The sequence below is a fragment of the Rhipicephalus sanguineus genome, unplaced genomic scaffold, assembly GCF_013339695.2.
Source record: "Rhipicephalus sanguineus isolate Rsan-2018 unplaced genomic scaffold, BIME_Rsan_1.4 Seq1237, whole genome shotgun sequence".
NCBI classification, from domain to species: Eukaryota; Metazoa; Arthropoda; class Arachnida; order Ixodida; family Ixodidae; genus Rhipicephalus; species Rhipicephalus sanguineus.
In genome coordinates, this window is record NW_023614542.1 from 1 (window position 1) to 60,001 (window position 60,001).

Consider the following 60,001-nt stretch of genomic DNA (forward strand, 5'->3'; position numbering starts at 1 on the left):
TGGCATATCCCGCAGTGACATGGAAAATCTGAGGTGTGCTGGGATTTAACTGCTAAGCCAGGTTTAAAAAGGTGCTGATAAGAAAATTAAATGGTCATGAGCCCTTTCGCTTTGCCATTATTGTCTAAAGAGCAATCTTGGCTACTCTTCTAATTATTGGAACTTTGCAGATATTTGCGCACACCCCCAGCGGCGGCCGTAAGGCAGTATGGGAAGACAGAGCTTCGTCTGCTCCTTCCACGACGTATCCATATTGGGGGCAAGTGTACCTAGCTTGAAGTGCAGGAACCCATGGTGATAAAAATTGATCCGGAATACGTCACTAAGGTGTGTCGTGATCTACTGTGCTGTTGACACCAAAAATTAATGTATTACTAAGCATTTATTAATCACTCAGCATCTCCAGTCACATCGTGCGGTTTGTGTATAGTATGCCCTAGCAAAAATGCCAATAGGATTTCCTATTGGTCCAATAGGAAATCACTATTGGTTCTATAGGACATCTATTGGAGCTGTATTGGTTGTATAAGACTTCTATGGGTACCAATAGACACCAACAGCCACCACCTATTGGTGTCTTATTAGACCAATAGAAGTTGTATTGGTCAAATAGGGGCTGCCTTTTGGTGTCTTATTGGACCAATAGGAGTTGTATTGGTCAAATCGGTGCTGCCTATCGGTGACTTATTGGGCCAATAGGAGTTGTATTGGTCAAATAAGTACTCCTATTGGTTTCTTAATGTACTAACAGAAGATGTATAAGGCAAACAGGAGTTTTATTGTTCAAACAGCTACCGCCTATTGGTAGCTGTTTATAACATCTTATGACTGATTGAGCGCGTCGGACCCGATCCCGATCAAATTTCTTGATCATGATTGGCTATACGCAAGCTGCAGACGGGATCAATTCACTTTTGATAAGTCTGATCCCGATTGAGCTTAATCGTACACCGTGAGACACCGTGTGCAGTTAGCAACTCACGCGACTAAAAGAGTTATATAAAAAGGCTGCGTGTCGACCACGGCGGTACGGTGTCTCCGTACATGCCGTGCGGTAAACGGGCACTATAGTAAAACACGCTAAAGAAGAACTTGCGAAGGAATCGACAACAGAGACACCACAGAATAATAATAAAGAAACCGCCATGAGATCACAGCCGGCATAGAACCAGCCAGTTGACGAACAAAAAAAAAAAAAGTGAGACGGTGCGCGGCGTGGCGACGCTGCATGTGTGAACATTTTTTTTACACGTTCCTTGGTTAAGCAGGCTAAGCAATGTGCTAAGCTTAAGATAAGCTTTGGATTTATGCTAAGCAATATAAGTAGTGCTGTAAAGATACAGGAGAAAGAATTGTGGATCTGCAAACGCGACCGACCGTGCGTTTGGCGCGCCATCCGCGCTCGGCCGATACGAAGACAAGCCCAGCCTGCGGCCAAGCTAAGCCAAAACGTTGTGTCTGTCGCCATAGCGCGCGCTTTGTGTGATCTCGATGCTTCACGTAAGCCTGCTTACACGATGTTTGCTTTAGTGTGCTTCCGCGACGATAACGTGAAGGCTGTGTTCAGCGTGCACCAGATGGAGACGTTCTGAGCCATAAATGTCTTGGATTTCGACCGATTTCGACCGATTTCGACTCTACAAAGTGGCACCAAGAATAATGGCAAGACGAGCAACAAGGCCCATGTGCTCCGATTGTTTGGTGAGTTGAGTGGGCATGGTAGTTACTCCTATTTAGTATTTATTTGATATCACCTTTTTTTTGTATTCAAACTTGGGACGAAGCTGAAAGGTCGGGGAAAGAAGTCCCTCGTCCTTTGTCTCCGGTATTTGATGACAGCGAGACCAGCAACGCCTCGATTGCAAGTCCACACGCTCTCAGAAGTTGAATGATTGAGCGCATATATTATTGCAGTTTGTTTTTGTGTTTGTCAGTATGCACAAAAAAACGTAGCATAGATTAGAGGTAAAGGACAGGCGCCCTGCTCGTGAGTGTAGTTGGAGTCTCGCAAGCCCTTTGTAAGTATTTACAACGTGCGTGTTAAGCCGAAAACGCGTTTATCGCCTCATAGTAAAACGCTCTAGTCGATGCTGTTTGTCTGTTGTAGTGCGCGCCAATCGGCTTATCATACTTGTTCGACATAATGTCACAAGAACCACAGAAGGCCACATGATAATTCATTATACAAAATGTGCATAGCATATGTACTGCACTGGTGCGATTTTTTATTTCATATTTTTTTATTTTTTACATACTGCAGCCCAATTAAGGCTATCGCAGGAGTGGGTTTATTAATGTTGTTGGCTTAATTGCATAAGCACGTAACATGCAGCACGTGTGTTATATCCAGCTCATTGCAGCCTGACTGCTGTGTTGGGCTTGCAACGATATGGAATCTAGGCTGCCTTTACTACTGTCTTACATATTACCGTTGCCTCATCGTGAATCTACCCTAGCTTAATTTATTTCATGCCATCTTTAAGTTGAGATTTAGTGGCATGCTCTAGTATGATAGTCGCACCACCATCGTGAAAAAGAGCACGTCACAGATAGTAAGTGATTATTGAGTTTGCTGTAATTTAAGGACGAGTTTGCAGTTCATTCTTGGGTACAGCTCAAAAAACACAGGACGCAAGCGTGTAAACGGGATAAGGTGCTGCTTAATTTTAAAAAAAATTTTGCCCCTTTCTTTTCCTTCCTTTTTTGCCGCAAAATTTTGCCGATATACTGTTTTCTTCCACGCAATAAGCCACAGTTGGGTGTGTAATATTTCACTCAGTTTTTTGCTATAGTTCAGCTCCCAACATTGTGAACATGTGCAGTGAATTAAGGTCTAGATAATTTCTCACTGTGCCGTCTACTTTCTATACATTGCTTTGAAGGTAAACTTTAATAAACATGTGTTACTGTTTTCTGATTTCATGGCTCTGTTTATTTACAGAATCTTTCAGGCACTTCCTCGAGTGCGGATGAGGCCCGCAAGATCGCCAACATCATCAAGGGCCAGAAGAAGCACTTGTAGTTTTGATTATGAGAATATATTTGAACATATGTCTCATTCATCCACTGTGATTATCATTGCAGGGGCGCTGCCACAGTGTGGGCCTTCTGCATGACGACAAGACACCCATAAAACACTTGCGCAAGACTAATTCTAATGGGGCTGAGAAGTGGGCAAATACAAAGCTAATACAATGCCAGCAGGCAAATACAGAACCAATAGGCCAATATAATTCCAATTGGCTAATAGAGAACCAATACACCAATATAGGTCCAGTAGGCTGATATAGAACCAATAGACCAATAGCCAAATACAGTTCCAATAGACCTATAGAACCAATAGACCAATAGGTGTCAATAACCCAATAGGCTATTGGTTTTTTATTGGGAATTTTTGCTAGGGTGTTGATTGTTTTTCTGCAGCATCCTGAAAAGTGTTTATATGACCTGTTACACTGGGCCAAACTAGCATCTACTGATCTCGGCATTTGCTTGTACAGCCTTTCCCCCCTACTAGTGGATTTAGACCAGGGGTCTCAAACACGTGGCCCTCTCACTAGCAGCCTGGCCCACACATGACTGTCTTCGTCTCATTTTTTTAACAGCGAAGCTGTTTAAGCTTGCCGTAATTTGTCTATCGGAAAGAGAAATGATCATCATCATGAACCGGCAAGCACTCTCTACATCCCGTTCTTCGTCCTCTTCTGCTTGACTCCCAGAACACATGCGCCGATTTCTCCCGCATGGTGAGAGAATGAGTACAGAGAGAGAGAAGGAAAGAGAAATTATTGGCGAAAGAAAGTTCTTCACGAGGCAGGATTCAAACCCGCATACCCTCGACCTGAAGGCGAGCATCCTAAGCACTTGGCAATCCAGGCACACTAGCAGAGCATAACATAGCCTTGTACAGTAAAAGCTCGTTAATTCGAACTTGAAAGGGGACTATAATATTGTTCAACTTAAGCGGAGTTCGAATTAGCAGGCGGACGCTAGAATGAAAGGACATCTCACCACATTGTGCGGGCAGAACCCGAAGAAGCCACCTCTGGACTCGTTATCGTGAACTAGGCGCTACTATGCACACCTGTGGCAGGTGATTTCGTAAATTAGGTTCATGGAGCTCTAACACCGAACGGAATTAATTGATCAGTCAGTGATAAGCCAGAAACAAGCACAGACATGCATTCATGTGAGCAGTGAGCCTTAATGTGAAATATATGACACTATTTATTCTGCAAAACACATTTATTTACGTGGCAGAGATAATGCAATAAAAATTAAAAGTAATCAGTAATTGGAATTTGCTCGCGTTTCTTCTGTCGTGACTCCATGAGCATCGTTTGCAGCTTGCCCAAGAGCTGCAACGCAGCGCCCGAATTCTCATCCGCTGAGAAATGCTGCTGTTTCATTGTTTTGCATCTCTAGTAAATTTGATTTGGTTTGCAACACATTGTGATCACTTTGGGTTGACTTCTGTGAGGAACAATGAAATCCTGGGACTTGAAGTTGGAATTATCGGGAGTTTTCCCCCATAGAAATACACAGGGCTGTGCTAGCTGTGCACAGACCAGGGTGTCAGTTTGAATTAACTGTAAGTTGGAATTAACCGAGTTCTAATTAACAAGCTTTTACTGTAGAGTATAGTGTAGTGTACCAAGAGGGTGGGAAAGGGAAGTGAGGAGGAGGGAAAGGGGGAGAGATAGCGAGGGAAAAGGATAGAAAGGAGGAAGCAAGCGAGAAATATATATAGAGAGAAAAATAAATAGAAATAAACAGACAAAAAGAGGCACATAAAAACAGAGAGGAGAAAGAAACAGAGGAAGAAAGAAAGAGAAAATTTCCGAAATGTAGCAAAACAGCAAAAATCAGGGAGCATTGCGCCTCCAGCTAAGCAAATTTTTTAAATATTCTTCCTAAGTATGTTCATAAGCTACACAGACGTGGCTGGTTTCAAGCATTTTTTTTTTTCCTTGAGGCACCCCATGCAGTAGCCATGTATTAAAACGTGGATCAAAGACTTTCGAAACAGTGTCATCATTTCAGTCATTCGGGAGATCAGTATGTTTCTTGTAAGCTGATGTCTCTTCACACGTGACCCATATATTAGATGAAGGAAAGAAGATGACTTCTAAGGGCTCGTTTTACTTTGTTAGACACAATATTAATGAGAACTAACAGACAATAATGCCAACGAAAGTATAGCGGTTATTTCTAGTAATTAGGATATAAATTCTAGTAATTAGGATATAAATGTCCAGAAACCTCGTAGTGCTGCTTTTGTGCCAAGGAAGTGCTTATTTTGAAATAAAATCACGTTTTTAGTGGTCCGCATCGCGTTAGCGCGCTTCAAACGTCCCGCCTGAAAATACGACTTTCATACGTCACTGCTGCCATGCCCAACGTTGCCCGCTTTTACTGCGCGGCAGCCGACACTAGTAGCAGCCGAGCGGAAGTAGCGGGACCCACAGTAGCAACAACGGCGCTGCGGCAAAGACTTGCTCGGATGGGCACATTCAAAGCCTTCACCAAGTTGCGGTTGGTCTCGTAATCCTCAGTACGAAAGTGTAGCGAGCACACACGCAGAGGTTTTGACTGTTTAGCACATTGGCGCAATGGCATGACACTAAGCCACTTCGAGCGTAAGGGTTCATTCCACGGTACCCAGTGAAAAGACACACCCGTTTCCTTGCTGCAGCACTGGCGTTGTGCACCATTCGGGCATCCGGCAATATCACACGCATGCGGCATTTTGTCGAACTTTCTGTCAGAGCGACTTTCACGAGCGCGCAAAACACGCACGGCAGTACGCGATCCCGAAACTACCACTGAGACGGGCGAGGCGCAGTTCGGCGAAAACGGAACCTTTGAACCACGCGCGCCGTTCCCCATGGCAACGCCACGGAGGTTTTGTTTTCCATGAATCAAGCGGAAACGAACAAACAGCCTTTTATTACGTCTTTTGATGCTCGGAATGTTCTTTTTTTACTGCTGCTAGTTTGATTACTAGTGATTTATTGTAGGCCGACTTCCATACGTCATCGGGATCACTTCGAAAATGTCCCACTCGTGGCGCTCATCATGTGATACATTTAGAGTTACTGTATATATACAGTAACTGTGGCATATACATAGTTTTCACGGACGTCACAACTGGGGCTTGTGGGATAGGTGGCCGCCATGATGGTGAACTGCTGGCGCGGTGTTATCATTGGGTGCGTGTGCAGGTCCGATATTTTCGCGTTGCGCGGGTTCAGTAACAGCGCGGCGTCGCAATGGCGATGTGTGCGATGACTGGCTGCAGTGCGAGAAGCACGTCTGCCGCACAGAAAACGGACCTGGAGCCAAGGACAAGGCTCTACCGATTGCCGAAAGATCAGCAATGCGACCGCACGAAAGTGTTGTCGGAGCAGCGTCGGCGTCTCTGGCTCGCTCGCATCAACAGAAAGGGCCTCAAGAACCTGGATTACCTCCGTGTATGCGGTCGGCGTTTCATCTCAGGTAAGCAAAACAGGATGAAGCGAAAACTTCAAAAAATTAACGCCACCGCTTACAATTGCCTGCAACACAGCCGTCGCTGTGTGTGCGGCGGTTTAAACCTCGCAGGAGCTCTCCGGGTCGCGTTCGAGCACGTTCCGGATCTTCTGCTGCTTAACGGGCACCTTCGACTGCGATCCGCGCGTACTGCAATCGGGTTAAAATGTCACTGTCTGCACCAAACTGCTGAGTTTAACGTGCTCGATGCGTGTTGTTTGTACCGTGCATTGAAAATGTCGTTCACATCGGGCTACTGATCGCGAGTGCCTTCTGTAATTTTGCGCTGTTCGTAACAGCTTGTAATGAGATCGTTTTCGCGCTAAAGTCGCAATTTCACATGCAACAGCGCGCGAGGTTTTAACTATTGATGTTTTGTAATTTGCAGGACAGCCAGCGAGTCTAATGGACAACACAAACCCAGATTGGGTGCCGGGCCAACACTTGGGATACAGCAACCGCACAGCACCGGGCGTTAACTCTACTTCTCGGTACAAGCGCGCCAAAAATCGGCTGGCAAAAAAAAAAAAAAAGGTGCCCACAGCAGCGAACGCAGCTAACATTCGGCCGGCAGAGGTTGACCATCCTTCGCCTGAAATGGTCGATGCAGACGATCACTTCAGTCAAGAGACACCTGCTGAATAACTTTACCTCGCTCAACACGATGACGCGCTTGGAGGGTAGCCGCTTTGCTGTCACGCCGCTCACACGGCCACTGGTGAAGTAGTTGTGAGCCTCAAGTGACTTGTAAGCTTTCATTTCGGTGAGCGATACGTGGTTCGTTTACAGCACCAAATAGTTCACGATGTCAGCATGCGTCGTAACCGGTAGTAGCTCCACGTCCGTCGTCGTGTCGGTACCGGCGCACAACGTGTAGGGGTCAACTCCATCGCACATGCTGATCTTCGCTTCATAACGTGCACGCGTCGGACCCACCAGCTCGGCAAAATATGACGGGCAGAATTCCTTCCGCCTGACAGGCGCCATCATTCAAACACTCCATAGCTCGCAAGTAGCAAAATCAACGACTACCACGCCGACAGACTGCAGGAAGACAGCGATGAACACTCGTGCGCACGCTTGGGCATGCTCGCGCGCGTTTGTCGCTGTTCTCCAACATGGCGGACACCGCCAGCAGACGACGGTGTGACGTCACATGAAAACTATGTATACAGTAACTCTAGATACATTTAGCTTAATTTCTCGGTAAGTAGGGCACTGCTGTTGATAATATTGCCGTTTTAGAAGTTGTCATACATTGAGCTTTCACTCTGACATAAATTGTTATTTGCCTTTAGTGTCCCTTTAAGACCCCTGATCGAGACTAACACAAACACAGCATTCGAGGTACGAGCGAACACGTGGAGAAACTGACCCGAGCACGCTGGCGTTGTAGCTTCGGCGCACGGTGTCAGCGGCGGGCTGGCTCGCGGTCGTCGGCCCCGCGGCGGCCGACGCCTCCTCCTGAGACAGCGTGCTCAGCGTGAGCGACGGGTTGCGGCTGTGCAGCGGCCGCTGGTCTTCGTCCTCGGCCGGGCTCACGGTGGCCAGGGTGTCCTGACTGCAGGACGCGTTGCCGCCCACGCACGAGCGCAGGATCCCTCCGCCGGCCGCCGAGCTGGTGCGAGAACGGTAGCTCGGAGGACGGCTCGGCTCGCGTTCAGCAGAGCTCGGGAACGACAGCGGAGGCCTGCGAGGAGGGCGCGGCTCTCGGCAACGGTTCGGCGAAGCATCACAGTTGAACGAATATTGCCGCGTACACCGCGAAGGACGAGGACTGAGAACAGACCCACGGCAGCCCTCGTCCGTCAAAGAGAGAGAGAGAAAAAAAGAATCACTTTGCACCGAACAAACTATTATTTGAAAACTATATTGTTGTTTGACGGAAGAGAAAAGGGAGGTGAAACTTTCATTTTTCAATTTTGCGCCGAATGTCACCGTGACGTCAAGGATTTCGCTGTTCTTTTTTGTATTTTCGCCACACTGGCACAACCAATTTTCCGGACACTCAGCACATTGGGACTATGGCCTCATAAAAGGGCAATATACTTCATTTTTACCGGTTAAGAACTACGCAAGGCCTGGTGGACACTGTCAAAATAATCTACGACGTCTCAGAGAGTTGGTGCTGGAAACGCTGCTGGAAATACAAGGCCACGATGGCGCCACCACCTGCGTTTTCTTTTAGAGAAAGAGCTCTACTACTCCACGTCTTGCAAGGTCATCCATCCCGTCGCAATGACCTTGTGCCGCTTGGAGCGCAACGCAAGGCGCGTCCGGTCGCTTTTGGCAAACGGAGAGCCGCGTGGCTTGAGCACGAGACATAGGAGAAGGCTCTCGGCTAGCTCGGACGCCATACTACAGTGTGTACATACCAAGGAGGTTTAAAAAAAAAAATTCTGGAGTGGAAGCTTTCGCAACGCCTTGCCAGCAAAAGTGAAGCCAGCTTTTGCCCACCAAAGAGCTCGGAAACATACTCTTTTCTGATGGTGCCCACTTAGAGATCAAATGGCTTTGATCTGTTAGTGTAAATACTACGTTAATTATAAAATAAAAGATCGTTGTTGCCGACAAAAGTAACCCGTCGAGAGGAGTATTGACGATTGATCTCCAGTAAAATTTGCCATGACTTTGACGCTTATTTAAGAAAAGTAGTAACATAAAGACACACTTGGAACAGTATCTGACCCCTAAGAGGTGCCATATTAAACTCCTCAGGCGTGCGCAGAAAACGCTCGCTTGCCTTCGCCAAACGCCGATGGTTCATCGTGCCCCTACTAAGATGGCGGGCGCAGCCGCCATCTTGTGGTGGGCACGGCTTCACTCTTGCGCAATAGTCGCCACTCCAGCAATTTTTTCTTTAACCTCCTTGGTACATACAGCCGCAGCTGCTGCTCTTTCGTCCCTGCGTCTCTCGCTCCAAGTCAATCGACGTGGTCCGCTGCGGAGGTCGCCGCTGCGGTACAGTTACCACGTGACTAAATTTCAATGAGAAAGTGTATATCGGTTGGCAAAACGCCCGATTAGACATGTTTCAGCTTCGCCGGCGTTAGCCGCGCCCAGTCTCGTCATGGATCGCGTGCCCACTGCGCCATCCGTGCGTGCGCTTCAACGCAAGCGACAGGCTGAATCCAATCATCCAGTAGATGTCGCGAAGAAAATTTCAACAGCGCGGGAATAAGCACGAATGCACGAAAAGAGAGCTGACACGGACAAGCGCTGACTTAATCCAACTTATTTTTTTTTTTTTTAGGAGCGAAGCTCCTTAGGCCCGCACCCCGCCGTCGCTGTCGAAGCTCAGCTCCCTGCAACGTAGATGCGGCGCTGGCGCAAAAAAAAAAAAAAGAAGAAATCAAAGAAAAAACAAGGCGCGCGTTGCGCGAAAGACAAGGCGCGCGGCGAAATACACAATTTGAAAACGTACAGCGGTGAGCACTGTTAGGGTGAACACGCGAGCGCGTGGCCGACGGCACTATCAGCGCCGCGTAACAGCCATTGTTGGAAACATTGCACATGCGCAGCATGTGCTTTACGATACACTCTTTCCACCACGCGCACTGCGTCATAGATATGCTTGTCGGGGATACGCTTGCGTGCGCGCGGTGGAAAGAGTATTTCGTAGAACGCATGATGCGCATGCGCAATGTTTCCACCGATGACCGTTACGCGGCGCCGACAGAGCCGTCGGCCACGCGCTCGCGTGTTCACCCTAAGAGTGCTCACCGCTGTACATAGTCGTTTGCGTCCCATTTCTAAGGAGCTTCGCTCATCGGTTGTATTCGCGTACACGGAACAACTGCCGATATTTCAGAAAAGACACATATGGGTAGTGAAAAAATTGCGCAGCGCAAGACAACATGTGACTATATTACTGCGCATGATCGCTAATAAGTGACCAAATAAATAAAGTCCCGACAGCTTTATCTTGCGATGACAAAATAAATAAAGATAACGTCCAGACAACTTCATCTTGCGAGAGCATGCGCATGCGAAAGATAATCCTGAAACCGTTAAGCGTACAAAGACGGGAACAAGAAGACGACAAACAGAGCGCTCTGTGTGTCGTCTTCTTGTTCCCGTCTTTGTGCGCTTAACGGTTTCATAATGTCAGTGTACCAACTAGCTCGGACCCAGCCTCTTATTCAGAAAGATAATCCACTTCTTTTTTGCGCAAGTCAACGGTAGGCATGCTAATGCATGCCTGCCCCAAACGTGCAATGTGGGCCGCCTCTGCAATTTCTCTAGTGAGCACATTTTTCTTTTTGTAGATTACCTCAGTTTGATTGTAGGCAGGCAGGCACCCACACCGGCCCTTACAATGCGCGCTCAAGTGTCCGGAGCTGCCGCTCTGCACATTCGCACCTTGACGTTTGGCCGACGTATTTCATCCCGCATGACACATGGGATGACGTATACACGACGTCGCCGGCACACGGCACGAACGAGTCCCTGTGCTTGATCTGGCAGCCGTCTTTTCTTTTGTTAGCGGGGGACGTTAGTTTGCACAGTTTCTCCAGCTTCTGGAGCGCGGAAAAGACAATCAAAAATCGGTTGAAAGTCAGCGCTTGTCCGTGTCAGCTCTCTTTTCGTCCATTCGTGTTTACTCCGGCGCTGTTGAAATTTTCTTCACGATGAACTACCAACTCGCCCAAACACTCACGTTAATCAGTAGACATAGCTCAGTAGACATAGGGGGCGTAGGAGAGGAGAAACATCTGGCGTCTTTCGTTAAGCAGCAGCTGGCGCCTTTCGTTTTGCTTTAGAAACATCTGGCGTCTTTTCGTTTTGCTTTTAGAAAACATCTGGCGTCTTTCGTTGGTTTATTTCATCAATCAACGGCGTTTTGAACAAAATTCTTATTGTTTAATCACGCACAGGAGAAATCTCACCAGGCACTACCTTGGAGGCAAACAATGGCTGCTAATGGGAATGAGAGACAGAAGAAGTCGGCTTTTAGCTAACACTTACACTTCTACTTCTACTAACGTTTCCTACTGGAACATGCCAATGGCTGCTAATGGGGAATGAGAGACAGAAGAATTCGGCTTTTAGTTAACGCGCACGCTGCGAATTTTTTATTGTTCAACCACGCACAGAAGAAATCTCCCACCGGCACCACCTTGGAGGTCAAGATCTGGTACTAGCAGCGTTAAGATTGGTTACGCACTACGACTGCTACGACGGGGACGAACGGGTGCCGCTTTAAGGAGCATCGCCCCTAAAACAGCAGGGACCTTCTGCACTTGTGTGCAGCACGTCTCATGTTCGTTTGCACGTTGGGCATAGGTGGAACGGGTGGAACCACTATACAGTTCGTGTCACAAGACTCACAAGTGGCACAACGCCGGCGTACCAGTGTTGCTGGAACAGACCAAGTTTCCACTCGACTGCGGTGGTTTTTTCAGGCTGACTAAACAAAGTTGGAGAGACTGTGGTGCAATCAATTTTTTTTGTTAATGCCTGTTTATTTTGTAGCGTGTGTAGGCCTGTGTTCAATACCCTTCAGCTATTTGAGCCTATTGAAATCGCAACTGCCGCTTGACCGATTTCGAAGAATACTTAATAGAACAATGCAATTACATGAGCTGGGAAACCATGCTCGTGTTTAAAAAAAAAAATTCTATTTCAAAGCATGATTTCAATAAGGGTACCAATATGGGCTTGTTGGTTCATCGTAAAAGTTAGCGCTTGTGTTCGTTCTTTGTCCGTGTGTGTTCCCGCGCTATGCTACTAGCAGCAAGATGGTAAGTTGGGCCAGTTGGATTACGTTCATAATTGAAAATTTTGTTGAAGCGCACCAAAAAACAGACGGACAGCCTCTTCCTTGTCAGCCTCTTCTGTCCGTCTGTTTTTTGGTGCGCTTCAACAAAATTTTCAACTATGCTACTAGCCAGTTTATGATTTCAATATTTACACAAATAAAAATAAAACAAAATCGCCGCTATGGTCCCCCCTTGTGATGTAAGTGGATTTGCGCCACGAAATCTCAAGCAAAGGCAAAGTCGCCGGGAGCAAAGGGAGGCCAGAATAGCGAGCGTGGAAGCGTGCCAAGATCGAAGCCGCCGCATGTGTGCAAATAGCACGTGCAAAACCAAGAGAACATACCTTTCGCTCGTGATAACTACAGGTGTACAAGAGGTAAACCTCAGACAATTTATTTGCCTCTTTTCTCGCTTACCAGTATTTTGAAGGTGCAACTTCCTGAACGATCGTTTTTCTCTTCATCGTCCCCTTAAATATGGACAACTAATTCGTGTACGCTTCTAATCTTGCAAGCACCACACCTTCGGTGGGCGTGCACGCTTTGATGACGAGTTTCAAAGACAGCAAGAACCGACGTGAGGGCGAAAGAGCACGAAACAAGCCCCGACTAATTCCTGTAAAGGTTAATTGGGAAAAGAAGGCAAATTGAGTACATTATCCGACGCATGCAATCCAGTGACATTTAAGTCGCGCACTTATAGGCCGCACTTGGTGGAACCTTTCTTCGTTTAGAGAGATGTTAAGTTGCATTGCCTGAGAATTGAAACTTGACCTAGTTGGTACGGATTCATCATGATTTAAGCAGCGCACTGCAGTGCACTGTTAAATCAAGTTACATTGCCTATTCAGGCAAACCAGCCTGAACGGTGGTGTAGTGGTTAAGGTGCTCGACTGCTGACCCGCAGGTCGCGGGATTGAATCCCAGCCGCGGCGGCCGCATTTTCGATGGAGGCCAAAATGCCAGAGGCCAGTGTACTTAGATTTAGGTGCAGGTTAAGGAACCCCAGGTGGTCGAAATTTCCGGAGCCCTCCACTACGACGTCTCTCATAATCATATCGTGGTTTTGGGACGTTAAACCCCAACAATTATTATTATAGTCAGGCAAACCAGCCGGTGATTAAATGTCTTTATGAAACATTAAATTAACAAAATAAATTAATGTATGCTCGGTACGGGGAAATATATTTACGCACGGGCTGCACTGCTTCCCGTTAACACAGGGTTCGCGACAACACGCAGTCGAGTGATTGGGCGGATGCATGACAGCCAAGGTGCAGGAGCTACGTCAGCGGTGAGCATCGATACAGAAATGCGCGGCAGCGAAGGTCGAGAGAGAAGCCCGGAAAACGCATCGCTCCTTCACGTTCGAAATTTCGAGCACTGCACGCCCGAATGCGCGGCATAATTTGCGCGCGCAGGCGTGCTTTCTATTCGTTGCGTTGTCGGTGAAGATCGGCTGCCCAATTTGTGGGTTTTCCCCGAAGTGGGCGACCGGCGCTGGCTGTGCCTTCTCTCTTTCGGCCCTGCTTCGATGAAGAGGATATACTCCGCCTGTCCGGAGATCGGGGCGCGCCGCGCAAGATTATCCCGCACCAGACACGGAGTGGGGGGGATCGGTCATTAGCGAGGAGTGGCGGCCCAGAACCGGAAGGGGCCAACGCGCCCGCACGGAAACAAAAGGGCCGCGAGAATGGGGAGCGCGCCCTGTCGGCGATCGAAGCAGCCTGGCACCGATTAAGTCCGCCGCCGGGTCACATCTTCCCGCCGCCATTATCCTCAACCGGAAGAAGCGCTGCATTCCGACAGTCTCTCACCACACGACACCCCATCGGTCGCTTCCGACAAAAATCACCACAAAACAACTGTGGCGCTTCGTGCGTACGGCCTCCGATATTCTTACCGCTCTACTTCGCCTCTGCAAATATCCCAGCAATCACAGTGCGCTGACTTCCACAGCCCACTTTTTCCTCCCTTTAATTTTTCTTTTGTCACGCACGTAATAATATTAAGAAATGTATATCAACTACACCAAGATGAGCTCGCCGAGAAGGAGCGCACGGACGCGGCATTAAGAAACGTCATAAATACACGTTGTTAGCAACAATAACAAGCACGCTGCATTGCCGTGACACAGTCCCGACAAACCAATGAAAAAAAAAAAGAATTCTCGTGTACTTACACGCGGAAAGCGGACGCAATTACATTTACGAGTTCACCGATCAGTCTCTGTGTGTGTGTGTCTCCTTGCTTCGTCTCGCCTCGTTTTGCTCTTACGTTTTCTGGACCGTGAGTCCAGCCTGGAAGACGACAACGCCTTTGCCAGCGCACCTGCTGCTTTGGAGAACGGAGCAGCACTGACGTACGACGTGAAACAACAAGACTCCGAGGAAAAACAATATCGAGACGGGATACACAGTACGGTATCCCATACTGTGTATCCCGGCTATATATAGTATATAGTATAGAATGGTATATAGTATATAGTATATAGTATATAGTATGTATAGTATATAGTATATAGAAACTGGGAAGTCGGGCCATAGAAGACTGCGAAACGCGCGGTTCGCTTTCGAGAACACAATAGCTGGGCAATCTGTGCGGCAGGATGGGCGTTTCCTCGGCTAATCGCGAATAACGGTTCTTCCGAGGCGCACCGTTTCGCCTCAAATTACGTCTTCCGGCAGCCGCTTCGAGGAACAAAAAAAGAAAGGGGCTTCGGCGGGCCGACGACGATAAGCGCCAGATTGAGGCCGTGCCAAGTGGCCCGCCAACCACAACAAACATTCTCATCCAGGGAGCAGAACACGGACGGGAAGCCGCTGCTCGTCGTTCAATGCTGTGGCTTAATTCGGAACCCACGACTACGACGTACGTGACTTCGAAGCAAGGTTCCGTTTTCAGCTCTCACGCAAAGATTTCTAGACCGAAAGAAATTGTTTGCCATTCAGGCACTGTAAAAAGAAAAGGACACAGCGTGAGCTCCTCAAGAAACTGAGTACTGCATTATGAGAGACGTCATATGTGCTGAGCTCCACGTCCCGATCAGTGGCGTAGCCAGATCGTTTCTCTTTTCTTTTTTGGAGGGGGGGGGGGGGGGGGGGGGGGCGTTCGACACCCTTCATGCATGTTCTTGTGTGTGTGTGTGTGTGTGTGTGTGTGTGTGTGTGCGCGCGCGCGCGCGCGCGCGCGTGTGCGTGTGTAAATATGCAAAATAGTAAAAAATAAACTTTAAAAGGGTATGGGTCTGAGCTTGTTGGTAAGGCTTCATGGGTTCGAAACAGCGCGAAAAATACGAGGACACAGAAAGAACGAGACAGGACCAGGCGCTGAATGCTTTTTATTTGTGCGAACACGAATAAACACCCTTTTCACATGAGAGGAGGGGGAGGGATACCGAAAGAACGCATGCGCCCTACCCTATACATACAACGCATCAACGGTGCAGATAGGTAATCTCTTTGCCGGTTAACGCTAACGAAGGTAAATTGACACGTGCTGACCCGACGTTATGCATTACGAAGGCTTCATAGATTTCTCTCGGGCTCGGTGATCCCGGTAACTGCGAACGATGCGCGTCTGCTGGAAATCGGGGCTATACCCGCACCCATGCAATGAATCGCCAATTTGCTGCCGGTCTTCGCTCCAAGAGCCCGAGAAATCTATGAAGCCTTCATAATGCATCACGTCGGGTCAGCACGTGTCAGTTCCCCGTCGATAGCGTTAACCGACTAAGAGATTAGCTATCTGCACCGTTAATTTGATACGTTGTATGTATAGGGTAGGGCTATGTGGTTTCGGTGTTTATATTTCTTGAAAATCGGCGGGTTTTTATCGGAGTTTATATTTTTGGCGGAAATTCGGCGTTTATCGGAGTTTATTTCTCGTAAATCCCCAATTCTCCGAAATTCGGAGTTTTGCGTATAATTCTCAAAGGCCGAAAATTTTAGATCAATTCATATCTGAATACTAAAATATCAAAACACACGAAGCACATTTTATTTTTTCTGGAAGGTTTGAATGCACAAGAACATATATGCACAAGCGAAACACTTGAACTCAAAACACCTGTATTTGTGCGTTTAACAACCTTAGCTTAAAGCTTATTGTAAAACACGCAAGCATACTTTCTGAGATTGCTGTCAGTGATCGAAGAGCGCTCATTTGGAGTGACGACTCTCAGCTTTGAAAACGCCCTTTCAACGTTAGCGCTAGAAACAGGAAGCGAGGAAGCACTGGCCACTGGACATTGTGAAGTCTCCAAAACGACAGGGGTTCAACAATGTTACATATTTCGTAGCATTGACAGTTCGCAAAAACACTCAGGAGCTGGCTCATGTCGTAAGTTTAAAGAAGCACTAATTGAAAATAGACGCATAGGTTTGGAACGCGCAGGGCAGCTCATGCTTCACATTTGGATTCACTATTTGAACAGTACCAAAACGATTCTTTGGTGTACTGGAGTTGATCGCACAGGTTCCTCTCAGATGTCTGTCCCCACTTTTCGGCGACAGCATCGTAGTATCGTGAATGTCTGCGACACTCGTTAAGCGGTCATTCTCGTCAAGGAGGTCGAACAGACTTGCGAAATCTGATGCGAAGACCCCGGTTGGATCACGCCACTGACTGATGAGTGCGTGCAAATGAACCCCTAGTATGGGATAAACTTTGCGTACCAGGGTACTCTCTGCCTCAAGTTCCGTAATGATTGAGAGCACGGCACACGAATTGGTCTTCAGGCACCTCATCTTAACGAGCAAGTCGGGTACAGCTGCAGGCGATGAAATAAGACTCTTGAGCTTCTCAGACTTCGTTCCCTTGGCTTTGTCGCCTCCTAAGAAAGACAAGATGGCGCGCCAGTAGTCCAAAATATCTCCTAGAGCTTCATAAAACGAGAACCACCTCGACGGACATACGGTTTTCAGCGACTTCAAGGACATGCCCATGGCCAAGCACACAAGAAGAAACTTACAGCGCAGCTCCCGCGGCCACTTCCAACAGGGCAGGAAAGTGCACAACAGAATCTTGAACTACGTTAAACGAGCTCGTCCTGAATCCATCCTCCAGAGCATTGTTGAGTAGGTGGCACGGATCTTTGAAGTCAAGCACCTTGAATTCGGGGACGGAGAGTTGCAAGTCCTTGGAAGCTTCTGCATGTAGGAAGCTGAGTCGGAGCACAATACAACTGTGTCGCCTAATACAGCTACGCGCGGTAAACTTTAAATCGGTCAAACCAGAAGATGTACCAATGGGCGCTTAGAACTTGCCCTTTCGATAAAGAACAGAACCAGTATAATAAAAAGTTGGGTGAGTTGGTGTTGGTCCAGGTCATATTGACCCTTGAAATCGAAGCTTATCGGAAAAATTTTACCGGCGAATGCTTATCGAATTTTTTCGGATAAAACCGAAAACACGGAGCCCTATATATAAACTATATATATAAAAAAGCGGGTAGGGCGCTTGCGTTCTTTCGGTACTCCTCCCCCTCCTCACACGTGAAAAGCGTGTTTATTCGTGTTCGCACAAATAAAAAGCTTTGTTGGTAGTTCAGTGCCTGGTCCTGTCTCGTTGTTTCTGTGTCCTCGTATTTTTCGCGCTGTTTCGAACCCATGAAAACAGAAAGATATCGGGGTGTGGGGGTTCAACAACGGCCCCTCCCCCCGGTTACGCCAGTGGTATTGATGCTCTTCAACGTGCCCAGGGCGGTATTGTTTAAGTTAAACGCGCGAAAAGCAAAGAAGGGACATAGGGACACACAAAGCCTTATCACACAGACAAGAATACAAGAAAAGGCGCCAGAAAGCGGGACAAATCAGAGCAAGAGTGCGATGCTGTCACGCTGATGAGCCCTGTTTACCTGACACGTATGGATTCGTGCGCAATGAAGCGTTCAGTAGCGAATCGGCGCTCGCGTAGTCAGGATGCCCGTTCTTTCGGTGGCTTACCTAAGGGGGCCCCCTCCCAAGGATTGTTACACGCTTATTTATGTGTACGCGTTTTGTATGCGTCCTTGCAACACGGAGTGTCGTTGCAGGGAGCCAACGTTTCGACAACCTTCTTCAAGGCTGTCTTCGTGCATGCTTCCTACCCTCTCCACTAACAGAAACAGAAGAGGAGGAGCCTCCATCTTCCACCGTGCCTTGTTTGGATTTTGTGCGTCGAACAAACACACGCGCGAACTTACATAAAGGAAGGCCGGAAGTCCCCACCACACGGAAAAAACTTCTGGCTACGCCTCTGCTTTGTTTGCTTCGTGTAATGCCGCCAACTCGCCATGCTTGCCGTTCTAAAGAAGCATTTTGCTCCCATCAAAATGCGGCCGTCGTAAGCCAGAACCGAACCCATGTGACCAGGTGCTGAAGGGCGACTTCGCCACTGAGCTTGTGCGGCGGCTCAAAACTGTCCCGACGACAAAAAGCGGGTCGCAGGTGGACGTGCGACAAGAAGTCGCGAGCGTGTCTCTGTCGATGGGCGCTTTCAAAGGCGCCTTCCCTGTGCGCGAAGCGTGCCTCTTGGTTCAACAGATGCGAGTGTTTGGCTCGCGGCACCGTTTCAGGGTCGACGCCGTGGCGGCACAGGGCGGGACGAGCTAAGACGACATGACGCGGCCAATCCGAAGACTCCGCCGAGAATAAATTACGGTAGTTTGCGTGATAAGGACACCTTCCGTAGTAACACGAAGCACGCTGCCACTCGCGGGGAGAACAGTGGCCGGCGCTTCGCAAAAAAATGTATTCCCGATGCAGCGACCACGTGCCAAATATTTCCCGCTCGCAAGGTCGACCGACGGGGCCACGCGTGATACAACGCCTCGTGGAGGATTGCACGGAAGGGAACCATCAGCGCAGCGACAACAGGGCCACGAATTATGGAAGCTTTCCGTTCGAATTTGTCTGGCAGTGGGCCTTTGCTAACAACAAGTGCGGTATCACGGTGGCAAACAGTAGACAACTCCAAGGGGCTATTCAGAGGGCCGTATTCAGAAATATTTAAAACATGTACGAAAGATAAGTAGCACGTTCAGAATCGCGGCTCACAAACCCCTACTGAAACGATCCGTATATGCGGATCCGTACATACGGAATTATTGGAATATGGAAAGCCGCATGATGCGGAATCCGCATCTTACGGCAAGCCGTATCGTGCGGAAAGATGCGGACATCCCCAGCTTATGGAAAGTGCCATATCGTGCGGAAAGATGCGGACATCCCCAGCTTATGGAAAGTGCCATATCATGCGGAAATATGCGGACAACAGCAGCTTACGGAAAACCGCATAATGCGGAAATCATGCAGCTATCTGCCACATTATGCGAAAATCAGATGGACGTCCTAGACCTCGTGGAAAGCAACATAAGAGGCAATTGGCCATTCACGTTATTTGTAAAGCTGTACTGTGTAGAAATCGTGTGAATATTTCTCTCTTAATGTTGCATGAAGGTGAAATATGATTGCTATCTAGACACAGCCTTGATGAGCAAACAAAGGCTTTTAGAAGAAACAAATGTGTTAAGAAGCCACTGAATTAATATGCTGGACATCATAAGCTGCAGTCATACTGCAACGAAATAATGCAGGGTTTTATGTAATAGAAAAAGACACCAGCTAAAACTCTCCCTGCTTAGGACGGCATAAAATTTAGCTTTTGGTAAAATTCAATAAAATTAGCCTTCACATAAAGAAAGAATTTACATGCTCTTCAAAACCAGCCCCGCTGCAAGGACTAAAACTTGTTTTATATAGCACGTTCTAGCTGTGTCAATTTGCATACCTCAATTGATTGTTCAAATGAGGTCACCTTGCACCATCACTTCACGAGTTGTATCTCACCCATGGAAAGATGGTGCAAAACAATGTGCAACAACAGGAATTTAAAAATGAAAACTTTATAATGAATAAATTAATATTCATGCCGTTTTGAAAGCCTCACACTGGAATCATTTCTTAAGGACTTTAAGCAGGTCCCCCAAATGGCGATTGAGATTCCGGTGGCGCTGTGCCTCCAGGACGTTGCTTGGATGCACCTTGAGGTGTTCTCCGTAGGCATCTGCATGCATAAATCATAAACACATGATGTCAGACGCACATGTAAGCAGCTTAGTTCACATGCAGAAGAAATAACACACAGAATGATGCTGAAAAAGAAATGCACATACTGCTTTTTTATGTATTTGTGTGAATAGAAAAGGAAAGTGCACGAGTGAGCTCCAGCGCATGCAAAAAATGTAATGGCATGCTTATTGCATGGAAAATAACTAGGTGCTTCTTACTATTTTGAACATATTTATGTGTAGTAAATCTGTTGAAATCTCATTACGTAAAACCTTGAATTAAATGTCTTCTGTATACTAACAAAAACTTTAAGTATTGCCAGTAAAAGCCCTAAATGAGCATTTAGTAATGTGTACATGTGCATTTACTTCCCTTAAACTTTAGTTTGTCTGCAATAATACCATCTTGAACAGCTTTGTAACATGAAATGCTGCAAGTTATGAAGCTGAAAAAGCAGCACACAAGTAGGCAGGTCTGTGCCAGCCAGACCAAAACAGCCCACCAAACAGAAATAGGCATAAGTGAACGGCAAGCTTTAAAATTAATTAATTCGTGTTATAAAAAAATTGAACACAACTGCACAATGTGGAGCATTCTCTATCAAAAGCATATTAGCACCATTATAAACAAAGGTAATTTATTGGCATACTCAAGACATACAGAAAGTGAATTGCAATTGAGCTGTATGGCAGCATAGGTGATTTCCCCTACACAAAATCAAATTTATTATGTGAACTCTGGCAATTATAAATCAAAATTATCACACTGTTGGAGACTTGAAAAACCAAAAAGTACTTGCGTTCATGAACACTGATGATATATCCAATAGAAAGATCGACTAGAGAAATATTTAACCACCTATCCACAAATTTCTAACACACCCCTAGAAAATACCTAATCGGCGCTTATGACACAGCAGTGTAATGTCATTGTTACAGGAACGACATGGAATAGCACCCCGCTCGAGCACAATGAGAGACTAATCTTCAAACTCAATTACACAGAAAAAAACAAAGCACGAAGCAAAGCAAAGCAATGGACATCTGGCAACCTAACTGCCATCGCAGGACGGGAAGTTCAGAGTGCGCATTACTAGGGAAGAACGATAATAAAATTTGGTTGACAGAATTAGTGCTGCAGTCGTAATGCAAGTAAGTGCAACATCTGGTTAACCCTAACCAGCATAGGAAGAAAAATTATAACACTGAATCCCGTGATCAAAGGCCACGAATGCTGTAAGGACTGTCTGTGGAACGAGAAGAAACATTTCAAATGGCTACAATAAAAAATTATGTTTAGTTATATTTCCTTTTTGCCAGTATCTTCAACTTTTCAATGTAAACATGTGCCCCAGTCTAAGGTGCATAAAATATTTATGTACACTTCACACCATTTATAACGCAATCATTCACAGTGCAGGACCGGTTATAATGCAGTTTTTTCTGAATTCAGCATACCCTCCCATAAAGCACCACGTATACACGCATGCCGCTTACTGTGCAGTCCCCCCACATGAAACACCGGTTATAAGGCGGCTGCCGCAAAATTCTCAGAGACACGGAGCGAGTGCGCTTCGTATCAGCCTGGGAGAGAAGAACCACAGCGTTATGAAGGATGAGATGCAGAGCGAATGAACAGGAAACAGTGGAAGAAAAAAAAAGAAAAACGAGGGGGGCATCATGGTGTGAGGAGGGGGAGTGATTGCCTAGACAACAGAAAAGCCTTTGCTCCCTTTGCTCTGGCTGCTTGTGTGTGTGCTGCGCTATGAAGGGCCACCCGTGTCTGCATGAAGTGCACGTAACTGCTGTTTGGCTCTTCGGTTTTCTGTCGGGAAAACAGTCTCATCATAGAGTGAGATCTTGTGCGTGCGACCTCTATTCCCCAGCAAGTGATAATGTTTTGAGACACGACAGAGCTTTTGCCTTTGCCACCAGCAGGTGGACTTACAAGCTTGGAAGACTCTTTCAGGATAGTTGGCGTGACTTTCCCGATCGCGGACCGGAACTTCGTTTCACACCTGCTGCCCACTGTTTAGGACAGGAGTGCAACATCTTCTACGCCTGATATCCGTGTTGTTTGGGGCAAACTCCCACAAGCTAGGCCTAACGAGCACTAGCTACCTAGTTGTTAGTGTCTGCAGACAATCAAGGTTGCGGTTTGGTGCCGAGTCAATGAAACGTTTTGCAGTTGTTGCATTCAGGAGTGACTTAAATCTTCACCGAAAACTAGGGAGTGCATGTGCAACACTAGATTGGTGGTTCATGGTTGCCACTGTGTTTTGGACATCGCCCCCGGAATTTCAATAACCTTTCGACGTATACTTTCTGGCTAGTGTGGTACCACAACGAAGTTCGCATAAATGTGGAGGTCTGAAGAGTTAGTCAGCGGCTTTCCACTACGGCACTCTTTCTTTTTGTTTTCTTGTTTCCGCGTTCACTATGTCGACACTGCAGGTCCGCAGACATTAACCTTTCAACATTGGCAAATTTACGCCCAAGTTGCATGCCTAGATAGTCGGAATCATGCGGGTGCCTGTTGGTCATGTTTTTCAGATGTACAGCCTTCCAAAAATGTTTTGTTTACAGGGCAGTACCGCTTATAGTGCAGATATTTGCGACTCTGGCAACTTGTTATAAGTGGTCCATGCTGTACCTGGTTTATTCAATGAATGTGCTGATATGGTTTTTTTGCAAATAATGGCTATTTACGCATCATTTATCTGTAACGAGACCGTTTGACCAGTATGCCACTGCATCTGATTCACTGGATGTGATTGATGGATTATGTAGCATTCATGAAGCAACGGATACCCAATTTTTCACCATACGTGCTGACCCACCAAGGTGCTTATGATAACAAGGCCAGGCATACATGCAGGGCCTCCCGTGAGTAAAATTTCAGCATTTAATCTATGCTAGGCTCATTTGTGCTCTCACGCCCGGAATAAAACTCAAGTATAATGCAAAATGTTGGCAGCTCTAGAAGAAAGTGACATAGCGAATTTTTCCTGATGCATCTGAACATTTACCGAGACGACAAAGCTACAGTAGTCTGTGGCGGCAGCCACAACCATGTTGAAACTTCTGAACAGCTGCACCACTTGGGGCCACTAACAGCACCGGTGAAAAGTCGACACTACCTGGCTAGAGAAATTACCACACTTGTCACCCCTATTCCTTCTAGCCAACGCGGCTGAATCTCACCCACTATTCAGCACATGTGACAGGACAAAAACAAAACCACCCAGGCACTCACACTGTAGAGCATGAAGTTCCTCTGGGGCTTGTCACCTCTTTTCTCCTTGATGAAACAGCAGCATAGTGCACTGGTAATGCACTACTGGCACAAGTTTTCAATGCACCACAGTGCCCTTCCTGCTTGTGTCACAGAGAGCTTGGGGTCCTTGGTCTCTTCTGGAGACCACTGCCACTTCTGGTTTTCTGCTTAAGATCAACCTGCACAAGGTCGTAGATGAGGTCTTTAGAATTGTAAATTATAATATCCGAATTTCTGCAGCAAAAGAAAACACTCCCATTTTCCAGAAGGCCTATTGAGGCATCCTTTCTTAAAGTTAAGGCCCTGCATTTGCAACCTCATTTTTAGTTCTTTTTTTTTGAACCTGCGCTTGACTTTGAAGGTGTTAGTTCACTACACACTGTATGTAAAAAAAAGCTCATCCAGCACAACCACAACCCTAACTGGACAGGGAAGCAACGTTAGCTGGATGCTCTGGATGGCTTCTTTAATGAAATGGCTTACGTTGACACTGATGGTGGTACTACACTGAAAAATATGCAAAGATTTATTAATCACTAAAGGGACCGACAACTGGCCAGAACGTGTGATTAGATCCTGGCGGAAATAAAAAGATCGTGAATTGCAGGGCATGCTTTTCGCAATTTGAGTAATATTACATATTTAAATTGCGTTTAAAGGTAAAAAAAACAGTATGCCATGCATCCTAGCAGAAATTGCCTGATGTGTTATCGAGTCGTTCTGTTTGCTGTACATAGTTTGATGCTTTAATGTGCACCATAATTAGTGCTCAAAATTACACTTATTATAATGTTACCTATCCCCGTCCTATTCTGTGCTGCTTACTAGGCAAAGGAGTTGATGCTAATAAGCAGCGTTGGCTTCGTGTCAACTAGTGGGACATGTCGAGCCATGGCACACGCATGCGGAATGCACGCATGTGCACCAAACTGCAGTGCATAAACTCGTACCGCTGTCGTGTTGACCTCCCACTGTTTGCCGCCTGTGTTGTGTGTACACAACTTCATAGTAGCCACAGATCCAAAAATTCTGAAAATGTTTCACAGCACTTTCAGCGTTACTATTCCATTATGAAGACAGTGACTAGTTAGCTTTCCAGTGAACTAAAGAGAACAAGTACCACAAGAATTGTTAAAATGAGTGTCCTGCTTAACACAATCTGCTCTGCATGAGCTGAATTGTGAAATGGGGACCTATGCTGGAAAACACGCAGAGCTCACGCCAAATATTTTAAGTGAACCAAGTTTTCTGTTGAACCTCCTTGAGCAATTTTTGTATTTCTAGCCTTGCTCGTTGCATGTTTTTCGTACTGCTATAAGACCTGTAATGTCTAGCTTATGTAATGCTGTACGAAAATGAAATTCAAGATTGCTCAATTCAAAGCTAACCAAGTGCGTTCAGCACCACTTCCTGTATCCCTTTCTCGTGCAAGTGGCAGAATGACTGATCCTGCAAACCATATCTTACTTGCATGCGCTACAGGAGCCAACTCTGACACTGATGCATTCTGCTGGTTTCTTCAGATTACGAGGTATCTGTGGAACAAACAACAGAAAATCTACAAGTCACACGGGGTGACAGGTGGTGTGCCCCCCCTCCGTCCACATGCACACACCCCCACACACACAAACACAGAAACTTATTAAAAAGGGACCAACTCGCACACAGTTAAGATGAACGGGATTCAGTGTTTCAGATAGGTAGCCTGACAAAGGAAGGATATGCACTATCGATGCTTCTTTTGACCACCAAGAGATGAGATGAGTTAAAAAGGGCAGAAGCTATTTGTTCCCACATAGTGAGTATGGCCCGGATGTTTTGTTAGAGTGAAACAAAAACTTGTACACATACTTTTAGAGACATGTAAACGTATGCAGCCTGTAATATTAAGTACTATTATTTTTGTCACATTATGCATTACTCAAGCGCATTGCCTACTGCTTCATGCCTACCACGACATATGTTAAAAATAAGTTAGCTGTACAGTCAACAAAGTTTTAAGAGCATTCATAATGTTATCCAAAATCAGCTTATATCCACTGGGTAGGTAAACCATTCGCCTAAAAGGAAAAGGCATATCAAAGCGATTTTCAGTAATACAGGGCAAAGTAGTAACAACGGTTTCTTTGTTTAAAAACCCTTCTCATTATAGCATGCAAGCAAAGCACCTGAACGGAATATTTTATCCTGCTTGTAATGTGACCGCTAGATGACATCTATCCACGTCTTAGTTGCATGGTATCTGCTTTGCATTCAAAGAGAGTCTTCACCTGAGCTTTCCTGCGAAACTTTTCCTAATATGACACTTTCATTACCATTGATTCATTGTGAACGGGTTTCGTTAGAGCAGTATTAGCAGTTCAGTTATTTACAGGTTTGCGATTGCTGGAATTGGACTAGTGATACTGAGTTATTTTTCATCTTTTTTTTATTGTTGATATGTATACTCCGTCCCACAAACTGGTTGCAGCAGGGTGGAAGCTATGAGGTGTAAGCAAGCTATGTGTTTTCGCAGCGAAACATAATTCTATAAGTAATTGCATTAGACTTCTAAATCACCTCTGATATTTTTTTAACATTTCAAGTAAATGTGCGCATCGAGTTCCGAATGTCATCACGATCAACAATGTCAACTGTGGCAGCACTACGAGCCGCGGGCGCCTTACAAGTTCCCCCTAGAAACAATCTCTTCTCCTCTCTGGGCCTTTCGGCAGTGCTGCTCCTCAGTGTTACCGCGATGTCAACATTTTCATCTGCTCAGCACCCACAATGCCTGTTTGTCCGCTCACCGCTCTTCCTCCTGGCATGGTGAAGAGGAGCACTCGGCCAGGAAGAGAGACGAGCTGACAAACGAAGCACAGAGAAGGAAAAAGCGAAACCAGAGAGGGCCTCTTTTGTATCATCAAACACGTGTAACTCCACTTTTACGGCACAGTTTCAAAAAATTCTCACGGTTATGTGTTCGTTGTAGACTTATGCACAACTGCAAAACCACAACTATATTTTGACCTCTGGGTGGTTTAGGGGCAGTTTAAAGTGGCAAGCTTGAGACATTTGCATTTGTTTGGCAATGATTTGTTACAGTGATATTTGATATGTTAACCTCGTTTCGAATGTACGTTGTGTTCCTTTATTGTATATGTAACCACCAGTAACCGTGGTTACGAAGCAACATGGCACAGCCTATGCAGCCATGACCGCCCACTTCAATCCGAAGTCGTGCTTGCTGCTTGCCCACAACCATCAGCCACAAATAAACGGTGAAGTCAGCTATAGCTATGAACCACGTTACGCTGAGAACAAAGCATCAGGTGTGTTATGTCATTATAGAGATCAGTGGTTTGTTTATCACACTTCTTAAGCCTTGTCACCAAGAACTTGAAAGTACATTGCGGAAACAATGTAAAATAGTCACAAATACATTGCTGTCGAAGCATGAGGATGCAAATATAAAGCAAATAGAAGTGCCACTTTAAAAATTAATAATAATAATATCTGGGGTTTAACGTCCCAAAACCAAGATATGATTATGAGAGACGCCGTAGTGGAGGGCTCCGGAAATTTCGACCACCTGGGGTTCTTTAACGTGCACCTAAATCTAAGTACACGGGCCTCAAACATTTTCGCCTCCATCGAAAATGCAGCCGCCGCGGCCCACTTTAAAAATTACAGGCCACACAGTGCACGATGACAAATTGATAAATTCAAAGTGAAAGGCACGCGCTTCAAGTGGTGCTGCCATGTTTTCGTTTTCCTTGCTCTGCTACCACCTTACTTTACTCACCCAACACGTGTGCAGAGATGCCATGAAAACACCAAGCAGCTGATGCAACATGGATGAACACATCTTCAGGAATTTCCGCCCTTCCTACTGGCAAAGCCACCCTGCAGCCTCCACAGTGCTGCAACCAATTTCTGAGATGAGCATAGTTTGCATAATGTTTTTCAGTCACAGATATACGTGCAAGACACAGCAGCATTCTATAGGGAGCTTGCACCAATGGTGGCAATGAGGTAGAACCAGTTTTGTTGTCACAGCCAGATGAGCTGGCAATCGGGGAAGCGCGTGCAGTTGTGGGTTGTAGTAGTTGCATGCGAAGTACGGCAAAGTTACAGTCACAGAAAGATGGTTGCAACGTCTTCAAGATGCCGAAGGTGCGCCTCAGCGAGTACAAGACGAAGGAACTATCAGAACAGTACCAGAGTGGATGGCTTTAGCGCATAGGCAACCCTGACAAGCATCACGTATGTCCTCATTGCTTCCTTTTAGGTAGGCAAATCATGCTTGGCTTTCGTTAGCTCTGTTTTGTCCACTTACACACAAATCATATCAGGTTCTGCTGCGACGATGCAGGACCGTTGTGGCTTCATGTGTAAGGTCCCTTTTTAACGAGGCATTCACTGTTTCTGCAACTGGGTACAGATGAAATAAAACAATGATAAAATTAATATTTACCAGGAGTTAGAGTGTCCTTACAACTTGCTCATGTCATGACCACAACGCTATCAGCCCCAACTTTTCTGGTAGGCTTGTGTAACTAGCCGCTTCTCACAATGTTGTGGCCTAGAGCTGTTTATGACTTCACTGCTGCTGCATGACAAAGCTCGACAAAACATAATACAAGTAATTCGCAAATGTCCGAGGCGTTGAGGCGTGGCCACAAGTTTACGTACATGATGCAGTCGGCTGCATGAAGTGCGAACGGGTGAGCATAGATGGCTTTTTTAGTTGTATCGTAAGGATCCTTCCAGAAGAGTGCTGCTGAGTACATATTTACTGACTCGTGCTCCTTGCTTGGAACTACTGTCAAAGATTGCAACCTCAATGTCATCAAGGAGATCACACCAGTATGTACTGTACTTGCGCTTCTTTCCATGAAGCTACCGCACGCGCTCCCAGAAAAGCTTTGCGAAGTCCCTAAAGAGACCGAAACGTTTCGGTAGCGTTAGGGACCGAAACAGAGAAACTCCGAAAGCCAAGCATAGTTTACCTACCAGAGAGAAAGTGCTAAGAATAGACGTGATGCTTGTTGGGACTGTCCTGTGCGTGAGCCATTTACCACGACACTGCTCAAAATAGCTCCTTGGTCTTGTGCTCGTTAAAGGAGTACTGACACTATTTTGAGACATCGAAAAAGGGACATTTTTTGTTTCTTCCGTATGCAGCGTCAACGCTGTCCACACACCCGAGTTGAATATGTGTAAAATATTCTAATTTGACTTGGAAGTTTTCGTCGCTGAGCATCTGCAAGCCAGCCCCACGGCAATGGACATTATCCCGACGAGTCAAGACAGCTCCCCTGAGTTAGCGAGTTCTGCATCCTGCATGCAGCCTAAATCACAGAAATCACTGTCAGGGCCACTGGACGACAATTTGCTCATCGTTGCTTACGTGCACAACGACCAGATGACGGTTTTGCCCCTAGTACGTCGCAAGTTTCTGTATCCCCGTGACGTCACACTGCTATGAAACGTCACTGAGAAGCCGCCCCCTCGATATCGAAATGGAATGTGTCTTTTAAAGGTAGCAGTAATTAAAATATATACGATGCATTCCCAGGCACCACAATACTCGTTTTAGGTTTCTCGACACCAGTATTTTTTTAGAGCAACAATACGAAAATTTTTAAAATTCGTGTCAGTACTCCTTTAAGAGCACAGGGTAAGGCAAAATTTTAAAAAAAAATCACTTTTTTGTTGTTTGCAATTTGGGAAGTGTGTCCTTTTCTCCATATTTTGCATATTCGTGCTTTTCTTTGAATGTTTTTTTTTTTTTGTAGCTGAGAACCTCATTTTCCGGAAGCAAGTAGTGAGTGAACACGCACCCAAGACAAGCGCCTCGTATGCACTCAGCGCTTACAGTCCATTTTCTGAAATTGTCAGCTAACTTTCTGCATGCCTAATTTTTCAGCAAAGACAATCCGAAGATGCTGTGTGCGTCTTTATTCACATTCTTGGTTCAGAGCGCGTCTATTCAAACAATTTTAGCTCCTAGTTTCATCACACCTTGTGTCTGTCGTGCCAATCGATACGTTGAGATGCTGAGGATAGAGAAAGCCTTCAGCGACACTATATTTCGTGGCAACTAATTCAGTTGTCTTGTAACTGCGAATAAATGCTAGCGACGTACTGAGGTGCCGAACACTGAACCATCACACTCTTCGTCATTGAATCCCACCCTTTTCAGCGTCCTTCAAGGCAACTCGCGCACAGGGCGACAACGGGTACGCTCTAATGGACATCAATATTATTTGTGATGCAATTAGACAGAACTGCGCAAGCAAACTGTGTGGTGCAAGTGTTGAGCTAATCCGAATTGTGTCGCAAAGTCCTTGCACTTTGTTAGGCTTCAGAGTCTTAAACATTGCGACGATGGATGCTTTTTTTTTCATCTAATGATGGCAGTATCACACATGCCGAAATTCTGAAATCATTAGGACTGAAGCCTGGCCAAAGCACAGTAAATTTGCTGAAAGAAGTTGACCACAATCGACGATACATTGTGAATAGAGCTGCATAACAGCTCACATAAGAACTGCACAAGGGGACAAATTCGGCCTTGTTGGTAAGACGTTAGGAAAAATTAAATTTAGCGCAAAATGACACAAGGACGAGAAGGGAGGACACAACACGTGCGCTAACTTCCAACAAGATGGTTTATTTCAACCGAAGCACAAATATATGCAGTGGTGATGGTCAAACGCTACAGCCAGATGTCATGCGCAGAGAACTTTTTTGTCATTCTGATTTTAACAGGAGACGTGCAGAGAAGTGATAGTTTCTTATCATAACCTTTTATACAAGCTATGCGCACCAACCACAAAACTAATCCATGTTCAAAAAATACAATTCTTTTTCTGTCGGAGACGGCGTGCTTACACAATCGCTACCCAACTTTGTGATTTGGGTGGCTTCTACTATTAGTCTTGTTAGTTCATCACGGTTGGCCAATAACACCTTGGTGTTCCCAAAACCCGAGGCGCACCCACAAGCTCTGCAATGCATCCTGAGCCAGCCATCGTTACCCTTCTTCACAAGGCTGAAGTGCTCTCGTAACCTGTCATTTAGACAGCGCCCCGTCTGTCCTACGTACTACTTTCCGCAAGAGAGGGGAATCTGATACGCCACCGCCTCTTTACAGTCCACGAACTGAGTCCTACTGCCACACAGCAGTGTAATGTATTCTACTACATGCTGGCTGCACATTTATGTATAAAACGCGAAACTCTGACAGAATATGAAGTATCACATTGTGCATGCAAGTTTTCATAACCGTCAGATGTCCAACGTGGACGCTGGCTGGTGCAATATTACTGACACGCGAAGGCGACGTGCATATACACACAAAGATTCTTTTAACACCTCTCCCTACACAAGGCAAACACACGATTACGTTTAACTAGCTCAAGCCAGCGTTCAAGCGCATAATAAACACTTCACCGTGAATGTAGGCTCATTATCACATTTTAAGTGTTTGGCTAGGTGAATTGAGCCACGCTACGAATTATATAGCCCGCGAACGTGAGCAAAATGCTGCCCAGCAGCAAATGGCGCTGCAGGCTTTGATTTATCAACAACAAACGAAGCAAGCGCCACTTGCGTCCTGCTGACTGCAATGCACATAAGAAAAAATCGATCATCACACACATGCATGTTCTCGCAATTCTCGCGAATTCGCTCCCGTACGGCCGTGCCGATGCGCCATGGCTACGCTCAGATCAGCGTAGTCGAAGCGAATCGGAAACGCGCACAATGTCGTCGCTCGCAAAGGTGCGTAAGGCTCTTTACGACGCCACGTCCGAGTGCGGTAACAGAGCCTTGCGCCGAGTAGCATGCTTTACATAATAAGCTGTCCCACTTACCTTTAGTTTCTTTCGCACTGGCGTGTAGCAGGTGGCCGCGGGTGTCAGCCATGGAGTCATTCGAGCGCCCGCACATTTCGTTGATTCCTTGAACGACTCGTACTTCATCGGCACTCCGAGAACAGCGGGAATCGCGTGCAATCTTTGCACACCGCACAAACGAGGAACGAAGCTTCCTTACGTAAATTTAATGCTTTTACCTTCAATCTTTTTGTGGATGAGAACACACGCGAGACGCTCGCAAACAAAGGCAAATAACATCTGGCTTCGGCTATGGATGGATCTAGCTTGAATTGTTGTTCGTGAGAAAGAAAAAGAAAACGTCGCCGTGTAAAACTGTTAGAGAATGCATGTTGTTGGGCAAAATAGTTAAAAAATAATGATGTTTTCAAGAAAAATTTATACGAGAAAAGTTATATACTTTTTCAGTAGCTTTTTTTTTTTTTTGTTCTAGCAGACGACAGGTTTCTACTGCTTGTACCACGGACGTAGTAGTGCGGCTTTACGATCGATGTTTGCCGCCGAAGCAAAACTCTACAGTAGTTGTATGTCCGTCCTCAGTGAATAGCAGGATGACTCCAAAGCAGTAACACTTTTACGTAATGCAGTATGTGATCTTGCAAGGCATGATGTTTCGTTGCGTTGAAGCAAAGGGAAGCAAGCCGGCGTGATCAGCTGATGTCGCCGCTGCGCTCGGCACTGCCGTGTGCTTCATTTCCCGCGCTGAATTCGTGATCGAGCGAGACAGCCACGGAGGGGAACACAGCTAGACGCACGGGTTAACGGCGTATCATTCCAGTTTCGCGCGATGGCTGACTATTAATCGCAAGAGAGCCTCGGGGAACAAGCTTCAACTGCTTGTGTAAATTACATTGCTTGTGTGTAAGCATCCGTGTCTTCATACGCGAGCGATCGGCAACCTATAGTGAAAAGATACGAGAAAAGTGTGAGGCGTAGATACGGTCCCAAAATATATGCCCGCAATAATAAGTATGATCTCATAGTGTACCTACTATGCTCCAGATAGCGCGTAAGCACTTTCATCTATTAAATTAGGAAGATGTCATGACCTGTGTGCGGGTGGCGTAGCAGGCTGGAGTAGCAGGCTCACGCGTAGGGATCACGACTTGTTTACGTGGGTTCGAGTCCTACTCAGTTAATGCTTTTCTTTTCTTTTTTTTTTTCATTTACATTGATGTACTGCTATTTCTGTTAGCGTGTTGGGAGCTGAAACTTAAAAATAAAACAAAAAACATTAGGTTAGAATATGTGTGTGGCACTGTGTTTGCTTGCACATCGGTTATTTTTCGCTTTTTTGGCATTATACACTTGACGATATTGCAAAATAAGGACTGCAAAAAGGGACCGAGCTAAACAAAAAACTAGGGGTACAAAGTAAAGTGATAGAAAGTGTACCTCGCTAGCAATTGAGAAGATGATGCACTCGGGGCCCCGCGATTGTGCTATCGCGCTCCACTCTTTAAGGTGAACCTCGAGCATCCTCACTTTATTGCACTCTCTAGCTGTGTTGCACATGTGTCTCCACGCAGCCATGATCTAAATTCTAAAGCCTTTGTTGCGTCTCCAAACTTATTAAAACAGGCACTTAAATTTTATCATATAACATGCCATTGCAAGCATAATCTGCAATGCGGGCTGAAACAATGCTACTGCAATTTCTCAAAACAACCCAGTTCTGTACGTGAGTATCCGTGCATCAATGATGAACACTGTTATGTGTCCATGCACATCAGTTGGGCTCTTTTTCTGACCAGTGACCCCCCCCCCCTTCCACTGTTGGGCAACAAATCAGTTCAGCCTGGTTAACCTCCCTGCCTTTCTTTCATCTTTTTCGTGTCTAGACTCATTGTGTATTAGAAAGTAGAGCACAGGCAAATTTGCTTTATTTGTCTGTACTTAAAATTGGCCACTTGATAACTTGCATGAAAAGTATAACCAAGCATCTCGACATGTGGTTTGGGATCTTCAACAGGGAGCTTCTGTATGACGATGCATATGTGTTATTGATCACCTGTGATTTGAACAACGTCCACACTTGCTCGCACATACAACATGTGAATAAATGAGGCACTTGTTCAGCCACATAACCTAATGATAAAGGTATTACAGTAGCAAGATCAGAAGTGCAAGATTGTCACTTTTGGTGATAGCTTTCTCTTGAACAGATGTAAGTACATGAATACTACCTCTATGGCTGAAATACGTAAACAGATCTGTGCACTAAGACTCTCTGTACACTAGATGGGAGAGAGTGAAGCTCTTTACCAAAAACTGAATACGTTTGACTCTTACATAAAGTTTTCGTACGCATGACACTGTGCACACACGTGGCACATCGTGGAAGAAAACGTATTTCACCAAAACCAGACTCAGAGAAGTTTAAATGGCATCATATACAGGACACACAGGTAGCACTACTAGTCTAAACCACGTACACTTGCTACCTCAAATTGGGATCCCTGAGATACATTTAGTATGATCCTTTAGGCAGAAGTTAAGTGCGTGCAAGTTACATATTAAGGTGACTCTGAGTATGCTCTCATGACGTATATAATGCAGGAAGTACTGCCTAATACTGCTTAAGGCAAAGTGCTTGTTCAATGTGAACCTTTTCAATTAGCAAAAGCCTACAGGTCACCGGGCCTTCTTTGGTTGAAGTCTTTGTTGGTTTAATACTAAGAATACCAGAAGTTCAATAACGCACACCTATGACAAATGAAGAACCGTGTTCATGAAGTCATTTTATGACAATATGAACGTGTCTTTGTTGCGAGTGCCAATGTGCTGCTACAAAGGTTAAACGAATAATTTCATGCTGTGCCGCACCTAAATAACGTCATTCACTTACTTTAGGACATCCTACTACAGCCCACCTTGTAAAGTTTCTGGGTAGCCAATCCATGAATATATACAAATATTTTTCTCAATACTAAACTCACTTCTGTCGAACTTAATCACTTACAACCATCTTTGTGTATATATAGGTCTCTTACCTACAGTAGATATGACGACTACGGCTTGGCATACTACTCACTTGTGAGTACACACACTCATTTGAAAAGCATGACTGTGAGTACGAGTGAGTGATGAGGGGTATGAGCAAAGCTGAGTATGAACGTAGTACACATCAGAGTGAGTTGGCGTGAGTATGAATGTGAGTGAGTAGGTGTGAGTACGAACGTGAGTCCTCATAGGTGCATCAATGATGAACACGGTTAAGTGTGCGTACACATCCCTTGTGCTTTCATGAGTAATTCTTCTTCTGATCACCTTCCCTCCCACCGTAGGGCAGCAAGTCAGTTCAACCTGGTTAACCTGCCTGCCTTTCGTTCGTCTATTACCTCTTTTTATTTTCTGTTTCATTTTATGTACCCTTGTAGTATAAATAGGTAATAATCATGTGCATCAACACTCAGGGTCTATAGGAAAGTAGAGCAGACAGGCAAATTTGCTTCATATGTCTGTATTTTACAGTTGGCTAGTTGATAACTTGCATGAAAACTGATAACCAAGCAGCTCGACATGTGATCTTCAACAGTGAGCATCAGTATGACGATGCATATGTGTTATTGATCACTTGAGATTTGAACAGCATTCTTACTTATTAGCACATACGACAACATGTAAAAAAAAGATCAGGCACTTATTCAGCTGTATAACCAGCTGATGACGAAGGTATTACAGTAGTAGGATCAGAAGTGCAACATTGTCACTCTTAATGAGAGCAGTGAGCTTTCTCTTCTACAGATTTGAGTACAACAATACTTCCTTTATGGTTGAACTATGTAAACACATGCGTGCTCTTAAACCCTTTTGAGCAACTAAATGGTTGAGAGTGAAGCTTTTAAACAAAACTGCATACATTTGTTTCATGAAGTATTCATATGTACAACACTGTGCGTACGCATATCACAATATGTAAGATAATGTGTTTAATTAAGGCCAGTGTCTCAGAGAAGATAAAATTGCGTCATATAAAGAGGGCACGCAGGTAGCACCACTAGTTTATGAACAATTTACACGCATGTATACCTTAAATCATGATCTCTGATATATATTTATTGTAGGCTTTTAGGCAGAACTTAAGTGTGTGCAAGCGATATTATAAGGTGACTCTGAGTATGTTCTTATGACGTACACATATATATAAAATGAAGGAAGTACTGCCTAATACTACTTCAGAGAAAGTGCTTGTTCAATGTGAATCTTTCCAAACAGCAATGCCTACAGGCCACTGGGTCTTCTTTGATTGAAGTCATTGTTGGTTTAATACTGAGAATACAAGAAGTTCACTAACACACAATTATGACAAAAGAAAAAGTTTTCGTGGAGTCATTTTATGGCAAAGAGAATGTGTCTTTGTTGCCAGTGTTCATGTGCTACTACAATGGGTTAAACTAGTAATTTCACGCTGTGCTTAACCGCAGCTCAAGAACTTCATTGACTTACTTTAAGACATGTTACTTTCAGCCCACCTTGTACAGCTTCTGGGTAACCAATCCATGAACATAGACAAATATTTTTAGGAATACAAAACTCACTTTTGTTGAACTGAATCATTTGCAACAATCAATGCGTATACAGGTCTTTTACCTGGAGAAGATGTGAAAATCAGCTCGGCATACTCACTCATAAGCATAGGTCGGCAAACTCACTAATGAGTCGACTCAGACTCAGATCGAGCCGTGAGTCTGAGTCTGAGTGAGTCAGGCTGACTAATATTTTTGTGAATCTGAGACCGAGTGAGTCTGGTTGAGAAAATTTTCAGTGAGTCTGAGTCCGAGTGAGTCTGGTTTAGAAAAATTTTGGTGAGTCTGAGTTCTAGTGAGCACTAAAGGCAAAATATGCTTGGTGAGTGAGCCTGAGTGAGCTCCACATTTTTTGCCGACCTATGCTCATGAGTACACACACTCACAGTCGTTTGAAAGGCGTGAGTGTGATTACGAGTGAGTGACAAGGGGCGTAAGCAAACCTGAGTATGAGCATGAATGGTTACTCATGAATGTGAGTCGGTGTGCAGTATGGACGTGAGTGAGTATCAAAGAGTATGAGTTGGTGTGAGTATAAACATGAGTGAGTACTCGCGAGTGTGAGTATGAGCCAGTGATGAAGGATGTGAGATGTGTGTATGAACATGAGTGAATATTTATCGGTGTGAGTAGGCATGTGAGTATGAGTGAGTGTTGAGGGGTGGGAGTAGGCATGAGTATGAACACGAGTTAATATTCATCAATAAGAGTAGGCATGAGTGAGTGTTGACGGGTGGGATTAGACGTGAGTATTAACGTGAGTGAATAGGCATTGGTGTGAGTAGGTGTGAGTAAGAGTTGTCGAGAGGTGTGAGTAGACACCACGTGCATACTCATTGGTGTGAGTAGCCATGAGTCTGAGTATGGGTGAGTGTTGAGGGGTGTGAGTATGAACATCGTACCGTACAGACGACTATGAACATGAGTGAATGCTCACGTTGGGTTATATTTTTGTGCTGGTTGGTAAGTCTATTTGTGTTTTTATACTTTTGCATATATACGATTCTTATTCCTGCATTAATTACTGTGCCTTGTTTGTTTATTCAAGCCTGCATATCTTTATTTCTTAATCGCCTTAATATGATCTTTTAATATTGCAGTATTCAGAAATAAATAAATAAATATTCTGCATATTTGATAGAGAAGCTTATGCGCTAAAAATATTTTCACTTCTGCCGTAAAACTGTTTTCCGCACATGCGTATCACACGAATGGGTTCCACTCAATAACACCAGTGCACCCATGCATCCTCCTTATCATAGGCGTGCGCACAAGGGGGGGGGGGGGCAGGGGGAGCGCCCCCCCCCCATTCACCTAAGAGGGGGGGCGCAAAGTCAGTTCCACACACTGACATTATAGGGAAGGAGGCGCTGCGACTCGGGGGGGGGCGCAATGTCAGCGCCCCCCCCCCCCCCAGGTGTTGATCGTCCGATTGCTCATGTTGTGGTGATTGAGGCGGTGGCTACACGAAATTGCTGCAGCTGTCTCATTTCTGCAGCCAGGTCAGTTGTTGGCCACGTTGCTTTTCAACTGGCTCTTGGCTTGACCTCGTTCGTGCCGTGCAGCTGTGGCAAGTTGTGTAAAATGGCTGCGTTTATATTCTAGGAGCACCTTTTAGTGATAAGAAATTATTTTTGGTACTACGCGCATGTCAAGCATGTTTTCATAGATTTTTATTGCTCCCAAAGTCACGGCTCAGGAGGGCTAAGGTCATGGTCATCATTTTAAAATGACATTTGTTTTTCGCCAATAGTAATGAGAACTAACAGTTCTCGTCAATATTGGCGTGTTCTGATTGAGTGTTAGTTCTCAATAATATTGTGTCTAACATAAAAAAGGGGCCCTTAAATTTATGCTTGTTTCCTTCATTTGTTTTCATCGTGTGACAGCAACACAGGTAAAATGACATTAACTTAATGTCATTCGTTGTAAATGACATTAGATTTGCCGTGTGACGGGGGTATTGCACACAGTCATATCTGCAGAAGTTGTATCCATTCTCGAATAGCACAAATAGCGCACATTGACACAGGCGAGTGAGATGATACAGGCACTTGCCTGTGTCCTTGTGTCTTATTTGCGCTATTCCACAATGCATTCATACCAACTATAGCTCGGATTTCCTTACCAGTGAAAATGTATCTACACAAGTTGTACATTTTCCGCATAGGCCACAATCCACACGTTTTCCATACGCTTATGACGATTTTCCGTATGCACCTTACAAAATCCGTACGTTTCCATAACACCTTAGGTTTCCACATCTTCCTTATGAAAGTTTCCGTACACTCCATAAAATTTCCTTATCCTTCCATATTTTCCATAAGGAACTTTCCATACACTCCGTAAAATTTCCTTATCCGTCCATATTTTCCATAAGAAACTTTCCATACACTCCGTAAAATTTCCTTATCCGTCCATATTTTCCATAAGGACCTTTCCATATACTCCGCAAAATTTCCTTATCCTTCCATATTTTCCATAATGAACTTTCTATATATACCATACAACTTCCGTATGCGTCCATAAAATTCCATATTTTTTCCGTATCTTTCATAAGGAAACTGTATGGAGTCCATATTTTTTCCATACGATTTTATACGGAACGTTTCAGTAGGGAAGCAACCTAAAATACTTTAGTTACTCTTAACTACTTCATATTATTGTGACCTGAATAATGAGGGAAATTCTAGACGCCTAAATCACCACATGAAGGACGAAGAAGCACAGGGATCTGCTTCTGACCTGCTTTCAATTGCTCTCAGTTGATCAGTAATTACTTTCAGTCACTTCTTTGTTCGCTCTGTAGTGTTTTAGTGGGCGTTAGGCGTCCTGTATGACAGCATCGACAGTTTTTTTTACCATTGGTGTTGACGCGGACGCCGACACTCACATTTTTATTTATTTTTTATTTTATTTATTCATACTGTCGATCCCATTAGGGATCTTTACAGGAAGGGCATATTGAATTGTTACAATACAACAATACAAATAGTACAAATTCAATTACACATAAGGAAAATATTGGCAGTTAACAAAGGCAGACTAGAAGACGTAGTAGTACATAATAATAGTACATCCTAATGAGAAAAAATAAAAGGTGATCAAAGAGGCATACAAAAAGAAAAACTGCAGTAAAAGAAATACACTGATGAAAAAATGGTGAAAGTAAACGAAGTAACAGTGTGTGGATAAACAAAATTATGGGTACAGTATAACAGTAAAAAAAAAAAGTGATCAAAGAGGCATACAAAGGGAAAACTGGAGCAAAAAATACACTGATATAAAAATAGTTAAAGATAAACGAAGTAACAGTGTCTAGGATAAACAAAATTATGGGTACAGTATAACAGCCAAAAAAAAAATAGTGATCAAAGAGGCATACAAAGGAAAAGCTGGAGCAAAAAATACACTGATATAAAAATGTTGAAGAATAAACGAAGTGACAGTGTGTAGGATAAGCAGAATTATGGGTACACTATAACAGTAAAAAAAAAATGATCAAAGAGGCATACAAAGGGAAAACTGGAACAAAAAGTACACTGATGTAAAAAAAAATATACAGAAGTAATGGTGATACAGGTAGCTCATAACTGGGCAGCATGTAGCTGATTTTCAAGCAATGCTAAAAAGGAAGATAACGTCGCGCTGGTTGTTACACTAGGATCTAGCCTGTTCCATTCACGTGTCATTAAAGGAAAAAATGAATATTTATGACTGTCCGTATGAATGACTTGCTCATGTAATGATAATGCGTGTTAGTGTCGCGTTTGTCGTGTTTGAGTTAAAGATAAGTATTTGGAACTGTCAATCTTTATGTCTTTGTGGATGAGCTGATACATCATTTTTAATCGCGCAAGCTTGGCTCGGTTTTGTAAGGTGAGGATACGGGCCCGTTTTAGTAATTCTGTGGGTGAATCTTTTGGCCTATGTTGTAAATGCATCTTAGTGCCTTCCTTTGGACTGCTTCGAGTTTGTAAATGAGTTCTTTAGTGGAAGGTCACACTTCGTAAGGCATCTAAGGCAATAGAAGCGTTGCGCCAATGCCTTCAACGCGCGCCGACACGAAAGTTCGTTTAACGCATACTTAAACAGGGCACACAAGATTTTCTGCCATCTTTTTGACTGTCGAACTAACGCATTTCTAGGGAATATTCGCATCGTTGTTGATGTGGTGCATTTTTTGTGTAGGACGGCATAGAGAACCCGTTCTTCGTCGCAGACATCGATGACCTATTTTACAAGGTCGACCTTTTGCGCAAGCACTTCCCACGGGTCAAGCCCTTTTACGGTGAGTTCGCTGGGCCTTTTTTTATTTTGCTTTTTTAAAATGTTCATTTCCGGCTGTTTCAAATGTACCGACTTTCGGAAAAGCTGCGCACTACGCTACGTAGATGTGCAATGGGGCCGCATATGTAGTAAAAAAGGGGTCATGGCAAGCCGTGCATTTAGCAACACTGTGCTTAAACAACAGGAAGCGGGTACAGAGGGTGCACGCACGCGAAGTCGCATGCCGGCGGCCTGCTTGCAAGCGACGTCAACTGAGCATACAGGCGCCATCTTGGCTATGTTCCACTTTGGAGCATCGTATGCCGATTCTCGCTCAACCACATGTTGTTTACTAGTACCCTCGCGCTGGTTATCATTTCCTAGAGGTGTGGTCATAATAGCATCTGTGCTCGGCTCTAGCAATATTTAGTTTATGACTCGTTAAGAAAACGGCCTATTTGAGCATTGCCTGAAGTGCATACCTTCCACCGCGACGCTTTATTGTAAATGGCATAGTACTTAGCATTGTAGTTCCTTCCCACTCAGAGGATGCGTCTTGCGGCCGCCATTAAAGCGGATGGCTTGTAAATATCGGCCTGAATTCGTGTACACATGACGCGGTTGTCCGCAGGCTGAAGTAATACGCTGCAAAGCTCGAGCACGAAGACACACTTCCCGGTCATGGCGACCGCATTTTGAGAGGGTGATATGCAGAAAAATCGGCGTGCTTACATTTTAGTAATGGTGATTTCCGGTGTTTTATGTGCCAAAACCACGATGTAATTATAAGGCACGCCATAGCGGAGGGCTCCGGAAATTTCGACCGTCTGGTATTGTTTAGTTCGCCCTGACATTGCACAGTGCACGGGCCTCTAGCATTTCGCCTGCATTGAAATGCGACCGCCCCGGCCTATGTCGAACCCGCGCCTTCCGGGCCAGCAGTCGAGCCCCGTAACTACTGTGCCACCACGGCGGACGTTAAGGAAACAGAGGTGGTCAAATTATTCAGCAGATTCCCGCTACAGCGTAGTTCGTAAAGATATCGTGGTTTTGGCGCGTGAAAGGCGAGAATTTCTTTTACGCTTTGAAACCTTGTGTGGACTAAAAGGCAAAATGCAGTTCTCTACATGTGCAGCCGTCAAGTGCAACGATAATCAAGTTGTGCTGGAAGTACTCGCGAGTCTTGATATTGGCTTTGACTGCGCGAGCATCGCTGAAATCGAAACCATGACGTCGCTTGGTGTGGACCCATCGCGTATCATATACGCCCACCCTCAGAAGCACGTCAGCTACCTGCACCGCGCCTCCAAGTTGGGAGTCGACCTGATGACCTTCGACAGCGCTCATGAACTTTACAAGGTAAAGACAAAAGAAGGGTAATTTTTAAGGGCTCGTTTTTATTTGCTAGACACAACAATAATTATAACTACCAGGCAAGAAAGACTACCCTATTGAAAATTTATCCACCATGTGGGATGGTGGTTTCCACCATCCACCATTATGGTGGATTATGGTGCTGGAAGATGGTGGCACATGGTGTATGCTGGACGCTGGCGTATGATGGATGCTGGGAATAGCGGAGCGTAAAACGGCTCTACAGCGTCGGGACCATCGTGATTAGCTGTTACACATAAATAATTGTATAGAAGGCGATGTAGAAAGAATTAGTACAAAAAAAGAAAAGAAAGCCGTATGCAAAAAAAAAACTGCCGCCACCGGGAGTCGAACGTGCGACCTTCGGATCTCGAGCCGAGTACTTTACCACTACGCCACGCTGGCAGTTGCTTTGAGCTCTGCAAAAGGACTAGTCAACATACGAATACACCGTTTGGCTTCAGCTTTGTATGTCTCATACTGGACACAGACGCGATCTTCACATGCTACTAAAATTTGCATAGTTATTAAACGCGAACTGCTGCCGGTAACGAATGGCACGTCGATAATGGCAACAGCGCTAACTTTCTTGTAGAATTCACAACGTAACTCCAAAAAAAGTGTCAAGTGGACTGAGGAGCGGGTATAGTGAACCGAATGTTACAGCTAAGTTTAATTGCCGTTTCTCGCTTTTTCCAAAGGGCGACATGTGCAGAGGCTTTATGTCGACTGAAATCTCATTCGATAAATACGCGCGTACAGTTAATTGAGTACTGTGATGCTTTTTTCGTGCAAACTACAGCGCAGCCGTGCCAGCGCACTGATCTGACGCTGTATCATTAGCTACAACTGCAGAACAGCTCGGCCAAACGCAAGTGCAGTGCGCGGGAAAAATATGCCATCATATAGGTTCAGTAAGGCGTTCGAATTGACAAGTCTATGTTCTCGCATACGTGTCAGAGAAGCGCCGGCGAGTGCGACCGCCGGCGGTTGGTGAGCGGATCCGTTTGCTGGAAGCGCGTCGCATCTATGCTGATCGCTTCTTGTGCGGACACCGTACACAAGAAAAAATGCTTCATTTAGGTTAGCCGATGGCACAGCTGTGCTGTAAAGTCATTCGTACTCATCGGAATCGTGTATCCTGAAACCCAGAAGTGCCGATAACACGTAGACGGACTCGGTCGGTAAGCTATGCCTAACCTTTGGTGGCAATCATGGTAGAATATGATGGTGGAAGTGATACTTGGTCGGGCTTATCTCGACGCAGGCCGAAGGTAAAAGTTTGTGCATTTTAGCTTCGCACGCATTTTACTGTTACCTTAAAGTGCCGCTGAGGTAAGTGAGTGTGCAAGAATTGCCAGAGTTGCGTTTCTAGCGTGACGGTATCAAGCGGCGGCTGTTTTCTGCTCTACCCGCTGGAAGGGCTCATTTACTTCTCGGCAACTGCGCGCCGATGTAACACAGATACTGTCGCTGTTCCCCGACACTTCTAGACTTGTAAACATCACAATGGAGCAGCACATCGCGGATGTAAACCTGATAAGACATGCGTAAAATGCAAACATTCACGGCTGCTGTGCTCCACAAATCTTGAGGCGGTTACGCCGCATGAATAAAAAAAAAGCGTGGTGGAAAGCTCAATGATCGGCGTTGGCTTCTTTGAACTGTAAACATATTTTTCTACACATTGAACAGCAATACATTAGAAGTGACAGTGATTTCACATAATGTCACGTGCACTTCCATCATGCCACCGTCATCCAGCTTGTTCACCAAGCCATCCACCGAAACATGTTTTGCTCGCCACCATCAGCCAGCATTTTCCACTTAACACCAAAAAAAGCTCGACACCACCACCACCATCTGCCACCATTTTTCCACTCTCGCCACCATCAGCCAGCATTTTCCACTTAAGGGGGGACGTGGCAATGAAAACTATCTTCCTTATTTATGGAGATAAAGTGGTGAAATTTGGCATGCAGATGTGATATGTTGTGCTGATATCTTAACTGAAATCGGTTTTGAGTTATCTGTTGTAGTTCTTGAGTTACAACACTTGATAGACTCTCATTGTCATCCCAAAATTAATTAATGAATGAGACATAAGTTCGTCAAGATTTTTGCATAAAGATATTCAGAAGGGCTCATTCTGTGCCGTAAAGCTATTGGTTTATCTTTTAATATTCAAATAAGCACACACAAAAATTTTTGAAATTTCTTGTACATATTGCCTTACTATTAACCTTTACAAAAAGCTAATTATAAAAATCTGTATGATGTGCAGACAAATATGGACAGCTTTACGGCACTCAACAATTTCTCAGGATCTAAGCGCAAGAAACGGAATGGTTATATCTGTATTTGTTGTGAAATGGCGCTGGGATGACTGACAGCAACTGTTAAAAAAATGAAAGCTGAGAAAATGGAGCTCAAAGAAAATGGAGCTAAAAGCTAAGAAAGTGGAGCTCGGAAGGAAGCTGGTTTTCTTTTTCATTGGACAAATGCAGCTTTGCGGCTATCTTGAGCTCTATCTGTCCTCTTTATGATGATGCCAATACGGTGGCACTCTGTCAAGGGAAAATTGCAGATTTGCATTTTCTAAAGCCTAATTTTCTCATAGTTTTTGATGACAGCACACTAGTAAAACGCTTTTTTTTTTTCAACTTCTACTGCTTATTTTGGTCTAATATTTCACCATGCCTTAAAACATGGTCTCAGGATTGCAGAAAAAAATAAATTGAAAAATTGAGCATTTTTACCAAATTTACCATTCCCATTGCCACGTCCCCCCTTAACACCAAAAGAAGCTCGCCACCACCACCACCATCTGCCACCATTTTTTCCACTCTCGCCATCATCAGCCATTATGACCACCACAGTCTCCACCACATCCACTATTGTTTCCACCTTCTCCACCAAGAATTCCAGCATCCACCAACCCACGATTTTCAATAGGGTAGGAAAGTATAGGGGATGTTAATTGTAGTAATTATGATGTAAATGAGAAGAAAGTAAAGCGGATAAAAAAAATCACAGCATATCCACGGAGTGAATGATGATGAGTGGGCGAAGCTGCGGAGGTTCATCGGTAAACCGTGAATATTCCGTGAATTCTGCCCAGTACATCATCACCGACGTGAGATCGGGCGCGTTTATACTAAAGGTTCGATGAGTTATGACGACTTGCAGCTCACTTTAATTTTACATGTACGCTGTGAATTTTCATTGTTTAGAAAACCATTGCTTTAGAAAACATCTGGCGTCTTTCGTTAAGCAGCTGGCGTCTTTTCGTTTTGCTTTAGAAACATCTGGCGTCTTTTCGTTTTGCTTTTAGAAAACATCTGGCGTCTTTCGTTGGTTTATTTCATCAATCAACGGCGTTTTGAACAAAATTTTTATTGTTTCATCGCGCACAGGAGAAATCTCACTAGGCACTACCTTGGAGGTAAACAATGGCTGCTAATGGGAATGAGAGACAGAAGAAGTCGGCTTTTAGCTAACACTTACACTTCTACTTCTACTAACGTTTCCTACTGGAACATGCCAATGGCTGCTAATGGGGAATGAGAGACAGAAGAATTCGGCTTTTAGTTAACGCGCACGCTGCGAATTTTTATTGTTCAACAACGCAGAGGAAAAATCTCCCACCGGCACCACCTTGGAGGTCAAGATCCGGTACTAGCGTTACGACTGGTTACGCACTACTACGAGGGACGAACGGGTGCCGCTTTAAGGAGCTTCGCCCCTAAAAGATAACTTGCCGCAGGCAGGGACCAAATCTGCGACCTTCGAATAACGCGCCCGATGCTCTACCACTGAGCTACGGCGGTGGTCATCCTGCGGTTCACTTTATGGGGTATATGGCTACGCGCGACTGTACGAACACTCCTAACTTTAAATGTACATTCGCAAGGATACTGCGAACAGTATCTCTGCGAACAGTCTCCCTGCAAACAGTATCCCTGCGAACAGTCTCCCTGCGAACAGGAGGTCTGCGAAGAGAAAACTTCTATCGCAAGCATGTGCTACATAGAAATTTGGTTAACCCCTCTATTCAACACGGGTCTATCAAAATGTCGCGAAACGTTTAATATTATTGTGAGCGCAATATTCACAATATTTGTCCTGCATCTTCTTGACCTGTATATAATCATCACCACTGTGAGCGTCTTCTTCGCTCGAAGGGTTGGTAATGCGGCTCTGCCGAATAAACGTCGTCGAGACCACAACTGTGTTGCCGTCTTGGAGAGCGGTGGAGGTGCTGGGTACGACTTGCGTATGCGCTCACGCGTTCGCGAGAACGTTCATGTCGGTGCAAAAGAACAGCGCCGAGTCCATGACCGCTGGCGTCAGCATGGATGAGAATGGGTGCGGTGTCATTCTTCTTCTTCTTCTTCTTTCTCTTCTTCTTCTTAATATTATTATTATATACCAGTTAGTAGTTCATGGCTAGACAACATGATGCGGCAACGGGGTTTGAGAAAAAAATTGGCCGCCTATCTGCGTGCTTCGCTGCAAATGTCGTCTTAGGACGATAGAAGAGGCGCTGCGTGAGGTATGGACGCCATCTGGCAATACGTCGGGAAACATGAGTGCTGTGTTGCGGGCTGGTAGTCCCGGCGCAGCAGCAGGCGAAGACCGGCGGGGACGCCAGCCAGCCCGACCACGCGGTTTGGCGCGAAGCGCTGAAGCAGAAGAAACGTCCGCACTCAACGAGTACTCTCCACACACTCTTTTATCTACACGTCGCCTGGGTAAAACAGGAATGCCAGAGCCGCGCCCTATGGCATTCGTACAGTGCAATACAGAACCGAAACTGAAACACAACAATGAGCTCGTGCAGAGGGCACGGAGGAAGGCAAGTTTCAGCGCAGTCGCAATTCAGCGCAGCATAAGAAACTAAGGTCTTAAGAATTACGTATGTATGCATTTTCTATTAAAGGAACACACCACCTAATACATACCTAGTGTTGTGGCGCCTCAGATATGCGTAATGTTTGCTTTTTGATCGACAATGTACACAAGTATGAACCTAGTCAGCCGTTCAAGATGGCTGGCCCTTGGGCAAGTGGTTCAACTTTAGCGGAGTGGCTGAATCGAGTGACGTGCCGACAAACAGAAAGACAGACCAAAATTTCTCCGTTTAAGTATCCCAAGAAAGACCATCGTCTTTAAAAGAAAGACGTACACGGCACTTGGCTTCCCCAATATGAAATTTTTTTGCACTTGGAAATATAGTCATACGTACGTTGACTCAGGAAATTACAGGAGCAGACTACAATAAAAAACACGATGCACTTTGCGTTAGTTCTCCGCCCACTGCACTGACAGCGAGCCAGATTACGTACCTTCCATATCAAAGGAAGGAGAACAGGAGCGAGAGAAAAGGCAGGGATGCTAACCAGTTTAGCATAACCGGTATGCAACCCTGCACAGAGGAAAGGGATTGGGCTATTTGAAAAAAAAGTACGAGTCAAGAAAGAGAGGGGGAGCACACACACACACACACACACACACACACACACACACACACACACACACACACACACACACACACACACACACAACGTCAAAGAGCAGAGCGGCAGTCGTGTGCGCGGTATAGGTCAACACTATGAGTCTACAGCCGTTTGCGCGAGTCTGTTGTCCTTATTCATTCTAACAATACATTGTGAAAGCACTTTAATGTAGGCGAACTGAGAACAAGTTTATTTTGAAGTCTGCACCCCATTCTTCGAAAACACACTATAAGCTAGCGCTTTGTGTTTCTTTTTTGTGTTCATGTTTTCCGTGCTGTGCTTACTTTAACGCTGCGACTTCAAGAAAAGATAATGTATCTACACATACCTATAAAATACATACGCCTATAATTTCTGCTGCTCAGTGCTTAACATGCTGTCGTGGGTTTAAGTCCATCCATGTTCGTTTTCTAACAGATAAAAGAGCACTACCCAAGCGCACGCCTAGTGTTGAGGCTGAAAGTTGAAAACAAGAAGGCTTGGTTTCGCCTGGGCGACAAGTTCGGCTGCTCTGAGGCCGAGGCTGTCAACCTGCTTCATCTGGCAAAGTGCATCGGACTCAACGTGGTTGGAGTGTGGTAACAATCATACCTTCATTGCGCTACACGTGCAATAAAGGCACTTTAACGTCGTATACCCAAACGCCATCTGTTGGGGCCTCTGTAATTCACCGTTGTTAAAACTGAATTACACCGTGTTCTGAGGGAACTATACAGTAAGTGTGGCGACCTTGAGGAAACTTTTTCAGCAATTGCGGATAAAGACTGACATATGTGATGTCACGCCGACAAGTGAGAGGGCTTGGGCACGAACTGCAAAAATCAAGTCTTCTTTTTCATCTTCTCTTTTAATGAACTTATTATCGCGAAACTAGAATATAGTTTAGAAGAAATTGCAGGTTAAGTCTACCGCGGCACTATTTGCTCGGTACAGATTAAGACCCGTAAACAATGAAGAGAAGGCAGTTCTGTGTTGACATCAAAATTGAGTTTTGCGCAATCTGCAGGGGTAGATGAAAACGAACATGCAGGAAAGGATGAAGTGAGAATGCTGCAAGCATTCTGCACATGTTTGCCAGTAACTCTTCTTCTGCGCTGGTTTTACGACTTGGTTCGGTCCACATTCCAGTCGTGTCTCTCCAAATGTTCAGAGGGACGTAATTAAGGAATACCAGAAGTGACAGTGGAGAACCATATGCTACAAAGATTATCTGTAACAGTAAAACATTTTGTGTGTCTTGGAGGGATGGTTGCGCAACATCCCAATTCCTATGATGGGAACTTGTTTTGTACATCCCAAGTCGTGTCATCGCAAGAAGGCGCACCCTTTACGGCACCTCTACTATCACTGCCGATATCTGACAGTTACGTTCGTTGTAATGGCAGCCATACTACGTCGATGTCCTGAAGTTGGTTATAACGCGTCGCTTTGCCTGCACATAGCTTTGGCGTACATACTTTACCACATAATTTTGTGATATATTATGGTGGGTTCGTAAGATTAGGGCGTTGTTTTATAGCTAGCCTCGGAATTCATGACAAACATGCCACTGTCAAGGCCTAAATCTAACTGTGTAACTAAGTTCTAAAACTATTCTAAAAATAAGAATAGTTTTGATAGTCCCACGTTTCATTTTCAGCACGACACTTAATTCCATCTATTGCAATGACAGCTTTCACGTCGGAGGAAGCAACGAGGATGCCAGCGCTTTTGCAGCAGCCATTCCAGCCGCGAGGCGCATCTTCGACGCCGGACGAGACATCGGTTTCGACATTACTCTGCTGGACATCGGCGGCGGCTTTCCAAGAGAGCCGGGATGCCCACCGCTTTTCTTAGAGGCGAGTTTTTGAACATTTTCAAACAAGCGGATGGCGTCATCCCACTGGTTGCATAGGGCCTGTCCTCTTGAATTGAAAATGGAAACATAGTTGGATGCTGGAAAGAAAGCCGAATACGTGTAGCTGAGCAAGCCCTTCTTCCTTGTCAAATGGGAGCAATTATGCTACTAGAACAAGCAAACAGTGTTGGTTAAGGATTTTTTGTTAGCACCGACGGTACTCAAAACGCGTCCTTGGGACAAGAATTTGCACTGATGCGGTCAACTGAATAATGTATTATAGGTGCAAGCAACACCGGTCCTTTATACTCTTAGATCTTTGTAGATGGGCGCTCTTAGCGCAAGGGCACTGCTCTGCGACCTCAGACGTGTACTACATAGGTCAACGGTAAACTTAAACACTCGGTACATGTGGACAGTGACAACACCCCTATGGCCCCCCTATACATTCTTGCTTTCATAATGATGTTTGTAACTACAAACGACACCCAGATACGTTACTATACCTTCGTGCTTACAAAGCCAACCAGCGTGCCTTTCGTCGTGTTACTTTGTTCGAGTAGTCGAAAAGCTCCTGACCATCTCCTCCTCTTGTCTTCAGACTGCAGACATCGTCAACGAGTGTCTCGAGAAGCACTTTCCTGCAAGTTACAACGTCACCGTAATCAGCGAACCTGGCGGCTTTGTCGTTTCATCAGCCTTCTCGCTCTACACAAAGATCATCGGCAAGCGGAGGAGCGAGGGCAGCGACGGTGAGCATACTAATGGGGAGAGAAGTGCTTGTAAGGACTAAAGGGGCACTCGCTGTTGGCTAGTCTGCGGGGTCACTTTCCGTGAACGTGCATGTATCATCTATGAAATCTCAACAGCGAATATAGTTAGGGAGGTAATTTACATTGACGTTCGCGTGCGCAATCGAGCGCTATACGCCGTACCTCACGATATTGACATCTCCTAAGGGGACGTGAAGTCGAGCTCCGAGGCGGCGCAGCTAGTAATGATGTCGTTGTAATCGCCACTGCCATTTTGCCGCGCGCTGACAGACTATATTCAGCTGCTGCTCGCGAGTTCGGATCCGTGGTGATCTTGTGGAAAATGCCGAAGCCGCAAGATACTCGTCGCCACCAGCAGGCGATGATAACGACGACGACAACCACAACGTGCAGCACGTGCGGCATACGAAAGAACGGAACCACGACGCGATGCACGGGGCGGGGACGTGTGTCACAGTTACATGTGCCTACGTGTTGAGCTTTAAGACGAAAGACTTTAGTCGATATATTGACGCTTCAGCCTGCGAAACTTGCGCGAAACTGCAACACTGCAAGGGCACCCAAAGGCCTTGTGAGGTGTCGCAAGGCTGAGTACAAAAACCGAAGCGGCCTCCGAGCGAGCGATGACGGCGCATCATGACGTCATCATAACATCATAACTTGTCAATGTTTGTGATGTCATTGTGACGTCACACTTCAGTGACCTCTTCGATCGCTCCGAGGTCGGCCGATCTCGGAGGCATTGAAACAAGGAAGGAACATTGGAATCGACTGAGAACGACTACGACCTCATAAATGCCTCATAAAACAGCGTCCAGTTCCTGGACGTTCAAACCCACTACATGCAATTAAGGGTCCTGCGAAAATGTGAGAAACATATTACACTGCACGCAGCAGGTGATATGCCATTTGGTGTCAAAAACAGTGAAAAATGACTTGCTCTTACTATATCAGCGTAATACCAGCTGCGTTGCCAGCGTGCCCAATTACTCAGCCAGCGAGCGCAGCAGGTATTGGCTCATCTCACGAATTGCACGCCGGTTGCACAATCTCGGACACCACATTCCACGTCGCGTAGGTACCGCGGCCGGCCACGGGGTGCCGCTAGATTCCGGCGTATTGCCTCCTTGACATCAGCCCGCGCCAATGGGATCCCGGACTAAGGATCCCACTCACCGATCTTCTCACAGAACATCAAATAAACGTTTTATTCCGTGTCTCCTTGCCATCCCTCCCCCCATGAACAGTTTCCGGCGCACGGCTCGGGTGATAAGCGCACGGCTCGGGTGATAATAAAAAGTAAAAAATAAACTGCAGCAACATAATTGTCGTGCAACACACAGTCGAATAGCAGAACTGGCGTTTTCGAGGGGGAGTGGGCTGGAATGCGGTTGAAAAAATATGCGAAGCTGACATCAGCATATACCATTACCACATCGGCAGAGATCGCTGGCAATTTTCGCTGCGTTAACGATGCGAAGAAAAAAAAACAAAAAAAAAACGCCGTATTCTTTGGTGGTGCATAGCAAGAAACGCTGCGGCCAAGGGAACTAGCGATTCAACATTTTGTGGCACTTGAAGGAAGCTCTATTTGCATTCGTGATATATGTTGCTCAGGTGATAGCACATAAACGACCGGATTAGTGATCTCAGTTGAATACTTCCAACTTCTACGCAAATGCAAGGAAATCGCACAAGCAACGCATGAGGGAATTTCAGCCCGAATCGCAATGATAGCTGGAAACGAAAAAAAAGTAGTCCTTGATGAGATAGATCACCTTTCCTTGTTCCCAAATTTTGTATTCACATGGGAAAGCAGAATGTATGTGCTCGCACTCAAATGATATAAATTGTTTATCTCGTTGATGGTCGATTAATGGCGAAGGCGTGTAATCGAGAACGTCACGGTTGGTAAAGAGAGCTCGCTTGCATTATTTGCTCGTGACCCTTCTTGCATTCTTTCATCGTGATCCTTCAAGAGGCGGCGATTGAAGTATGGTTGGCTGCGATGTGTGCGTAAGGGGCATTTGAGATAGACAGAAAAATCTTTTATTCAAGAATGGTAAATTCCGCCGGCGCATACGCATACGCAGGGTTCTCCATCAGGGGGAGCCCAGTTTCACTTCAGCACCCCTCCTCCACCACCCCCCCCCCCCCCGGCTCTTTTGTCGAGTCAGAAAAAAAAAAGACGCTCCACCATGAATACAAAAATTAAAATGAAGTAACGATGGTGCTTGTCATAACGGCCTGCCTAAGCCCCGCCTTTCCGGGGGTAAAGATAAGAAGTAAAATGTTCTTTGAATTCACCACCAAGGGTCCCCGGTCGCCACTACTGTCAAAAAAAGCATGCATAGCCACATCCCTGTGCATAAAAAAATGGCGTGAAAGGCCCGACTGAGTAAAAGTATGGGGCAGAATTCGCGCCCCCCTTCAAATGATTAGAGAGGCGCCCCCCCCCTCTGTCCACCTCGTGCGCACGCCTATGCGCCCGTGTATATAAAGCACAGACACGCCACTCTATATAGGAAAACGAGATTGAGAACAGAAAAGTCCTAGGAGCAGAAGGGCAGGAAAAGAAACGAAAACGGTAAGAAAAAACTTCAGGCCTGCGCGGGAAGCGCAGCACACTCACAGCGAAACCTGGAAGAGCAGCATTTCTATGGCCCGTTATATACTCCCTTTGAACAAGTTCACTAGCAACGTACCCACTACGCCACAAATCATAATTTTTGTGAAGTTGGGAAGCACCCACTACGCCATTATTCGTCATTCGGCGGAGAAGCGAGGTAACAGCTACACATCTGTAAGGCATTATGTGCACTTTGTTGATGCGACGACTAATCACGACGAAGAATTATGCCTCAGTCTTTTGTATTGTGTTGGAATAGCTAGACAGCGACTGCACGTCGTATTTTGCGTAGTTCGTGTGATTAGTTATTTCCCATTCGCGTTTCAATCTATAACTAACGATGCAGACACACATTGGTCAGTTTATAGAGCAATCCGGAGTCGGCATACTTAATGCTCTCAAGCCAGAAATTGATGAGAAAAGACGAAAAAAGCGTGTGAAAGTGCATGCAGCGTGCGATTTATGCGACAGCGGGCGATGAAAAAGGTAATGATAAATATTGCAAAAGAAAAAAAAAACATTTGGTCAATCTCACCTTGAGTTCGCCAGTAAGAGAGAAATAACACACGTGACCAGGGAGGCTTCAAAACCTTGGAGCAACAGCTGAGAAAAGCAGAAACCAAATGAAGTTTGCGGCCTTAGGCTCGAAAAAAAGAAGAGTCTGTGTGACTCTTTTCGGAGAGTTCTGACTTGCCACATATACGACTCTTTGAAGAGATACGTGAAATCTCTTGGAGGCTGAAACAGGTTGCGCTACAGGAGAGCGCCTTGACTCTCCCAGGAAGAATGAGAGGACTCTTATCTGAAAGATCACACTACCACTTCTGAGGGAGTCAGACGACTCCTGCCGGTAACACTCCTAAGTGGGTCAACTGACACAGAGAGAAGCATCAAGCTACTCTAGAACAATTTAAGTTAGTGAATTCACTCATGCTCTATCGTCGCGCGACTGCTGTTGGAGATAGTGAGGTACTCATTTTAAGCAGATCGAATAATACTTGCCGTTGTGCCCAGTGACTCCAAAATTAAAAAAAAAATAGTTCAATTTTAGCATTATCCTATAACACTAATCAAAATATTGCAGCTTTTCCAGCAGAGTAATATAGGAAGCACGAATATATACATGGTGCTTTAACAACAGATAAAAGATTGTCTGCGATTTCCAAATAGGTCGTTGAGGTAGACCTCGTTTACATGCTTGTGTGAGTGTGGCCTACTCAAATGTGTGACTATGATATGCATACTGTCATATGCTGCAAAATACACTGCAGAAATCGGCATCGTGTTTCACAATTATTCCTTATGATTATGAGTAAATCAGGAAGTAGGGATGGCTGGAGGCATCAGACTTACCACTTGCTATGTTGTCACTTCTGTTCAGCGTCAGCTGCCATGAAAAATAGTATCTGAAAAACAGGACGTGATATCGTGATGAGAAAGCGGAATTGCAGTAAAAGTTTGCAAAACGCTACACAATAAGGGATCTACAAAAGCCATAATGAAGGCTCACAACAAAACTAATGCAAACAGACATAGCAAGGAACGATTTATTTGCCGCTATCGCGTAAAACGCAACTTGCAAATGGTAGCTTTAGTAACATGTGACTTGGTAACAAACTTGCAGCACAAGATGATATGAGAGTCTTTTAAAGAGCAAACGAAATTGATTTAGGCTTGCTTGTGTGGGTGCCACTCACTCTTTTTCTCCGTCCTCTTGTCCAACCAAAACGAGTGTAGGAGCGAGTCCCTCTTGACAGGGCGAACGCCGGTGTTGATTTTCCCATCACGAGTGGTGAGGCGCCAAACCATAGCGACACCTTCGTTTCCCCGAGTGTGGCTGTCAATTTGAGTGAAGGGGCGGGAGAAGCGATCCGGGACTCTGGGAATAAGCAACGCATGCAGATCAATTATTTGGATTTAAAACCACCCTTGGTGCAACACACCGTTATTCTACACAGATGTGGCAGGAGTATCTCGCTTTAGGAAATTTTCTTAACGGAACAAATTTTCACGTAAAATAAGGCCGGAACCTCGTTTCGCAATAGGCACAGGCTATGCACGAATGAAAGCACTTCTTTTCTGAGAAATCGCTTCAAAGCGCGCTCCCGGAATAAGCGATGGCTTTTGCGCCGGCATATTCCGACACCCAAGCGCATCCTCCGACAGTCAGGGGACGCCGTGAGCGTTTCTTGACCGCGCATTTTACACACGCAAGTGCGAGCGCCCGAACGACACCTAGCGCGCACGGACGCCGCATACGTCGAGATCGAATATGTGATAGGCTAGAATTACCATACATAGCTCCCACAATCACGTACACTCATTGATTCTGTTATAACGCCAATGGTCATCGCAGATGTAGGTAAACCACTAAAACAATTAAGAGAAACAAGAGGAGAATAGTGCACGGTGGCGGCCCCAACAACACGCGCCGTCGATATTGTAGTCTAAGGCTTTTCACCTTCCCGGCGAGTCGTGTCCTAAAAGCTAACTGCCGCGTACGTGCTGGAAGCATCGTACTATACCTGCACCGAAAACTGCTGTCAGGAGAACTTGCGTTTGGCCTAGTTGGTGCTTACTGTTAGACATTTTGACCGCACAAAAAAGACGACGAGGACAGAGGGAGGAGAGGACAGAGGGAGGTGCCTATTAGAAGGTGTTGACTGTCTTACCAAGAGTGTTTCCTGCCCGTCTTCGAATCGTACTGTATCCGTTATACATAGGACTTTGAACTTTTGTAAGGATAATGATCTTGTTATTTTGGAAGCAAATAAGGAACGAGGGTTTGTAGTCCTTCCAATGGGGATGTCTGGCGCAAAGGCCTCTGAGGCCTTGAGGAAGAATTTTAAACCTATAAAAAGCTCTGAAGCTAGGGTAAAGAGCAAGGTTATCAATATGTGCAAGTCTTTTAACCGACACACACTAGCCAGAGACATCAGTAGCACTACGAGTAAGGCCTTAGGTGTTTTTTTCACGGCGAAAACACATAAGCCCAATATTCCGTTCAGAACAATTGTTAGCGAGCGTGGAACCTGGCAGCTACATGTTAGTCGCTTCATTCTTAAGAGTTTGAAGAGTCTTGTTATTACGGATCCCTTTTTGACTAAAAGTTCGGATGATGTTGTTGCCTTTTTTAGGAACAACCCGGCCATAGGCCCAGCTTTTTCTGTAGATGTAGAGGATCTTTTTTATTCCATCCCACATAGCGACCTGTTTAGGGCGGTTAGGATGTGCGTTGAAGAAAATGGCTCGATTCTTTTCCAGAACGCAGCTGGTATCTCGGTGGGACATTTTTTAACGCTTTTAGACACTTATCTTAATAGCACTTTTATCAGGTTTGACGAACAGCCTTTTTTTACAAAAGCGTGGCATCTGCATCGGGTCGTGTATTGCGCCGCTACTGTGTAATATATTTCTAGGTTACATTGACAAGGCGCTCGAGGAAGCTTTTAAAAGCAATGCATTTTTAAACATTTTAACCGTTTTTAGATATATGGACGATTTTTTAATTGTTTTTAACGAGCAAGGCACTTTAACCACCTGTGATGCCATTCTGGATATGTTTAAACGCCTTGGCAAAGGTCTTTCCTTTACTCATGAGCTTCCACTTGAGAATACCCTGCGTTTTTTGGACCTAAGTATTTCTTTTGACAATGGTCATGCCTGCTGGCAGTATTTTCCTCGGGCACGGAAGGGTTTGGTGCCATATGATTCTTCCCAGTCAAAGATTGTGAAAAGGGGAGTTGCTATGCTCTGTTTAGAGTCGGCTCTCAGGAAGTCGTGCGTTCACAAAATGCAGGATGCATTTGACAATCAGATTTCCCGTCTCAAGACGGCTGGGTTCCCTGACTCGATGGTGACGCCAGTGGTGGAAACTCTCCTGCAGAAGGTGAAAGGTTCGAGGAGGGAGGCAAGGACGAGGACGACCACTCTTACCGTAAGACCTGAAGTGGTGCCTTATATACATAAGGTCAGCCACAACCTAAGGAAGGTAGCAGGGAGGTATGGCGTCCCCCTTGTTTTTTCGGCGCCCTTCAAGCTGGCGCGGCTCTGCCCCCGTACCTCCAGAGAACCTAAAAGAAGACTCGGCTGTGGTAAAAACCATGCAAAGCCGTACGCAAAGTGCTCTACAGGAGTCGTGTACGAAATCCCCCTGACGTGCGGCAAGTCCCACATAGGGCAGACGGGGCGGTGCGTAAATGATCGAGCCAGGGAACACGAGCAAAAGGTAAAAAAAGAAGACGCTTTGGCGCACCTGCCTGCGCACTGTAAAGACTGCGCGTGTGAACCACGCTTTCAGGAGATAAAGATTCTGGGCAGAAGCCAAGACCAAACAGCTCGGGAGCTATTAAAAGCTTATTTTATAAGAAAGAAAAGTGATGATTGTGTCAGTGACACCTCTATCAAATTATTTCATTCAGAACTGTCTTTCTTCGACAAGTGGCTGCCCCACTAAACTGATGAGCGGACGTAACTGTATCTGCGCATGTCATAAATGTCTATATATTGCTACGGCTTTCAGTGGATAAAAATTGGGGGACGCTTAAGCTTCGCCTTTAAGTGTTGAACGCGATAGCGATATCCTGCCCCTAGTGCGCACTTCGAACACTACGAGTGTTTAACAGAATGCGCACACTGAGGTGTGTGCCTTATGTAATGGGTAGCATGCTTTAAACCAGGAGCAATTATGCGCGAGAACGCTTTTCGAAGCTGCGATGCACCCACTACGTGGTCTTAAGGGAACACGCGCAGTAATGTGTGTGCCTTTTGTAATGGGTGGCTGTCTTTAAACCACCAAGTCCTTAGGATACTGGCATGGTGTGACGCCCGATGGCAATGTACGCTTGTACCACTGAATATTACTGCTATATTACATCTCGTACCGGGACACCTGTATACAGGACGCGTATTGTTAGGAAGCATGGAAGTTACTTTCAGTGCTGCTCCAACCAGAGGCGTGGCTGTGTGGTAGAACACCTGCTTGCCACGCAGACGGCCTGGGTTCGATTCTAACTCGCACCTAACATTTTTATTATTTATTTTATTTGCAGCTTTTTCGATTTTTCTGTCACGGACAAGATGATGATTTTTCGCTCACAACCAACGGCGCCGACGCCGACGACGGAATTTCTGCGATACGAGCTCTTTAACGCTATCGCGTTAAAATCAGTTGAAAGTTTACCGCCCGTGTCGTCGTATCTCCCTCTGTCCTCGTCGTCTTTTTTGTGCGGTCAAAATGTCTAACAGAAAACTACTGTGTTTAAATTAACAAAAAGAATTATATTTCATGCATCTGAGTGTTCTGCACGCAGACTTTTTTTTAACACGAAAGTGTTTTATGCCGGGGTCCACCACAGCTCCACTGCCGTATTTCCGTCATGGATATGGCGTTGTAGAGTATAAAGACTCACACATGGCAAAGAAAATACCTACAAGAAAAAGTTTCGTCACCAGGAGTCGAATTTACGACGCCTCGCTCCGCAGCGCGCAGCGCGAAACGATTCGGCCGCAGACGGCACGTTATTCGCCATGCTGACGGCGAGCGATTTATATATATACACCATTTGCCTGTGGCGGTACTCAGAGATTGGTGGTACGTCAACGTGTTTTTGTTATCACTAGCGAGATGGCGCGAAAGGCTTGAATAGCGCGTTATAAAGGTCGTCGCCCCACGCGCTGCAATGAGCGCGCGCTTATCTCGTGATGGCGGAGCTTTGTAAGTCTTGTGCGCTCACCGTAAGTTTGCGTTAAGAGCACGAATGTTACTTCGCTCGCTGCAGCGGCCGCTTTTGCGAAAGGAGCGCACTGCTCACATAGAAATAAGTTACAACGGTGACAGTTCGCGATCATCCTGTGTATTCTGCTTCAGCAGCGCGTTGCAAGTTTCGAGCTGCTTGCCGTTCTTCGAGTGACATTACAATTTGTTGCTATAGCATTCATTCCTTCGCCCTTGAGGCGAAAGAATGCACAAAAAACGCTCAACTACGCCTGCGAAGACACGTTTCACTTTCGTGTTATACCGATTCCTATGACAGAGGGATCAGCCATGTCTTTTTTTTTTTCAGATTTCCACGCGCGTACACACGCTGCACACTCAATATCGATGCAAACGTTATTGGAACTTCGACGAAAGTCCATATCAAAATGACATCGTGTACCTTCAGCTGTGCAGACACCATATGCGATCAGCAAACAATTGCCCTTGGTAAATGACTGCATTGCACATATTACGGGACCTTGCACAAAAACGCCTCTCAAGTCGTTAATGGACAGTTTTAGTTGGACATCATGAATTTTCCCCTTTGGAGGATATCTCGAACAAGCCAGTGGGAGGCTTTGCTTGCTAGCCAGCAAGTATCGGGAGAGCCAGCTGGCTCTGCTCTACCAAGCCCAGAGAGTTGCAATGGCGAGTGGAGCCGTAGATTGAGGACCCACCCACTAGCCAAGAAACCTTATAATAAATAAACGTTTTCGCTGGTACTACCGCAACAGTCCAGTGGACGCAGACTGCTATTGGACATTGCTGGTAGCCTATTTCCGCAGAGCTGCTGCAGACGCCCATATAAAGGTGTATAACGCTTACGAAAGCCGTAGGCTCCATGAATATGGCTCCGCAGCTTCATGAATTTGTCGCCTTCCAAGCATCGCTTCAAGCACGGAGCCTCCACGTACAATATGGCGCGGCTGTAACCGAAGATGCGTACGCTTTTTAAAACACAAAACTACAACAGACGCATTGCATTACAAGAGACAGCGGAGACTGAGAGAGGAGGCCCCGACGGCGAGCCGCGGTTCCATGGTACGCCACTATACAAGCGTATACGAACGGCGCCGAACGCCAGCTATGCCATTTGTATGACGTGTACGGCGGCGTCTTCACCATGAAAGCCAATCGAAACACGTTTCATGAGAGTCAGCTGGGTGACTCTTGCAGAAATACTACCTCTCATTTCCTACTTCTACCTTCCAAAAGGGGTCACATGGATAACCGAAGAGAGTCAGGGTGCCGTTACCATCTTTTGACTCTCTTATTTTTCATAGAGTGTACGAAGTAACTAACCCACGCTGCTCCCATCAAGAAGCGATTTTAGCATTAATAAAGTTTATTCTCTCGCTCCCCAAATTCTGTTCTTCAGTACCACCCTTTGCACTGATGAACTAGTGTAGGAAGCAGAGGAACACGTTTAAAGGTCTTTTATATTGCTTGAAAGTAGTATAAAAGGGTTTGACATCAATAACACTAATTATAAGTTGCGGACTGCGACTGATGTTGAGATGAGGGCCTCGGCGGGCGCTGTACTTTAAGGTGAGGTTTCCTGAGTATTTAACAACCTCAGTGGATGAAGTTGAGTGCGATCACCAATTTCGAACTTGAAACGAGGTCGAGAATTTTGAGGTCATTTTCCAGCTTTGCTTTCCTGTGTACTTCAGCGTGGCCCCGTAAGTTCTCTAAGGCAAGACCGAAATAGAAAGCACGAGATCAGCTCTTTACAAATTCCCATCATTGCACACTGAGTGGTGTTACCTGCTTATGATTGCTGTCCAGTCATTCGCGGTCCTTGCCAAAGC

At 45.5% G+C, this 60,001-nt stretch overlaps 1 protein-coding gene and 1 long non-coding RNA gene across 2 annotated transcripts; one reads left to right on the forward strand and one right to left on the reverse strand.

Moving 5' to 3' along the window:
- Positions 1 to 20,205: 20,205 nt before the first annotated feature.
- LOC119376497 (uncharacterized) lies at positions 20,206 to 31,720 on the reverse strand. The gene is made up of 4 exons (XR_005180582.2): positions 31,482 to 31,720; positions 27,404 to 27,521; positions 23,599 to 23,798; positions 20,206 to 20,338 (listed from the first exon to the last, which is right to left on the reverse strand). It is a non-coding gene; the product is annotated as an uncharacterized LOC119376497 (long non-coding RNA).
- A 4,803-nt stretch (positions 31,721 to 36,523) lies between these two features.
- LOC119376499 (ornithine decarboxylase-like) lies at positions 36,524 to 49,782 on the forward strand (the record flags this gene model as incomplete). The annotated part of the gene is made up of 6 exons (XM_049411427.1): positions 36,524 to 36,529; positions 40,223 to 40,322; positions 41,436 to 41,659; positions 47,611 to 47,771; positions 48,866 to 49,035; positions 49,594 to 49,782. Coding segments are annotated over exons 1-6 (850 nt in total), but the record flags the coding sequence as incomplete, so codon positions are not given.
- Between the last annotated feature and the right edge of the window lie 10,219 nt (positions 49,783 to 60,001).